The sequence below is a fragment of the Oncorhynchus tshawytscha genome, linkage group LG04, assembly GCF_018296145.1.
Source record: "Oncorhynchus tshawytscha isolate Ot180627B linkage group LG04, Otsh_v2.0, whole genome shotgun sequence".
NCBI lineage: Eukaryota > Metazoa > Chordata > Actinopteri > Salmoniformes > Salmonidae > Oncorhynchus > Oncorhynchus tshawytscha.
Window position 1 is genome coordinate 37,294,302 of NC_056432.1, and position 60,948 is coordinate 37,355,249.

General features: G+C 43.5%; 2 protein-coding genes and 1 non-coding gene across 5 annotated transcripts; all 3 read right to left on the bottom strand.

Moving 5' to 3' along the window:
* Window positions 1-23,966: 23,966 nt before the first annotated feature.
* LOC112248660 (calcium-activated potassium channel subunit alpha-1) lies at window positions 23,967-41,575 on the bottom strand. Of its 2 annotated transcripts, none has more exons than XM_042320704.1 (27): window positions 41,501-41,575; window positions 40,503-40,598; window positions 40,352-40,413; window positions 40,143-40,233; window positions 39,924-40,035; window positions 38,447-38,525; window positions 37,904-37,979; window positions 37,274-37,444; window positions 36,688-36,779; window positions 36,327-36,437; window positions 36,113-36,218; window positions 35,534-35,616; window positions 35,299-35,368; window positions 35,055-35,210; window positions 34,680-34,789; window positions 34,431-34,499; window positions 32,279-32,365; window positions 32,078-32,163; window positions 31,571-31,637; window positions 30,741-30,876; window positions 29,372-29,596; window positions 28,665-28,935; window positions 27,679-27,777; window positions 27,262-27,392; window positions 26,565-26,759; window positions 24,834-24,937; window positions 23,967-24,764 (listed from the first exon to the last, which is right to left on the bottom strand). In XM_042320704.1, the coding sequence occupies exons 1-27, from the start codon at window positions 41,558-41,560 to the stop codon at window positions 24,635-24,637; spliced, it is 3,075 nt and encodes a 1,024-aa protein (XP_042176638.1). In that variant the 5' UTR covers window positions 41,561-41,575; the 3' UTR covers window positions 23,967-24,634. The 2 variants fall into 2 exon arrangements, with proteins under 2 accessions (XP_042176638.1, XP_024273642.2); XM_024417874.2 differs by lacking the exon at window positions 41,501-41,575 and adding an exon at window positions 40,755-41,063.
* Window positions 41,576-42,437: 862 nt separating this feature from the next.
* Window positions 42,438-60,274, bottom strand: LOC112248661 (nucleolysin TIA-1-like). Of its 2 annotated transcripts, none has more exons than XM_024417875.2 (12): window positions 59,859-60,262; window positions 58,361-58,457; window positions 53,349-53,447; window positions 52,373-52,427; window positions 52,033-52,120; window positions 51,775-51,850; window positions 50,475-50,583; window positions 50,152-50,247; window positions 49,978-50,062; window positions 48,186-48,327; window positions 47,947-48,098; window positions 42,438-43,756 (listed from the first exon to the last, which is right to left on the bottom strand). In XM_024417875.2, exons 1-12 carry the CDS (start codon window positions 59,894-59,896, stop codon window positions 43,618-43,620), a joined length of 1,176 nt encoding a protein of 391 aa, XP_024273643.1. In that variant the 5' UTR covers window positions 59,897-60,262; the 3' UTR covers window positions 42,438-43,617. The 2 variants fall into 2 exon arrangements, with proteins under 2 accessions (XP_024273643.1, XP_024273645.1); XM_024417877.2 differs by lacking the exon at window positions 42,438-43,756 and adding an exon at window positions 44,601-46,428 and having other exon boundaries at window positions 59,859-60,274.
* A 205-nt stretch (window positions 60,275-60,479) lies between these two features.
* trnag-ccc lies at window positions 60,480-60,550 on the bottom strand. Its single transcript has one exon. It is a non-coding gene; the product is annotated as a tRNA-Gly (tRNA).
* Between the last annotated feature and the right edge of the window lie 398 nt (window positions 60,551-60,948).

A 60,948-nucleotide genomic window follows, 5' to 3' on the forward strand; every position in this document is an offset into this window, starting at 1 on the left:
CTTTAGACTAGATGTAATATATATTCTGGAATATTGTCAGGCATTACATGCATTTGAGCAAAGATGAATGTGCATGCATTTTAAAGGCATCATATACATTTAGCAAAGATGCAAATGCATCTACATATATTTGAAATACATTTTACTTGACATTAAATATATTGAAATTAGTTTTCTTTCCGTATGGTTGGTAAGGTAATTGGGTAACGTTTTACTTGACACCCAGTTTCATAACACGTTATGACACAGTCATAACTATCATAATATGACATTGAGGTCTGCCATGAGAGATGACTGTATAGTTCCCTTAAGATAAAGCACCTTTAGGAAATCCGTTTTCTCTGTGAGAGCTTCCCATGTCTGGAATACACTGCCATCAGACACACATAACTGCACCACACGTCACACTTTCATAAAATGCTTGAAGACATGGCTAAAGGTCAATCAGATTTGTGACCATGGTCCCTAGCTGTGTGTTGCCGCTTTCCATGTTATCTGTTGTCTGTAGCTTGTGAGGTGTGGAAACACTTTGTTGCTTTTATGAATTTTGTCTTGCTGCTTTTTGTTCTATGTTGCTATGCCTGTATGCTACGTCTTGCTTGTCCTATGTTGCTCTGTCTGTATGCTACGTCTTGCTTGTCCTATGTTGCTATTGTCTATATTATAATTTTTTAATAACCTGCCCAGGGACTGCGGTTGAAAATTAGCCGGCTGGCTAAAACCAGCACTTTTACTGAAATGTTGATTCATGTGCAGTGTCCATGTAAAAATCAAATCAACTCAACTCAACATAACAGCTGACATAACGTGTCATAACCTGTCATAATATCGTCATAACACTGTCACAGCCCATATATTTACACCTGTTGTGACATATATTGCTTTAATTTATGGCAGGTTATGACACCTACATAGGAGTGTTAAAAATCACATGTATTATTTTTTCCCTGCCAAGAAGTTTCCTTCGTTTTAAAGTTTGTTTCTTGAGTCCCTTGTTGTTGTTGTAAGTCAGTCTTTTACAGTCGTGTTTTTTTCCATCATATTTTAAATAACTTGCAGAAAACACACTTTCTGAAACTGTCAAGAAGCATTATGACCATCATAATCATATAAACCTGAAAAGCCAATCACGTACATGCCCTTATGTCAGTCATCAGTCAAAAAGAGGGTGTCTGGTCCTGCTCCTAAAATCTGCTCCCACATTCATCCCAGTTATCAGCTACAGAGCATTGGGGTAGGTGCATGTCTGACATCAATTTGTGCATAATTACAATGATAATTTAATATAGTCAATTTAAAAAAAAATGTACATAACATAAACATACTATGACAAGTAGTCTATGGTGTAATGGAATGTTTGGCCTTGTGTGGTAGGTTTTGTGGGTTTTGACACTCTTGTGTAGGTGTCATAACCAGCCATAAGATAACTACCATGGTAGCTTTTGTGGGTTTTCAAACTCTTACTGTATGTAGGTATCATAACCAGCCATAAATTATGTCACAACAGGTTTAAATATGTGTCATGACAGTGTTATGACCATATTATGACAGGTTTTGAAAAGTTGTGTCAGCTGTTATGACATGGTTATGACTCTGTCATAAGTGTTGACACTGGGTGTCAAGTAAAGTGTTACCCGGAATTACAAGGCACAAGGCAATGCTTCTTAAACTTACAGAATGTAAATAATTTCTCCAAAACTAAATATGTGTTGATATTAGTTGGCAGGGGTCTTCACCATTATTGGTCAGAAATGCAAACTGCTGAGGGCCTAAAAGGGTGACCGTTTTTATTTTTTTGTTGCACTGAAACATGCAAAAAAATCCCTGCTAGGGGGAAATGCAGGTTAACTAATTAAACAACAAAGAATATGATCTATATGATCAGTCTGTGTGTGTAAAATAAAAAAGTGGTTCATGTGAACCTAACTCACAGCTAAACACGTAAAGAAAGCAATCCAATGTTATTTGTTGCCTAGACTTGACTGCAAATGACACTCAATTCTTGAAAGAAAACAATACACTAATATTGCAGTTAGCCATGACAGCCTTTATAATAGAACGCTTGTGACCACACACACATCTACATATTGGCTGAGGTTAGCCATGACAGCCTTTATAATAGAACGCTTGTGACCACACACATCTACATATTGGCTGAGGTTAGCCATGACAGCCTTTATAATAGAACGCTTGTGACCACACACATCTACATATTGGCTGAGGTTAGCCATGACAGCCTTTATAATAGAACGCTTGTGACCCACACACATCTACATATTGGCTGAGGTTAGCCATGACAGCCTTTATAATAGAACGCTTGTGACCACACACATCTACATATTGGCTGAGGTTAGCCATGACAGCCTTTATAATAGAACGCTTGTGACCACACACATCTACATATTGGCTGAGGTTAGCCATGACAGCCTTTATAATAGAACGCTTGTGACCACACACACATCTACATATTGGCTGAGGTTAGCCATGACAGCCTTTATAATAGAACGCTTGTGACCACACACTCTACATATTGGCTGAGGTTAGCCATGACAGCCTTTATAATAGAACGCTTGTGACCACACACACATCTACATATTGGCTGAGGTTAGCCATGACAGCCTTTATAATAGAACGCTTGTGACCACACACATCTACATATTGGCTGAGGTTAGCCATGACAGCCTTTATAATAGAACCTTGTGACCACACACATCTACATATTGGCTGAGGTTAGCCATGACAGCCTTTATAATAGAACGCTTGTGACCACACACACATCTACATATTGGCTGAGGTTAGCCATGACAGCCTTTATAATAGAACGCTTGTGACCACACACATCTACATATTGGCTGAGGTTAGCCATGACAGCCTTTATAATAGAACGCTTGTGACCACACACATCTACATATTGGCTGAGGTTAGCCATGACAGCCTTTATAATAGAACGCTTGTGACCACACACATCTACATATTGGCTGAGGTTAGCCATGACAGCCTTTATAATAGAACGCTTGTGACCACACACATCTACATATTGGCTGAGGTTAGCCATGACAGCCTTTATAATAGAACGCTTGTGACCACACACATCTACATATTGGCTGAGGTTAGCCATGACAGCCTTTATAATAGAACGCTTGTGACCACACACATCTACATATTGGCTGAGGTTAGCCATGACAGCCTTTATAATAGAACGCTTGTGACCACACACATCTACATATTGGCTGAGGTTAGCCATGACAGCCAGACCACACACACATCTACATATTGGCTATAGCCATTTCAGCCTTTATAATAGAACGCTTGTGACCACACACATCTACATATTGGCTGAGGTTAGCCATGACAGCCTTTATAATAGAACGCTTGTGACCACACACATCTACATATTGGCTGAGGTTAGCCATGACAGCCTTTATAATAGAACGCTTGTGACCACACACATCTACATATTGGCTGAGGTTAGCCATGACAGCCTTTATAATAGAACGCTTGTGACCACACACACATCTACATATTGGCTGAGGTTAGCCATGACAGCCTTTATAATAGAACGCTTGTGACCACACACACATCTACATATTGGCTGAGGTTAGCCATGACAGCCTTTATAATAGAACGCTTGTGACCACACACATCTACATATTGGCTGAGGTTAGCCATGACAGCCTTTATAATAGAACGCTTGTGACCACACACATCTACATATTGGCTGAGGTTAGCCATGACAGCCTTTATAATAGAACGCTTGTGACCACACACATCTACATATTGGCTGAGGTTAGCCATGACAGCCTTTATAATAGAACGCTTGTGACCACACACATCTACATATTGGCTGAGGTTAGCCATGACAGCCTTTATAATAGAACGCTTGTGACCACACACATCTACATATTGCACTTGGGAAAACAACATCTTAAAGTAGAAATGAATGAAACAAACAGGCATTCTATTTTTGCTCTATTATAGTGGCCACTATAGTAGACATCGATCAAGCGCACAAGGCTACATGTGTGCAAAATATATTTCACTGAGTAAAATATTAAATAAATCGCCCCTCACTCACACACGCTAGTGTTACTGTCAAGTTCAACACAACAAAAGTAATAATGTGCAGCTACACTGCACAGTATTACATTGTACACTTTCTGCCTGTGGACATCTCTTCTACAATGTGCCAGCAAAGCATGACACCCTTTGTTGGCATAATTGATCTCTTTCAGGCACCTCAAACTTTGCAAATGCCAGTTGTTTTTCAGTTACAGCTCATGAAGTACCTTCATCACCTTCTCATCCTGCCTCAGAGGTCAGGCCTCTTCATTATCCTTCAAGGGACACACTGTTGTAACTGGCAAACTGCCTTTCCACTCTCTACTGTCCAGCGCAATGAGCTGATGCTGTAACTAGCAAATTGGTTGTCTCTTCTCTCTTCAGTCGCATGCTGCATTCTGTTGTTATGTGAACGATTGGCTGAGCCTTGGGTACAGCCAGTATTGCTCCAAACGCATATCTCTAGTTTGCTTACAGCCAGTAGTGCATCCGTGTATTGGTGTATTTCCAATAACTTAAGACTTTTTGATTTAACCTTTATTTAACTAGGCAAGTCAGTTAAGAACAAATTCTTATTTACAATGATGGCCTAGGAACAGTGGGTTAACTGCCTTGTTCAGGGGCAGAACCACAGATTTTCACCTAGTCAGCTCGGGGATCCGATCTAGCAACCTTACTGGCCCAACGCTCTAACCACTAGGCTACCTGCCGCACCTTGCACAACATCTAAGACCTCTTTTCCATCTGACCAGAAATCAAAGCCTTGCATATTGAACGTTTTTCAGGATTGAAAATAATAGAAAATGTTTATATGGCTTCATTTCTCAGAAGAATTTACTCTTAGCTTTCATTTGACACCCAATTTGACATGCTCCTATGAACTTCACGTTGGTGCTCGTGGGTCATTTTACATGGAAATACCCTATATCATCCCCATCTATTTTCCTTCCTCCAAATGAAATGTCTCTCTCTCTCCATCTCTCCACTCCACCTTTATTCTCTGTCTCTTTCTCCAGTTTTTCTCTCTCTTTCTCCCCTGCTCGCCTCCCTGCCGGAGCTTTTGTTTTTTAACAGATTAATTATTGACTTAAACAGGGCCAATTAATCAGCAAGTAATGGGGCTGCTGGGAGGCCCGAGAGAGAGACCATGCATCAGAGGTAGAGAGGAGCACTGTTAACCCGCACACACAGCCCTCCTCAATCACTCCCACATTAACACCACAGAGAGAGGGAGGGCAGGGAGGGAGAGAGCGAGGGAGGGAGGGATGGTGAGGAGAGTAAAAGTAGGGTGAAAAGAGAAAGTGAGGGGTAGGGGACATAAAAAAATAGAGAGAGGGATGGAGTCTGGTAAAAGTTGGAAGCTCAGTTGGTAGAGCATGGCACTTGTAAGCATGGCACTTGTAAGCATGGCACAAGCATGACTAAATTGCTTTAATGGCGCCGGAGAGGATGGCAGACATTTCACAGTCTCCTGATCAATTGTGCTATTTTGTGTGTTATTTTTTTGCACTGATCCTAACTTTTTATTTATTTATTTTTTTACATAATGTTTCGGCCATTGTTTCATATGACCGAAAAGAGCTTCTGGACATCAAAAAATGTATTACTAACCTCGATTTGGATGAGGAGTTCCAATTTCCAAAAAAGAATCGGAGGCGAGGGACATACTGCTCATCCCAGACCAGGCCAAAATCCCTGTCACTCGGAGGAGCCGGCGCTATAGGGATATCTAACGAGAATGCAACAGCGAGTGGATAAGTTGCCATTACCCTCTGTTCTATTGGTGAACGTGCAATCACTGGACGAGCTCAGATCAAGACTATCCTATCAACGTGATCTGAAGAACTCTAATATCCTATGTTTCACAGAGTTGTGGCTGAACAAGAACATGGAAAATATAAACCTAGTTGGTTTTTCTATACATAGGCAGGATAGAACAGCTACGTCCGATAAGCAGAGGGGGGTAAATCTAGCTGTTTTTTCTATACATCGGCAGGACAGGACAGCTCTGTCCGATAAGCAGAGGGGAGGGGGGTGTGTCTCTTTGACAACAACCGTTGGTGCGCAATCTCTAACGTTAACCCTCTACAGTCTAAGCCCTGTCTAAGACCATTTAAGCTGCACTATACCCATGGACACCCCTTCACATTATTGAATTCGGCTATTTCAGCCACACCCGTTGCTGACTCCCATTGCTGACAATAACATTGAGCATACAGCCATGCAATCTCCATAGACAAACACTGGCTGTAGAATGCCCTTACTGAAGAGCTCAGTATGGCACTGCCATAGGATGCCACCTTTCCAACAAGCCAGTCCGTCTAATTCTGCCCTGCTAGAGCTGCCCCAGTCAACTGTAAGTGCTGTTATTGTGAAATGGACAAATCTAGGAGACACAACGGCTCAGCCAGGAAGTGGTAGGCCACACAAGCTCACAGAACGGGACAGCCGAGTGCTGAAGCACGTAGTGCGTAAAAATCGTCTGTCCTCAGTTGCAAAACTCATTACCGAGTTGCAATCTACCTCTGGAAGCAACGTCACCACAAGAACTGTTCATCAGGAGCTTCATGAAATGGGTTTCTATGGCCGAGCAGCCGAACACAAGCCTAAGATCACCATGCACAATGCCAAGTGTCGGCTGGAGTGGTGTAAAGCTCACCGCCATTGGACTCTGGAGCAGTGGAAATGCATTTTCTGTGGGGTGGAACGGGGAGGGGTTGTAACTTCCCTCTAGGAAGGTGCCTGGGAGCCTCCCCATTCCACAACGGCCATGGTCACATCTATCCGTAGATTTCCTGACCGATCTTCCGCCGTCTCAGGGGAACACCCCGGTTCTAGTGATTGTGGATCGGTTCTCTAAGTCCTGCCGTCTCCTCCCATTGCCCGGTATCCCTACAGCCCTACAGACTGCGGAGGCATTATTCACCCATGTCACCCATGTCACCCACTACGGGGTGCCGGAGGACATCGTTTCTGATCGTGGCCCCCAATTCACGTCCCGGGTATGGAGGGCCTTCATGGAACGTTTGGGGTTCTTTGTCAGCCTGACCTCCGGTTATCACCCCGAGAGTAATGGGCAGGTGGAGAGAGTGAACCAACAAGCGAGTGGATGGCAGAAGAGGAGTGCTGACCGCCACCGCAGTGAGGCCCCCGTGTTTGTTCCGGGGGACAGGGTCTGGCTCTCGACCCGAAAACTACCCCTCCGCTTGCCCTGCCGGAAGCTGGGTCCGCAGTGTGTAGGGCCCTTTAAAGTCCTGAGGAGAATAAACGAGGTGTGTTATCGATTACAACTCCCTTCCTATTATCGTATTAACCCCTCGTTTCATGTGTCTCTACTCAGGCCGGTGGTAGCTGGTCCCCTGCAGGACAGTGAGGTACCGGAGGTCCCTCCCCGCCTCTGGACATCGAGGGGTCCCCGGCGTATACGATACGGGCCATTCTGGACTCAAGACGCCGGGTGAGGGGCCTGCAGTACCTCATGGACTGGGAGGGGTACGGTCCGGAGGAGAGGTGCTGGGTACCGGTGGGGGACATCTTGGATCCATCCATGTTGAGGGATTTCCATCGCCTATTTCCGGATAGCCCTGCACCTCGTCCTCCGGGGCGACCTCGAGGCCGGTGTTGGTGCGCTGCGGGAGCCGCGCATCAGGGGGGGGGGTACTGTCACGAGTCCGACCGAGGGTGGCTTCCCTTCCCGGTCGGGTGGAGCTCGGCGGTCGTCGTCACCGGCCTATTAGCTGCCACTGATTGTCTTTCCTCCCCCTCCTTGTATGTTTATTGGTAGCACCTGTTTGTGAATGATTAGTTGGGCTTTATTAGACAGCCGGCCCGACTGTTTGTTGTGCGGGATTAATTATTGTGACCTTCGGTTCTGTATGTAGAGGAACGTGTTTGGTTCCTGGTCGTGTATTTCAGTTGTACATTTTTCGTCCCACGTGTTTGGGGCCGTTATTATTGTGAGAACCCTGTGGTGCGTTTGTGCATTAAAGAGCACAGCATTGCACTCTCTGTCTCCTGCGTCTGACTCCACACCCACGACACCCGGAGCGTTACAGCTGGTATTTACTTAATAAATAGCTACAAATATTAAAATATATTGGGAAAAACTTTGAAAAGTTTCAACGGTTTTAAAGGTATTGAAAAACCATCCTGTGGCTATTTCCAAATACCCTGGTATACGGTATACCGCCAAATTCTAATTCAATCTCTCCATATCCCAGTCTATTGTCTCCACTTGCTTAAGATGTCCACCATTGTTCCTGTATCAAAGAAAGCAAAGGTAACTGAACTAAATGACTATTGCCATGTAGCACTCACTTCTGTCATCATAAAGTGGTTAGAGAGGCTAGTTAAGGATCGTATCACCTACAATCACCCACTACAATTTGCATACCGCCCAAACAGATCCACGGATGATGCAATCGCCATTGCACTGCACACTGCCCTATCCCATCTGGACAAGAGGAATAACTATGTAAGAATGTTGTTCATCGACTACAGCTCAGCCTTCAACACCAAAGTGTCCTCCAAGCTCATCAGTAAGCTCAGGGCCATGGGTTTGAACCCCGCCTGTGAAACTAGGTCTTGGACTTTCTGAAGAGCCGACCTCAGGTGGCAAAGGTAGGCAGCAACACCTCGCCATGCTGATCCTCAACACAGGGGCCCCACAAGGGTCTGTGCTCAGCCCCCTCCTGTACTCCCTGTTCACCCATGTCTGCGTGGCCAAACACGTTTCCAACTCAATCATCAAGTTAGCTGACAACACAACCGTGGTAGGCCTGATTACCAACAGCAATGAGACATTCTACTGGGAGGATGTGAGAGCCCTGGCAATGTGGTGCCAGTAAAATAACCTCTCCCTCAAAGTCAACAAAACGAAGGAACTAATCGTGGACTTCAGAAGACAGCAGAGACAGCACGACATAGACTGGGCTGCAGTGGAGAGGGTGAAAAGCTATACGTTTCTCGACATGCACATCAGTGACAACCTAAAATTGTCTATTCAGACAGACAGTGTGGTTCACAGGTGCAACAGCTCCAATCTCAAGAGGCTAAATAAATTCAGCTTGTCCCCTAAGACCCTCACATACTTCTACAGATGCACCATTTTTTTAAAGTATTTATTTATATATTTAACCTTAACTTAACTAGGCAAGTCAGTTAAGAACAAATTCTTATTTACAATGACGGCCTACCGGGGAACAGTGGGTTAACTGCCTTGTTCAGGGGCAGAATGACAGATTTTTTTCCTTGTCAGCTCAGGGATTCTATCCAGAAACCTTCCGGTTACTGGCCCAACGCTCTAACCACTAGGCTACCTGCCGCCCCAAAGTTGAGAGTATTGAGAGCATCCTGTCGGTCTGTATCACCCAAGCCACAACCTGTTCACCCCGCTACCATCTAGAAGCCAGAGACTGTAGAGTTGCATCAAAGCTGGGACCGAGAGACTGAAACACAGCTTCAACCTACAGGCCATCAGACTGTTATCCGTCCAATACCCTGCACTGAAACTTAGTCACTGTTACTAGCCGGCTATCACCCGGTACTCTACCCTGCACCTTAGAGACTGCTGCCCCATGTACAGTACATAGTCATTGAACACTGGTCAGTTTAATAATGCTTCCATACTGTTTTACCCACTTCATATGCATTTGTATTCTAGTCAAGGCTCATCCTATATAACTACTGCTGTACACACCAGTTCTATTCATATACTGTGTGTACACACCATTATATACATACAGTGCATTTCGGAAAATATTCGGACCCTTTGAATCTTCCGCATTTTGTTACGTTATAGCCTTATTCTAAAATGTATTAAATAGTTTTTCCCCCCTAATCAATCTACACACAATACCCTATAATGACAGAGCAAAAACAGTTTTTTAGATTTTTTTTTTGCAAATATATATAACATTTGAAACTGAAATATCTTTGGCATCAACTACAGCCTCAAGTCTTCTTGGGTATGACGCTACAAGCTTGGCACACCTGTATTTGGGGAGTTTCTCCCATTCTTCTCTGCAGATCCTCTCAAGCTCTGTCAGGTTAGCTGGGGAGCGTCGCTGCACAGCTATTTTCAGTTCTCTCCAGAGATGTTTGACCCGGGTTCAAGTCTGGGCTCTGGCTGGGCCACTCCTGCATTCAGAGACTTGTCCTGAAGCCACTCCTGAATTGTCTTGGCTGTTTGCTTAGGGTCGTTGTCCTGTTTGAAGGTGAACCTTCGCCCCAGTCAGAGATACTGAGCGCTCTGGAGCAGGTTTTCACCAAGGATCTCTCTGTACTTTGCTCCGTTCATCTTTCCCTTGATCCTTTTTTAATGTTTTTATTTATTTCAACCAAGTAGGCCAGTTGAGAACAAGTTCTCATTTGCAACTGCGACCTGGCCAAGATAAAGCAAAGCAGTGCGACAAAGACAACAACACAGAGTTACACATGGAGTAAAACAATAAACAAGCCAATAACACAAACAAGTCAATGACACAGTAGAGAAAAGAAAGTCTATATACAGTGTGTGCAAAAGACATGGAGGTAGGCAAAAAATAATTACAATTGTGCAGATTAACACTGGAGTGATAAATGAGCAGATGATGATGTGCAAGTAGAGATACTGGTGTGCAAAAGAGCAGAAAAGTAAATAAAATAAAAACAGTATGGGGATGAGGTAGGTAGATTGGGTGGGCTATTTACAGGTGGACTATGTACAGCTGCAGTGATCGGTCAGCTGCTCAATATAGTTGATGTTTAAAGTTGGTGAGGGAAATAAAAGTCTCCAATTTTTTGCAATTCGTTCCAGTCACTGGCAGCAGAGAACTGGAAGGAAAGGCGGCCAAATGAGGTGTTGGCTTTGGGGATGATCAGTGAGATATACCTGCTGGAACGTGTGTTGTTATCGTGACCAGTGAACTGAGATAAGGCGGAGCTTTACCAAGCATAGACTTATAGATGACCTGGAGCCAGTGGGTCTGCGATGAATATGTAGCGAGGGCCAGCCGACTAGAGCATACAGGTCGCAGTGGTGGGTGGTATAAGGTGATTTGGTAACAAAATGGATGGCACTGTGATAGACTGCATCCAGTTTGCTGAGTGGAAGCTATTTTGTAGATGACATCGCCAAAGTCGAGGATCGGTAGGATAGTCAGTTTTATTAGGGTAAGTTTGGCGGCGTGAGTGAAGTAGGCTTTGTTGTGAAATAGAAAGCAGATTCACAGTAATAGCGACATCATTGAAATATACAGAGAAAAGAGTCGGCCCGAGATTTGAGCCCTGTGGTACCCCCATAGAGACTGCCAGAGGTCCGGACAACAGGCCCCCCGATTTGACACACTGAACTCTGTCTGCAAAGTAGTTGGTGAAACAGGCATGGCAGTCATCAGAAAAACCAAGGCTATTGAGTCTGCCGATAAGAATACGGTGATTGGGCCTCCCGGGTTAAGGGCACTGTACTGCAGCGCCAGCTGTGCCACCAGAGACTCTGGGTTCGTGCCCAGGCTCTGTCGTAACCGGCCGCGACCGGGAGGTCGTGGGGCGACGCACAATTGGCCTAGCGTCAGCCGGGTTAGGGAGGGGTTGGCCGGTAGGGATATCCTTGTCTCATCGCGCACCAGCAACTCCTGTGGCGGGCCGGGCGCAGTGCGCGCTAACCAAGGTTGCCACGTGCACAGTGTTTCCTCCGACACATTTGTGCGGCTGGCTTCCGGGTTGGATGCGCACTGTGTTAAGAAGCAGTGCGGCTTGGTTGGGTTGTGTATCGGAGGACGCGTGACTTTCAACCTTCGTCTCTCCCAAGCCCGTACGGGAGTTGTAGTGATGAGACAAGATAGTAGCTACTAAACAATTGGATAACACGAAATTGGGGAGAAAAAGGGGTAAACATTTTTTAAAAACACAAAAAAAAAAAAGAATACGGTGATTGACAGAGTCGAAAGCCTTGGCCAGGTCGATGAAGACGGCTGCACAGTACTGTCTTTTATCGATGGCGGTTATGATATCGTTTAGTACCTTTAGCGTGGCTGATGTGCACCCGTGACTGGCTCGGAAGCTGGATTGCACAGTGGAGTAGGTATGGTGGGATTCGAAATGGTCAGTGATCTGTTTATTAACTTGGCTTTCGAAGACTTTAGATAGGCAGGGCAGGATGGGGGGGGGTGGGGGCTGTTGGCCGGGTTGGAGTAGCCAGGAGGAAGGCATGGCCAGCCGTTGAGAAATGCTTATTGAAATGTTCGATTACCATGGATTTATCAGTGGTGGACATGTTACCTAGCCTCAGTGCAGTGGGCAGCTGGGAGGAGGTGCTCTTGTTCTCCATGGACTTTAGTGTCCCAAAACATTTTGGAGTTAGAGCTACAGGATGTGAATTTCTGCTTGAAAAAGCTAGCCTTTGCTTTCCTGACTGACTGCATGTATTGGTTCCTGACGTCCCTGAACAGTTGCACAGTTGCCTTTGGTCACCTCCTTGACTAAGGCCCTTCTCTCCCGATTGCTCAGTTTGGCCCGGGCGGCCAGCTCTAGGAAGAGTCTTGGTGGTTCAAAACTTCTTCCATTTAAGAATGATGGAATCCACTGTGTTCTTGGGGATCTTCAATGCTGCAGACATTTTTTGGTACCCTTCCCCAGATCTGTACCTCGACACAATCCTGTCTCTGAGCTCTACTGATTCCTTTGACCTCATGGCTTGTTTTTTTCTTCATTCACTGTCAGCTGTGGGACCTTATATAAACAGGTGTGTGCCTTTCCAAATCATGTCCAATCAATTGAATTTACCACAGATGGACTCCAATCAAGTTGTAGAAACATCTCAAGGATTGTCCAGAGCCTACCCATACCATAACCTCACCGCCATAACCTCACCGCCACCATGGGGCACTTGTTCACAACGTTGACATCAGCAAATCTCTCACTCACTAGATGCCATACACGCTGTCTGCCATCTGCTCGGTACAGTTGAAACCGGAATTAATCCGTGAAGAGCACACTTCTCCAGCATGCAAGAGGCAATCAGAGGTGAGCATTTGCCCACTGAAGTCGGTTATGACGCCGAACTGCAGTCAATTTTAATCAGCTTCTTGATATGCCACACCTGTCAGGTAGGTGGATTATCTTGACAAAGGAGAAATGCTCACTAACAGCGATGTAAACAAATTTGTGCACAACATTTGAAAGAAATAAGCTTTTTGTGCATATGGAACATTTCTGGGATGTTTATATTTTTGTTCAGTACATTTACATTCTGGACTCTTGACATTTCCCGTTCTGATATTTCTTAATCATTTTTTATTTTATTCTGGCGGCATTTGTATGTATTGTTTTGTATTGTTAGATAATACTGCACTGTTGGAAGTAGAAACATAAGCATTTCGCTGCATTTGCGATAACATCTGCAAAATATGTGTACGCAACCAACAACATTTGATTTGATACATAGACCACACATAACACACATACATAGACCACACATAACACACATACATAGACCACACATAACACACATACATAGACCACACATAACACACATACATAGACCACACATAACACACATACATAGACCACACATACATAGACCACACATAACACACATACATAGACCACACATAACACACATACATAGACCACACATACATAGACCACACATAACACACATACATAGACCACACATAACACACATACATAGACCACACATACATAGACCACACATACATAGACCACACATACATAGACCACACATAACACACATACATAGACCACACATACATAGACCACACATAACACACATACATAGACCACACATACATAGACCACACATACATAGACCACACATAACACACATACATAGACCACACATACATAGACCACACATAACACACATACATAGACCACACATACATAACACCATACATAACACACATACATAGACCACACATACATAGACCACACATACATAGACCACACATAACACACATACATAGACCACACATAACACACATACATAGACCACACATACATAGACACACATACATAGACCACACATAAAACACATACATAGACCACACATAACACACATACATAGACCACACATACATAGACCACACATACATAGACCACACATAACACACATACATAGACCACACATAACACACATACATAGACCACACATAACACACATACATAGACCACACATAACACACATACATAGACCACACATAACACACATACATAGACCACACATAACACACATACATAGACCACACATAACACACATACATAGACCACACATAACACACATACATAGACCACACATAACACACATACATAGACCACACATAACACACATACATAGACCACACATAACACACATACATAGACCACACATAACACACATACATAGACCACACATAACACACATACATAGACCACACATAACACACATACATAGACCACCCATAACACACATACATAGACCACACATAACACACATACATAGACCACACATAACACACATACATAGACCACACATAACACACATACATAGACCACACATAACACACATACATAGACCACACATAACACACATACATAGACACACATACATAGACCACACATAACACACATACATAGACCACACATACATAGACCACACATAACACACATACATAGACCACACATAACACACATACATAGACCACACATAACACACATACATAGACCACACATAACACACATACATAGACCACACATAACACACATACATAGACCACACATAACACACATACATAGACCACACATAACACACATACATAGACCACACATAACACACATACATAGACCACACATAACACACATACATAGACCACACATAACACACATACATAGACCACACATAACACACATACATAGACCACACATAACACACATACATAGACCACACATAACACACATACATAGACCACACATAACACACATACATAGACCACACATAACACACATACATAGACCACACATAACACACATACATAGACCACACATAACACACATACATAGACCACACATACATAGACCACACATAACACACATACATAGACCACACATAACACACATACATAGACCACACATAACACACATACATAGACCACACATAACACACATACATAGACCACACATAAAACACATACATAGACCACACATAAAACACATACATAGACCACACATACATAGACCACACATAACACACATACATAGACCACACATAAAACACATACATAGACCACACATAAAACACATACATAGACCACACATAACACACATACATAGACCACACATAACACACATACATAGACCACACATAACACACATACATAGACCACACATAACACACATACATAGACCACACATAACACACATACATAGACCACACATACAGGAAGTTAATTGAAAACTGCCCTTGTTTAATTTTCGGAGAATTTTCCAATTCACTTACTGAATTGATTGAATTGATAACTGAATTTACCGTAACCCTGATCACATAAATCACATAGGGACCACACAAGACCATGTAGACAGGGTGGCTTGTCAGATAACACTGCCAGCCTGTGGCGGAGGGAATATGTGTGTGTGTGGTCTGATCTAATCTGATCTTGTCTGGTGTCCAGTGTAGACAGACAGGGTTCTCTCTCTGTGTGTCTGACTGGGTCCCAGTGTTTCGTGTCTGGGTCAGATGAGATCACACACCCGACTGTGTCAAACACACAAACACAGCATGCCAGGGATCAGGACGACATCACAACAGCACAGATAACAACCTCTCTGAACCCTCCACTCGGACCTACACACCAGTCAACACACAGCCCGGAGCAACACGCCTTACAGCCAGGCCAGCAGCTTTCCCAAACTAAGGGTTGCGCCTGGTTTGGAAATGGGGTTGCGAGAGAAACTCGCTTGGTTTATAGAACCTGGGTTACGTCAGTAACCTTCGGTAGCCGCTAGATGCGGTTGAAATAAACAGAGAGGTTTCTGTATTCTTCCAACAAATGTGGCTCTATCTTTTGAACCGTTCAAGATACAAAATGTTATGACCCCATCACTGACCCCTGAATATTATGACCCCATCTGTTTCCCTCTACAATGTCCACAAGCCTCATTAGAACAGAGTGGACAAGACAAGGCACTAAATCAGACTGGGGGTAGGAAAGAACATTATCAATGATGATGTTCTTTTCTACACAGACGATCATGCAACATTATTGCCTGCTGATCTTCGGAACATCCCAATAGTTTTCTGATGCATTTCAGTCACTTCAAAGCATACTTGAAGTGCTGTCAGACTGATTTGTAATATACTGTCAAATCAAAATTGTATTAGTCACAAGCACTGAAACCATCAGGTGTTGACCTTACAGTGAAATGCTTACTTACGAGCCCCTAACCAACAATGCAGTTTAAAAGAAAAAGAAAAGTATGAATAAGAATAAGAAATAAAAGAAACAAGTATTTAAAGAGCAGCAGTAAAATAACAACAGTAAGACTATATACAGGGAGGTACCGGTACAGAGTCAATGTGCGGGGGCACCGGTTAGTTGAGGTAATTGAGGTAATATGTACATTTAAGTAGAGTTATTAAAGTGACTATGCATTGATGATAACAACAGAGAGTAGCAGCGGTGTAAAACAGGGGGGCAATGCAAATAGTCTGGGTAGCCATTTGATTAGATGTTCAGGAGTCTTATGGCTTGGGGGTAGAAGCTGTTTAGAAGCCTCTTGGACCTAGACTTGGCCACTTGCTGTGCGGTAGCAGGGAGAACAGTCTATGACTTGGGTGGCTGGAGTCTTTGACCATTTTTAGGGCCTTCCTCTGACACCGCCTGGTATAGAGGTCCTGGATGGCAAGAAGCTTTGCCCCAGTAATGTACTGGGCTGTACGCACTACCCTCGGTAGTGCCTTGCGGTCGGAGGCCAAGCAGTTGCCATATAAGGCAGTGATGCAACCAGTATGGAGGATCTCGATGGTGCAGCTGTAGAACCTTTTGAGGATCTGAGGACCCTTGCCAAATATTTTCAGTCTCCTGAGGGGGAATAGTTTTTCTTGTGCCCTCTTCACGACTGTCTTGGTGTGCTTGAACCATGTTAGTTTGTTGGTGATGTGTAGACCAAGGAACTTGAAGCTCTCAACCTGCTACACTACAGCCCTCTCAATGAGATTGGGGGCCTGCTTGTTCCTCTTTTTCCTGTAGTCCACAATCATCTCTTTTGTCTTGATCACATTGAGGGAGTGGTTGTTGTCCTGGCACCACATATCCAGGTCTCTGACCTCCTCCCTGTAGGCTGTCTCGTCGTTGTCGGTGATCAGGCCTACCACTGTTGTGTCATCTGCAAACTTAATGATGGTGTTGGAGTCGTGCCTGGCCGTGCAGTCATGAATGAACAGGGAGTACAGGAGGGGACTGAGCACACACCCCTGAGGGTCCCCTGTGTTGAGGATCAGCGTGGCGGATGTGTTGTTGCCTACCCCCACCACCTGGTGGCGGCCTGTCAGGAAGTCTAGGATCCAGTTGCAGAGGGAGGTGTTTAGTCCCAGGGTCCTTAGCTTAGTGATGAGCTTTGAGGGCACTATGGTGTTGAACGCTGAGCTGTAGTCAATGAATAGCATTCGCACATAGGTGTTCTTTTTGTCCAGGTGGGAAAGGGCAATATGGAGTGCAATAGAGATTGCATCATCTATGGATCTGTTCGTACAGTATGCAAATTGGAGTAGGTTTAGGGTTTCTGGGATAATGGTGTTGATGTGAGCCATGACCAGCCTTTCAAAGCACCTCATGGCTACAGACCTGAGTGCTATGGGTCGGTAGTCATTTAGGCAGGTTACCTTAGTGTTCTTGGGCACAGGGACTATGGTGGTCTGCTTAAATCATGTAGGTATTACATACTTGGACATGGAGAGGTTGAAAATGTCAGTGAAGACACTTGCCAGTTGGTCAGCGCATACTCGCAGTACACGTCTTGGTAATCCGTCTGGCCCTGCGGCCTTGTAAATGTTGACCTGTTTAAAGGTCTTACTCACATCGGCTGCGGAGAGCATGATCACACAGTCTTCCGGAACAGCTGGTGCTCTTATGCGTGTTTCAGTGTTTTTACAGTAGTTTGGCTGGTCTCACTGGGCAGCTCTCGGCTGTGCTTCCCTTTGTGGTCTGTAATGGTTTGCAAGCCCTGCCACATCTGTTGAGCGTCAGAGCCAGTGTAGTACGATTCGATCTTAATCCTGTATTGACGCTTTGCCTGTTTGATGGTTCGTCGGAGGGCATTTCTTATAAGCTTCCGGGTTAGATTCCCGCTCCTTGAAAGAAGCAGCTTTAGCCTTTAGCTCAGTGTGGATGTTGCCTGTAATCCATGCCTTCTGGTTGGGGTATGTAAGTACGGTCACTGTGGGGACGACGTCATCGATGCACTTATTGATGAAGCCAATCATTGATGTGGTGTACTCCTCAATGCCATCGGAGGAATCCCGGAACATATTCCAGTCTGTGCTAGCAAAACAGTACTGTAGCTTAGCATCTGCTTCATCTGACCACTTTTTTATTGATCGAATCACTAGTGCTACTCTGGCCCCTTTTCTCCGCCTTCTCTTCATGCAAATGATGGGGATCTGGGCCTGTTCCCGTGAAAGCAGTACATCATTCACGTCGGGCTCGTCAGACTCGTTAAAAGGAAAAAAAGGATTCTGCCAGTTCGTGGTGATTAATCGCAGATCTGATGTCCAGAAGTTATTTTCAGACATAAGAGATGGTAGCAGCAACATTATGTACAAAATATGTTTTTTTAAAAAGCTACCATCAACACAAAGAAACTAACAAAAAAAACAATTGGATAGGAACACGTAAAACGTTAGCCTTCTTCTCCGGCGCCATTGATTACATCACTTTTTTTGCATGGTGTGGTCGCCCAATTTTTTTATATCAAAATGGGGTCGCGGGTCCAAAAAGTTTGGGAAACCCTGATCTTGGCCTACTTTATTGTCCCACAAAGAGAAATTGGTTTGCGACAGTTTAAAAAAGACATGACAACAGCAAATACATATCAGAGTGAGTATTTAACAGAACTCATAGCCATGAAAGAAAGCTTGAAGCTTAGTATGGCTAAAATCTTAATTTGAGCCGGTTTGCTACAGAAAGAAAATAGTCCTGCAGCAACAGAATATTTGAATTATTATGTAGATTAAAATGAATGGACATTTTTGCAGGGGTTGATAGATTTTTTAATTAGGGCAAATCAAGACTGATTTCAAAGTGCAAATGACAAACTTTTGAAACCTTTTTAAAACTCCTTTTGCAGGAAAATGCTGGGCAACAATAGAGTGATCAAATTAAAATCCTACATCTGTATGCTATTTTTCATGGAAGATAACTTCTAGGGTCAGTTTCCTGGAGCCAGATGAGGCCAGGCTATAGAACTGTCAATGGAGCTCCCCGTTAAGCATGCTTTTTAGTCCAGGAGTATAGGCCTAATCTCAGCCTGACAAACCGGTCCCTAGTGCCTGATTGCATCTTGCATACGGAACACATGGGATTTTGGGTGAATATGTCAATAATGATCACAGTATCTCATGTATTACTGGGGAAGGGTCATACAAGATGCACCACTGCTCCTCATCTCACTTTGACTATGTCAGGCACACATTATAGTCTCATTCTGTGAGATTGACTTATCTGAGCCACGTTGGTAAAGACTTTACAAACACCACCGACATGTGTCAATCACTGGAGCTGGACTATCAGGCAACTGCATGTCAAATAATAATCCTTCCGCCAAGATACCGTCACGCTGGAGTAAAATAGCCACTTAATATGCTGTCCATCAATCTCTATCTCCGTCTATCCTCTTCTCCTCTCATCCTCCTCTCTCCCAGACAGTCCATGACAACTAGCAGATGAAATAGCCTCTGAAAGTTGTTTCTTTTTCCTGCTGATTCAGTCTTAAGGACTGCCACAGAAATACAAATAGGCCTCGCTAGTAGAAGTTCACATCACACACACGTTCTCATCACTCACACTCCTCAAGCACTTCTGTCAGACTCAGCAGTAACTCTGTCTGTACAAGGGACGATCAACGCCTTGATAATCAATCAAAACCCTGAACCACAACCCAGGACAAGGAAGGGCTCTGAAAACTAGAATACTAAACTCTGTGTATTCAACTGCAGCAAAGCAAGCCTGTCGAGCCTCGGCTACAGTTAATATGCAAAACACCTCCTCTCCAAAACCCAGAGATCTTTGTGTCTGGTGGAGTCTGTCTGTAGTGTTTTGTTTTGACCAGGGGCTGGAAACAAGGTTAAACTTGAGAGAGAACTTGACAGACAAAGAGACACAGAGAGAATGAATGACACAGAGCCTTCGTTCATGGAGCTATTGTCCTTGGTGCAGCTCTCGCTCATGTGCCCTTCCCACTCTTCCTCCTGGCCTCTGTGTGTGTGTGTGTGAGAAACAGAGTGAGATGTGTGTGTGGGTGAGCTCTGTGGGTGATACCTTATCTGTCCTCATGCTCAATTATCCACCCGTCCTCTCTTTCTCCCCGTTCTCCCTGTCACCCCCCTCTGTGTTCCCTCTATTCTGAGTTATGACAGGGTTGAACGAATATACAGTAATTCTTCATACATCTTCATTAACAGACACACACACAGTACACTTTCCTTCCCTGTTCCCCTCTCTCTGTGTGTGTGTGTGTGTGTGTGTGTCAGTCAGGGATTGTTAAGTGAGTACAGACGTAGTCTAGATGTGTATATTCATTTCCCCGTCGACAGAATGCTTGACTCAGTGTACTCCTGTCCTGGCTGCCTGGGCCTCATGCCCTCTACGCTGACAGACGTAGGAGGCATATATCCCAAATGGCACCCTATTCCCTAAATAGTGACTCCTTCTGGGTCCTGGTCAATAGTAGTATACTAGATAACGAATAGGGTGCCATTTGTGACACTTCCACAGACCACAGGCAGAGACACGTCTCCTCATCTCTCTATATCTCTCCGTGTCCAGCCAGCCGTCACTCTCTGCCACACACTGTGTGTGTGTGTATGTGTGTAACGTGCCTATGTACACTGTGTGACTGTTTTTTTGTTGTGTCACTCACTGCGGCAGTAGGAAATGGAGCTGAGAGGACTGATCCCGTCCCCTGATAGGGGGCGACTGACAGGACAGGACGAGGGGGGTAGGGGAGGTGATGTGGCGCCCCTGACAGACTGACTGGGCAGGTAGCAACATGTGGGCTTCATTCCCATAATCCACCTGGAGATCTGAGCTCTGACTGCTCCACTTACACACACACACACGCAGACAAAACCAAGGTCTTCACGTCACCGTGTCCAAACACAAAACACACTGAAAACATCCAGGCAGAGAACATCCATATAGAACACCTAGACAACATCCAATAGAACACCTAGACAACATCCAATAGAACACCTAGACAACATCCAATAGAACATTCACTTTAACTAAAGTCTACTAGAGGCTCCAGAGAACAGAGCACATTAATGGAATGCTAACATTAAGTATATTGCCTAGAGAACACAGAATACTCAAGAGCAGCACTTCATAAGCCAGTGTGGTTTTCTGTAAGGCAGAGAGGCCATGTCCTTCCGACTGCTCCAGTAGTGTTATAACTGAAGGTGGAGAGACTGAAGGTGGAAAGAATGTGTGCAGGGGAAAGGAGGGGGGAGGCAGCAGCAGGACGCAAGCTCCTCTCTAGTCCCCCTGACCAACTCCATCCCCCCTCTCACAACTGTGTGTGTGTGGGTAATGTCGAGTGACACGTGTAAGCGGGCGCTGTCAGCCCTGTGTATGTCACCCTGAGTGGCAGTGCTACTGAGGTCCAGCGACAGGCAGGCAGGCACGCACACACACACACACACACACAGAGAGAGACACCATTCTATACTATCGTTTCACTGGGATATACACTCTTAGGAAAAAAAGGTGCTATCCATAACCTTAAAGGGTTCTTCAGCTGTCCCCATAAGAGAACCCTTCAAATAACAATTTTTGGTTCCAGGTAGAACCCTTTTGGGTTCCATGTAGAACAATTTCTACAGAGGGTTCTACTTGGAACCCAAAAGGGTTTTCCTATGGGGAAAGCCAAAGAACCTTTTTGGAATCCTTTTTTCTAAGAGTATCTGCTATACATGACACACACCACCAATACATTCACACCCACGCCACCCTGTTTTTATTTTCAACATACACACACTCCTAGACACACTGCAAATACAAATTAACTCAAAAATGCATAGGCACACTCACAACTGAAAACCCACTGCTCACACAAACTCACTTTCACAGCACTCTCCCGCAGGTACACACTTGCATGCTACATGGACCCGTAACATAGCTGGGACTGTTCTGTTGCTGCATGGACCTTGCTACGTGGAACCGTAACATAGCTGGGACTGTTCTGTTGCTGCATGGACCTTGCTACATGGAACCGTAACATAGCTGGGACTGTTCTGTTGCTGCATGGGACATGTAACATAGCTGGGACTGTTCTGTTGCTGCATGGACCTTGCTGGATGGAACCGTAACATAGCTGGGACTGTTCTGTTGCTGCATGGACCTTGCTACATGTAACATAGCTGGGACTGTTCTGTTGCTGCATGGACCTTGCTACATGGAACCGTAACATAGCTGGGACTGTTCTGTTGCTGCATGGACCTTGCTACATGGAACCGTAACATAGCTGGGACTGTTCTGTTGCTGCATGGACCTTGCTACGTGGAACCGTAACATAGCTGGGACTGTTCTGTTGCTGCATGGACCTTGCTACATGGAACCGTAACATAGCTGGGACTGTTCTGTTGCTGCATGGACCTTGCTACATGGAACCGTAACATAGCTGGGACTGTTCTGTTGCTGCATGGACCTTGCTGGATGGAACCGTAACATAGCTGGGACTGTTCTGTTGCTGCATGGACCTTGCTACATGGAACCATAACATAGCTGGGACTGTTCTGTTGCTGCATGGCTGAGCAGTGTGTGTCAAGTTTTCTCTCTGACGAGTGTGTGTTCTGGGAACAGCATCTGTGTTGTCATCGGCCACTCTCTCACACTCTTTTCTCTTTCCCTTTCATCACTGTCCAGCTCTCTCTCTACATATATATATATATATCTCAGTCTCTCTGTTTCAGCACAGTACAGCCATAAAACTGTCAACAGCTCATCTAGAGCAGAGTGAGGAAAACTCAAGCATGAAGCACTGTCAGAAATATCCCCTTTCTGGCATGGATTTGCACATCTCATTTTTCTGAGTGACAAAGTATATAAACATACTTGGAGGAGCTGGGCCTGGCTTGCCAAGTGATCCTCACTACTCTGGTTTAGTCGGGTGGAGGAGTAGGGATTTGAACATTACTGTTTGATCTACAGGGTCCACAATCTCTTCTGGTGGTGATGAACGATGAGTCAAGTCAGATGGAGGGATTTTCATTTGCAATGCTATACAGTCTATGATAATTTGGGGTTAGCCAGAGGCAGCTTTTGTCCTACATACACGTAAAGTTCTCTGAAGACTGTGTGTGTGTTTTTGCAGACAGACAGACAGGTGTGTGTATGTGTGTGTGTGAGCCCAGACAGGAAGTGGGTCAGCCTGAGCGGAGCGGCAGACGACTGGTGTCCTTCAGCGTCTCCTTTTCTCCTCCTCCTGGGCAGGCAGGCAGGCAGGCAGTGCTGACAGGTGACTGATGGGGTGACACACACCTGTCAGTGCTTAGTCTCCCCGCACTGACAGACACTGACAGGAACGCCACCACCACAAACACACACACTGACTGGGATGCCACAAGACAAACACACACGCAAACTCAGAGACACACACAGCCCTTGAACCAACTCAAGTACAGCACAGTGTGTGTGTAGAAAAACTTGCCGCAGTTCACCGAAGTTTAAATATAGTTCTATTTTTGCATGTTGACTTAAACAAACCATAAACAAACAAACCATTGGGGCGGCAGGTAGCCTAGTGGTTAGAGCGTTGGACTAGAAAGGTTGCAAGATCGAATCCCCGAGCTGACAAGGTAAAAATCTGTTGTTCTGCCCCTGAATAAGGCAGTTAACCCACTGTTCCTAGGCCGTCATTGAAAATAATAATTTGTTCTTAACTGACTTGCCTAGTTAAATAAAATATATATATTTTTTAAATTAAAAATAACGGTATAGGAATAATAAACCATACATGTCAACCTAAAGCTACATTATAAAAACATGTCTCTAACCCTATGCAAACAATAATAGCCAATGTCAAACACTGTCATGTCTCCTACTGTATGGCATTGATATTCATAACCAGTACAGTATAGAAGAAACACTCACAATACAGGTTGTAAATCATCTCTCTCCTAAACTACCACCATTGTGCCCTTGAGCAAGGCACTCCCAGTGTGTCGTGCTTTGCTGTGGTTGGGTACTGTGTCAGCAAAAAGAAGAATTTCCATTCAAAGATGTATAAAGACTTTCTAAAGAGATTTGCGTCAATCAAATTGATAGTGTTCCATTTGGAGTCATTCATCTTGTGGTGTCCAAGCAGAGGGCGGGGGTGTAGGGGAGGTTCATAGGCGGTGACTGATGGTCTTGGCTCTCCTCAGGGTGAGCAGGTGACTCTGGTGGAAGGGTACAGAGCAGAAGACTCTGTCTGAAGGCAACAACGGGAGTTCTGCTGACGGGTTGGTGATTACAAACCTGCAGAGACAGTGGTACAGTAAGTGTGTGCCAACAGCAGAGGGAAGAGCAGCAGCATAGGTAGTGTACCTCTTCATGGAGGGGTTAGGTGGGTCCAGCAGGCGATACAGCCCAAAACACAGGATCTCCAACGAGTCCAGAGCCTGGCAGAACAACTCCTTGAAGTCCTCACACTGCAGAGGATATGGATGATAGGGAATCACTAGGATGTGTGTGTAGGTGGGCCTGCTTCTAGAACTGATGCACTGTGGGTTAGTGTGTGTGTGTCTATATACACTGAGTGTACAAAGCATTAGGAACACCTTCCTAATTTTGAGTTGCCCCCCCCCCCACCTTTCCCTCAGAACAGCTTTAATTCGTCGGGGCATGGACTCTACGAGGTGTCGAAAGCGTTCCACAGGGATACTGGCCCATGTCGACTCCAATGCTTCCCACAATTGTGTCATGTTGGCTGGATGTCCTTTTGGGTGGTGCACCATTCTTGATCCACACTGGAAACGGTTGAGCCGTTTACCTGGTCAATCTATGTCAGAGAAAGAGCAACTCTTCCTAATGTTTTGTACACTCAGTGTAGATATGTGTCCATATAGGTGTATACTGCATGACCAAAAGTATGTGGACCCCTGCTCGTTGAACATCTCATTCCAAAGTCATGGGCATTAATATGGAGTTGGTCCCCCCTTTGCCGCTATAACAGCCTCCACTATTCTGGAAAGGCTTTCCACTAGATTTTGGAACATTGCTGCGGGGGCTTGCTTCCATTCAGCCACAAGAACATTAGTGAGGTCGGGCACTAATGTTGGGCGATTAGGCTTGGCTCACAGTCGGCGTTCCAATTCATCCCAAAGGTGTTCGATGGGGTTGAGGTCAGGGCTCTGTGCAGGCCAGTCAAGTTCTTCCAAACCAATCTCGACAAACCATTTCTGTATGGACCTTGCTTTGTGCACAGGGCTATTGTCATGCTGAAACAGTAAAGGGCCTTCCCTAAACTGTTGCCACAAAGTTGGAAGCACAGATTCATCTAGAATGTCATTGTATGCTGAAGCGTTAAGATTTTCCTTCACTGGAACTAAGGGGCCTCATCACGACTCAGGATAAGACTCAGATGTGGATAGTACAATTCTCAGATTATTTATTATAACAAAGGGGGCCGGCAAAAGGCAGGTCGTTGGCAGGCAGAGGTTTGTAAACCAGGTCAGAGTCAGGCAGGTACAGGATGGCAGGCAGGCGCAGGGTCAGGACAGGCAGAAGGTCAGAACCGGGAAGACTAAAAAACAAAAACTTGAGAACAGGAAAAACAGGAAACACGCTGGTATGACCTGACAAGACAAGACGAACTGCCAACAGACAAACAGAAAATGCAGGTATAAATACACTGGAGACAATGGGGAAGAATTGAGGGTACCTGGTGGGGGGTGGAGACAAGCACAAGACAGATGAAACAGATCAGGGGGTGACAGGCCTAGCCAAACCATGAACTGAAGCAGTCCCGTTCTCGTGTGAGCTTGTCTGACCTACCACTTCGTTCCTGAGCCGTTGTTGCTCCTAAACATTTCCACTTCACAATAACAGTACTTACAGTTGACCACGGCAGGGCACAAATTTAACAGACTGATTGTCTGTTCTTCTGTATGGGCCATTCTACTTACAATGTTTGGCTATGGATATTGCATGGCTGTGTGCTCGATTTTATACACCAGCAATGGGTGCAGTTGAAATCACCAAGTACACTAAATTGAAGTGTCCACATACTTTTGTATACATAGTGTATGTCTGTGTGTGTTAGTAGTAGAAACTCACAGCGAGGCTGCAGAGAGGCTCATCCTGAAGTGCCAGCTGTGCCAGTTTGGAGCGTTGGCGCAGCGCCCACATCTTCACGGACATCTCCCCTCCCCGCAGCTGGTTGTCCTCTGCCAGCTGGGCCTCCAGTAAGGGGGTGTCGCCACCCGTCACCAGCGTACAGATCAGACCAGGCACGTTGGCGTTGAAGTACGTCTACACACCACACAGACAGATCACAAGGTTAGATCAAGTTAGTTATTGGTTCTTTTAGCTAACCCTCAGCTCACAGTGACACTGTGTGTTCTACCCAAGGCCAACAACTAGAAATAGAGTTCCCCCGCCCTGTTAAAATATACAGGCAGTTTTTCAGGTTAGTTGACTGGTTAGCTAGCTATCTTGGGGAGCCTATCAATCGTCCACCATCTTTGGTGCTCCAAATGCATGATCTTATAGCACTGAGAAGAGAAGAATGGATAAAGTAAAACATAAGTGGTATCATGCGTCCCAATGGTAATAATACTTTCAAGCCATGAATTATAGCACTATTGTAAGCAACTAAGTAGTACAACTATTGATGAATTACTATTGCTATGGATTGAATGCTTTCCAAATGACTTTGGCTATGCCTACGGATAGCTGGTCAAAAATAGTGCACTATATAGGAAATAGGGTGCAACTTAGTACTCGGCCGTTGTGTCCTGTTCTGTCTACTCACGGCTGCCATGAGAGAGTCCAGTAGGTCGACAGAGAAGACGGAGCCTACAGAGAAGGCCTGGCTCAGGGTCAGGCTGGAGGAGTCCTCTTGGCTGTCCGCCTCGTTCACAAAGCACACGTTAGAGCTGTTCACTAGGGGGAGAAAGGGACTGGTTAGTAGCCTAATTACAGTACAGTCATTATAGAGGTCAGTGAAAGTTTCTGAATGGTCTAAAAGTTTTCATTTAAACAGGGATCGCTGTGAATAATAATACTGTACTTTTTCAAATTTTTAGAATCAATTGTCCCATTCATCTATAACTACATGGTATTTACTGGTTTTCTCTGACCATGTGACCAGACCAGGAACATCAGGAAAAAAAAATCCTGTCCCTGTTTCGGTGTAGCAAAGCACTAGGGAGTGAAATAGGCACAATACCCAGCTCTACCAGTAGAGGGACAGTGGTGCCGGCGCTGTGAGCAGGGGTGACCTCAGCCTTCTCGGGTATCGTAGGGATGTGGGAAAAGTCTAGTGTGTCTGCACAACACATGTTACAATGGCACACACTGAACACAACAACTACAGAAGTATAAATCAGTGATACACATCTATACCATTTTGACTTTACATTTTGGTCATTTTAGCAGAAGCTCTTATAGTCGGTCAGTGTAATCAACTAAGGCAAAACCTTCAAACGAATGGGATTCCCAAAAGCATTTGCATAACATGATTGGTAAAACAGTGATTATTTTGTCACTAAACACGTGAACATTTCTGGTATTAGTGTGTATTACTAGGACATTATGCACCAATGTCCCCTACAAAACAATAACACACACACACACACACAGTACAGATAAACAGTCATTGATTGGCAGCCCAGGCGGGTCGGTCCAGCCACTGTATGGCTCCAGTGAGACAGCATGCCTTAATTATGGATTAATTGTGTCATTAGCACATTCTGCTGTTGGCGACACATTGAGCCTGTCAAGGTTAATTACTGGAACATGTTTATTTTCTGTCAGCTTCTGTGGCAGGCTGTCGCGTACACACACACACACACACACACACACAACACACAGAAACACTGAGGTTCACACACATACACACATACATACACACACACATTCGCTCACACAATTCCCGGAACATTTCTGCTCAGCCTTCAGGACTTTCCCTCAGCCCCTGTCTGTCTGTCTGTCTGTCTGACCACAATCTGTATGGCGCTCATACCACGGACATGACACACACACTCTTCACAGACAATATAAACACACACACACAATCTCTCCTCTCACACTGAGAGTCCAGGCTTGAGCCAGGCCAACTAATCGAATATTAAAGCAGCCAACAAACATTTAACAGTAATATTCTCCCAGCCCCCTGAACATTCTCCATGAACCTCTCTGGTCCCTCTCACTGACCGTGGCTCGGACCATGGTTATGACCACCAAACCCATGACCAAGCTCCAGCCCCTGTCCGTGGCCGTGACTTTGAGTGTGACTGAGTGTGCAGTGTGGGCCTGGTTCGGGGCTGAAGCGGATGTGGTAGAGGTTGACACAGAAGTGGATGGTCTCCTTATCCTGCATGGAGGGCTCAATGTCGCTGGAGCAGGACAGAGAGCTGAGGACCACCACCATGGCACAGCGCTCCACCCTCAACGCACGCAGGTCTGCCCCACACAGAGGAGAGCCCTGGGGGAGAGAGTGGGGAGGGGGGAGACGGAATGAGAATAGGGATGGGGTGAGGGGACAGGGGGAGTCAGGCAAGGCTAGAGGACTGATACGTTCTATAGTCCCTAGACACCTCTTCTACCTAGTTAGTCTCTTTACTAGGCATTCTAGCGAATAGAGTATCCTGACCAGTGGAGGTTGGTGGGAGAAGCTACAGGAGGACAGGCTCATTGTAATGACTGGAATGGAATCAAGCACATCAAACATATGGACCCCCCGTTCCATTTATTCCATTCCAGACATTGCAATAAGTCTGTCCTCCTATAGCTTGTACCACCAGCCTCCTCTAATCCTCACCTATGCCTGTCGTGTATGTCAGCAAAAAGTCAAGTTTCTGTAGAATAATGGATAGATTTCAGATCTATTATAGAGTATTCCCACATGTCCAGAGACTCACAGGCAGGAAGTAGATGTGGGGGAAGTATTGTATGTTGGGCCACTCCCTGCTGAAGTAGTGTGGGTCTCCCAGGAAGACGACCGTCCTCAGCTCTGGGGCCGTCAGGCTGCTGGCCCTCAACGGCATCATGAAGTCCCCCAGGCCCAGCAGGCTGGAGCCCCTGTCCCCAAAGACACACACCACCACGTGGTCCTGCAGTGCCAGGGTACTGGCACTCTGTCTGGTCTGAGGAGGATACACACAGACACACACAAATGCATGACTGGAGATGTTTATTATGTTATTATTACATGCATGTACTCTAGCTGGCTAGGTACAAGTAAGCTAGTGCCAGTGTGAGACAGTGAGTGTGTTCCTAATAGTGCTGAGAAATTAGTACTTTTTGAGGACGGTTCGGTTTCGGTTCGATTCTTAGAAAATGATCACGGTTTTTGATTTCAGCTTTTTTTTTTAAAGTCATTTTGAAAAATGTACATTCCAAAGCCAAATATAGTGAACATTAAATTGCCAAAACATTGAAAATATTCCATTGTCTCCGTCAGGTCCACATTGGGTAGACATCAACAGAAAAATATTACATTATTTCATTTAAATTACTATTTTATTTGATGACTTTATTATTTTTAAAGTGATCATCTCTGTTCAGTCAGTAGCAGCCATTCAGCCAGCCAGACAACATTATCTCTGTGCACCCCAAACTGTACTGTCTTTAGTCCTCCTATTTAGCTCGTCTAGACTGCCTAAATATGCTGCAGAGCTGTCTGATGAAATCATTTAGCTAGTTCTTCAAAGTAGATAACACACACTTTCAGGAATCAATCAAATCAAATGTATTTATAAAGCCCTTTTTACATCAGCCAATGTCACAAAGTTCTATACAGAAACCCAGCCTAAAACCCCAAACCGCAAGCAATGCAGATGTAGAAGCACTGTTTCTATCCCTCTCTCTCTTCTTGTTGTGTTGTGTACATTCCTCTCTCATGCAGTCTAGGCGGTCTGTGTGTATCTTACCAAACATAGCAAGCGTAAAAGTGTCCCGAGACAGAAATAACAGGCGCAATGGATTATGGTCATTGTAGTTAATTAAGGCATTGCTGCACTGAACTAGGTTGAATATTTGCTTAATGAAAACTACAACTCCCTTCAGCCCAGAGTCGCACATAGTTCTTGACTTGATTTCTCTCGTGAATTATTTGATTTCTCTCTAGAGAAACGACACGTTGGGCTCACACAAAAAAATTAACTAGATGGAATTCAAGTAATTGAACCGACGTCGGTCAATTAGTTGTTTAATAACCGGAATAAAAAATACATGTTAATCGCTCACCATTAGTGCCTAATTGCCTATCTGTCCATGTCCCAGTCTTACCAGTGAGATGTCCTTCAGGGGAACAGGTGGGCACCAGTGGAACAGTCCTGTAGAGTCCAGCCCCACCTCCTGCTGCTCCTCCTGCTGCTGCTGCTCCCACACACACTCCCTCTCTCGAAGAGTCTCTCCCTCTGGGCTACAAGCAGAGGACACACACACAAACACAAGCCTCAGAGAGTGTAGGGAAGGAAGAAAGAGTGGAGGGAGAGAAGACAGGAGAGGCACACAGACTCATGCATGCAGACATATTACATATACACTGTCCAACCACTCTGGATGTCAAGAGCACAAAAGGGAAAATGAAAGGTATTCACTTGGGTAGTGGAATCACAGATAAAAAAGGGTGGTGACGAGACCGGATAGACGGAGAGAGATAAAGAAAGAGAGGGAGACAGGAGTGAGAGGGATGAGGGGGAAGAGAGAGAGGAAAGAGAGACACGGAGATAGAAAGAGAGAGAGAGAGCAGGGAACTACAATTTATTTAATCTGTATTCTGCTCACTAACTTACCTTCTGACCGTGCTCTCTTCTCCCCCCTCTCTCCTCCTCCCTCTCTGTCCTCCCTCTCTGTCCTCTGACAGGATCTCCCAATATTAATGCCCAGAATGGGTTGAGTGAGGCGGCTGGGGAGCCGGCCCATTAATCAGCCTGTCAATCCCAGCCTGCTATTCCACTGTGCTCAGCTGTCCAGGACATAGCCTGCCCGCCCGCCCGCACCGGGCAGCCTCCACTAATGACAGTGCGATATATCATGGTGAGTTTTAAATTAAGTATTTGTCTCAGCATGTTCAAAACAAACATATTCCTGTGTAGAAGGCTGTGATTTCTCACCTGAAGGGCAGAACTCCCAGTGATGGACGTCTGAAGCCTAGACTCATGGCGGAGGTGTTAGATGAGACTGATGGGACACACACACACACACACGCACGCATGCACGCACATGACACACACACACAGATGAGAAACACACGGGTGAGAGACAGTCTTGCGGGTCAGACACACCCATAGGTGACAGACAGTTACATAAGAGACATAGAAGGGTGACAGACAGCCATTCTGAGTCTCTGCTCTGTGTGAAAATGTGTAATGAGGCGAACAGGACAGACAGAGGCGCTTGGTGCTTTCTACTAATATAGGTCCTAAAGAAAAGCCTGATTTTTCAGCCCAGTGGAGAAAAGTGGGATGAGGACTCCCCCTAGTGGAGGAGTTAGAGTGCACCATCTCTGCACCTCTCAACATGCCGCCTCAGTTGCTTTGCTTCTTGTGAAACTGAGGTTAGTACTAAAAAGGTCTGCGAGTGTAAAAAGGCTTGTCTTGGTCATTGCATTTTTGCCATACCATCTTTCTGCTCAGTGCACCTGCAGGGTCTCATCCTGGGCAAATCCTTGATGTCTCTATGACACACAGAGCAGTACATACTCGCCCTGACAAACACACAGGTACGCAAAAATGACTAACATGAATACTCCCACTCCCTACATACAGAAGTATTTGAGTCAAGGCTCTAGTTTATGAACTAATATTAGAGTGGCACAGTACCTTCTGGCATCACTGGCATTGCTGGCTATGAGGAAACCCAGAGTCCACAGCTTTATTTTGATGTGACTGGGAGGATTCACCAACACACTGAGAAACAACAAAACAACTTTAACAGGCAGGAAGCAGCCCATCCACAAAACTACAGTTAATGTGGGGCGGCAGGGTAGCCTAGTGGTTAGCACTAGTAACCGAAAGGTTGCAAGTTCATATCCCCGAGCTGACACGGTACAAGTCTGTCGTTCTGCCCCTGAACAGGCAGTTAACCCACTGTTCCTAGGCCGTCATTGAAAATAAGAATATGTTCTTAACTGACTTGCCTAGTTAAATAAAGGTAATAAACTAATAAACAAATGTGTAAAATAATCGAATAGCATTATAAAAATGACTGTCTACTACTGCCGCTGCTACAACAACCACAGATAGAACAATGAAACAAATATGGTAGTGGGAGGAGATGGATTTTAACAGACATTTTGCAAGTTTTCTCATCGATTAAACATTTGATTTCAATACAGTTTTTTTTCTGTTCCCAAAACTAGAATCTGTTTTGAACAGAGTGGACTAAGATTTGTAGACTTTACCCTTTACAAAAGTTTTTTTAAATCGCGTTGTTTAGAAGGACTGCAAAGGAAAATTGAGTTGTTGCACACGCGTAATATGCAGATAATGCTAGAACACGCCAATAGGATCTCTCTAGCTCGTGCTTGGCTCTACCCCCCTCCTTGCATGTTCTGCCCACTATGGCTCATTTGCTCCCATTGGAAACAACTGGCTGTGGTCGATCTTGGTTTAGTTCTAAAAATCTTTGCTACTACTACTACTACTACTACTACTACTACTGCTCCTGCTACTACAGGAAGAGTGGAGATCCTTAATAAATACAAATACTACTACTACTACTACGCCACGACTGCTGCTGCTACTACTACTACAGGAAGAGTGGGGATCCTTAATAAATACTAATACTACTGCTGCTGCTACGACTACTATTACTACTACTGTTACTACTGCTGCTACTACTATTGTTACTACTACTACTACAGGAAGAGTGGGGATCCTTAATAAATACAAATACTACTGCTGCTACTGATACTACTACTACTTATTTTGCTCCTGCTACTACAGGAAGAGTGGGGATCCTTAATAAATACAAATACTACTACTACTACTACTACTACTGTTACTACTGCTGCTACTACTACTACTACAGGAAGAGTGGAGATCCTTAATAAATACAAATACTACTACTACTACTACTACTACTGTTACTACTGCTGCTACTACTACTACTACAGGAAGAGTGGAGATCCTTAATAAATACAAATACTACTGCTGCTACTACTACTGTTACTACTGCTGCTACTACTACTACTACTACTACTACTACTACTACTACTACTACTACTACTACTACTACTACTACTACTACTACTGGAAGAGTGGAGATCCTTAATAAATACAAATAGTACTGCTGCTACTACTACTGTTACTACTGCTGCTACTACTACTACTACTACTACTATTACAGGAAGAGTGGAGATCCGTAAAAAATACAAATACTACTGCTACAGGAAGAGTGGGGATCCTTAATTAATACAAATACTACTGCTGCTACTGAAACTACTACTACTTCTACTGCTCCTGCTACTTCAGGAAGAGTGGGGATCCTTAATAATTACACATACTACTACTACTACTATGCTACGACTGCTGCTGCTGCTACTACTACTACTACTACTACTACTACTACTACTACTACTACTACTACAGGAAGAGTGGGGATCCTTAATAAATACAAATACTACTGCTGCTGCTACGACTACTACTACTACTACTACAGGAAGAGTAGAGATCCTTAATAAATACAAATACTACTGCTGCTTATACTACTGTTACTACTCCTGCTACTACTACTACTACTACTACTACTACTACAGGAAGAGTGGAGATCCTTAATAATTAAGGATTCCCACTTTTCCTGTAGTAGTAGCAGTAGTATTTGTATTATACTACTACTACTACTACTACTACTACTACTACTATTACAGGAAGAGTGGAGATCCTTAATAAATACAAATACTACTGCTACTACTACAGGAAGAGTGGGGATCCTTAATTAATACAAATACTACTACTGCTACTAGTTACTTACTTGAAATCTTGGTCTCCGCTCTGATACTCAATCCCAATCAACAGCAACCTCAGCTTCAGGAAACATAGCCTGACACACAGACAGGCACACAAGCAGACAGGCAGGCACACAGGCAGACAGGCAGGCAGACATGCACACAGGCAGACAGGCAGGCAGACATGCACACAGGCAGTCAGACAGAGAGAGATCATGTTTGTTTGTAGTAATAGAACACTGATATGTCTCTCTGTAGCAGACTGACAAACTGACTTGCTGGCCTGAGCGAAGGACATCCCTATGAAGGAGGGGGACAGGTGCTCTGTGTAGATCTCATTGTAGAGGCCCTCTCTGTACAGGTTCTGCCAGGTGTCTCCGTCCTGCTGTGAAACAAAATGGCAACAGAGATTCAGTAGCAACAGAGATACCTGATAAAAAAGTACAGCACTGTGATGGAGTCTAGTATAACATTAAAGCTCCTGACTTTGGACCACATACTGTACCCCCTGGCGACAGGGGTTGGAGCCATGTCTCTCGGGTAAGCCTGACTGTGCCCCCATCTCCCTCTCTGCTCTCCCACCCTGCTTTCAAAAATACATTCAAATACTTAGTAAGGGATCAGAATAGTGCACTTTATTGTTGACATACCTCGATCTCACTCTGCATGGTGAACAGGTTGGTCAACAGCGTGGAGAGGCCAGGCACCAGGCAGCTCTGAGACATGAAACCCAGTTTGAGCTCTGCCAGGCAGATCACTGCATCACCTCGACTCCAGTCCCAGTTAGGCACGTTCTGCAGGAACGCCTTGGGAGCACACACACACACATCATCTAGCAACAGTAGCCATACTTGTTTGTAAGATGTATATAGGCATCGGGGACAGGCAGCCTACCTTACTGTTGTGCTTCAACATCTGAACTATAATCCTGGTGTTGGGACAATACTGTTTGATGGAGATCACCCTGACAGAGGACAAACACACTCTTAAAACATGTTGCTTTACCTTATTATTTATCTTTAGCTGTGTGTCAGAAAGGATAACAAGGTAGAGAGCAGGTGAACGTGTGTGTGCGCGCGCTCGCGTGTGCCTGTCTAGCTATGTGTGCATGCACCTGAGCCCTCCCTACCTCATGAGATTGGCAGCGTCCTCCTTATGCTGGTCTGAGGTGAACCTGTCACAGATGATCAGGCAAGCTCCTGCTTTATGCATCTACACACAGAGGATAGCATCAAGCCAGTGTTACCATGTACCACAGTCACTAAACCATCATTACTCTGCATCCCTGTGTCCCTCCTGTACCCTTCCCAGTGTACGTGTCTCCCTCTCTGTGTTGGCGGCCTAGTTGTACGTGGTAAGCAGAGGCTAGCCAGTAACTTCTAGCCACTGTGGTGATGTGTTACCTTCTGGAGATCTAAGAGCCGACAGTAGCTCCAGGAGGAACAAGCTAGCTTCTTGCTCTAGATTCCACAACTGCGTACAGTTGGCTCGGAGTACAAATGCTAATGTTAGCATCCGACTGCTAGATGGTAGTATGTTCAGTAGCACGCTCAGTCAAGTCAAAAAATGATTACAAAACCATTGTGTGGTGTCCCCACAATTGGTGTGTGTTATAATATTTGTGTGCAGGCTAACTTGTATCAAAACAGTTGTGTCAAATGTGTTGTATGTCCGTTATCCAAACTGAGTGTGTACTTGGCTCCAGTACCTTAACTCTCTCCATGTCTCTCCTCTGCATCACTGAGCCCTGGTAGAAGGTGACCTTCAGGAACCACCTCAGGAAGAAAGCCTCCAGCTCCTGGTTAGGACGGAAGCTGGCAAAGGCAGAGATAGCAGTGTCTGAAACGGGACCCTAATCCCTATGTAGTGCACAACATTTGACGAGGGCCCAGGTTGGGCTCAAAGGTAACGCTGTGACTCACTTTCCCAGGAAGAGCACCTTGACGTCGACCTCTCCCCTGTCCTCGTGTAGAAAATCTTTCATGAAGGCAGAGGCGCTGCTCAGAGTGATGTGACCACACACCACCACATGGCTAGCGCGCACGCACGCACGCACACACACACACACGGAGGAACATTAACATGGATGGGTGGAGATAGAATGTTATACTCTTTCTCTCGTTCTAAGAAGCATTATATCAGATATACTGAGGATTTAGTCGTTTTTGTTTAGGTCCAGTGTATATTATCATGTTGTGTGACATAAGAATGTACCTTGTAGCTGCTACTACACCAACTGTTTTATTTTGGTCATCTCCGATAAACTGTAGTAAGATGACTCACGTCTTGCCTGAGACACCCGTGAAGCTTCCATCAAACCTCTTCCTGTTGATGATGATCTGAACCACCTCTGGGACAAAGTTGGCAAACAGACCCTGAGAGAGAAAGAGAGAGACATGATGTGTCTCTAAATCACATCCACAATGGACCACTGACAGTGACTGCATCCCAAATGGCACCATATTCCCTATGAAGTGCACTACTTTTGACCAGAACCCTATGGGCCCTGTTCAAAACTAGTGCACTATATAAGGCAGGGATGGGCAACTTTGAAAGAAATCTGTTGTTTGCGGGTCTGCATACCCACATCCATACCGATATGCAGTCAGAGCCAGTCCTAGCCTTTTGGGTGCCCTAAGCAAAATCCCAAAAATGTTAGCTGACATGGGCTAATTTGTTTATTTTTGGAAATGTATCCACAGGCCTACAAAATGGGGGGCCACGGGCTGCATCCCTGATATAGGGGGGATTGGGAGCCATTCGGGAAGCAGACAGTAGCTTTCATGGATTGGATTTCCATAGCACTTTCCTATGCTGAAAGACTCTTTACATTGTATGGGGGGAGTCAATACTGTCTTATGAGATGTACCAGTCCAATAAAGATGAAGATGATGACGAAGAGGCGTCCCAGGGTCGTCCTCAACTCCACGTCACCATAGCCCACCGTTGACATGGTAACAACCAGGAAGTAAACACACTCAAAGTAGTGGAGAGGTTGGGGGTTGGAGAAGTCCAGCCAGGGGTCACCTGAGTTCTCCAGCTGCAGCAAGACCAGGTCTCATGAGAGAGAGTGGTTAAAGTTGAGATCTGCATAAGGTGAAACAGTGCCACTGGTCGCCCCAGGCCTTTTGTTATTGTTTTGTTTATGAAACAGAGGAGATGAGCATCCAGCATTGTGGTAAAAAAAAAAAATCATCTGAGTACACACTCTACTATTCTATCGCTTGTTCAATGATGTCCAACATCATTTTTGTTGTTGAAGTATTGTCTTTGTTGTTATAATATCGCAAACAGACATTGCAGTTTCACCGGTACCGATTCCAGCTTTAACGTTAGCAGAATTACTCATTTCAGTATTAGTTGAATTACTCATAAACACACATTTACAACATTAGTGCAATAGTGCCTCAACTGTCTATCAAAATGGTTTGCTTATTTCTCTATGAATGTAAAGAGTGTGGAGCGAACCAAGACATGAATGGAAATGACACAAACACACCAGGTGGATGAAACCAGCTGAGGTCAGCAGTGTGCCTGTTAGGATGGCAACCAGGCGGGAGAGTTTCAGAGTGGTGCTGGGAATACAGAGTGACAGAAAATGTGAGTGGGACTGAGAGAATGTGAGTGAGAGAATGTGTGAGAGAGTGAGAAAGTTAAATTGTATTAACAGGCAGACATGCATTTAAAACAAGTCACATTGCTTGTATCTCATACATGCTGAACATGTGAAAGTCAATGGAATCCTCATCCTACTTTTCATCCCTGTTCCGGCCTCTATTTGATGCACATTTGATGGAAATTGCACATTGTAAATATGGTACTGGAACGGACCCTGTATATAGTATTCTTACTTACTTTATCATTTTCTTCTTATTTATAGATTGTGTGTGTTTTTGTTATATCTTATTTTTAGTATTACATCGTTATTGATTACTGCATTGTTGGGGTTAGAGCTTGCAAGAAAGACATTTCACTGTACTTGTGCATGTGACATTTAAACTTGAAACTTGATGTAGATGTACCGTATGTGTTGCTGTGTTACCTGTTGCTGTTGAAGACGTTGAGAATCTGCAGAACGACTGGTAACTCCAGTATGTGCAGAGCTCTGATGAACCTCAGACCTGGGCCAGATATACAAAATAAGGCATTAGCTTATAGGGTTGCAAAATTCCAGTAAATTACTGTAAATCTTCCAATTGGTGTTTCTTGAAAACCTGGGAATTGTAGGAAAGTTACCAAAATCTTGCAACACTCAGTTTGAAGAAGAAAAAATACAATAATAATAATAATAATAATAATAATGAAAAACTTATATTGGTTATTAAAACCAATATTGGGAGAGATTTTGAACATCCCATTCCATGTTGCTTTAAATTACCCATAACTTTGATGGCGTATAAGTGTGTAGGCCAACTGTATGTGGGTCGTTCCACCAATTCGGTGCCTTTAGAGAAGTGTAACTTGGTTTGATTTCACCTAATTTTAACATTTTGTCATAATGCCTATATTCAACAAGTTTTCCCATCGCAAGAGGTTAAATTTAAATAGTATAGTAAGTGCCAAATAAAGTTACAGGGTTGACTGTAACCGGTTGACGATGTCATCTTTAATCAGCCATAAATCCCATTGTGATAGGGCGAATGGAAGGTTGTTGTGTGCAACAGGGAGTGGAAATTGAATGCAAGCTTCACAACAACAACAAAAAAAAATTTAAAAAAAATTAAAATAAATCTAGCCTATGGGTAACTGGATTGACATGTTATGCTCAACCAACTCATTATTTTACCACAAAATGGCCAAAAAGAGTAGAACAAGCTCACCTGCTTTTACACAATGTTTTGACTATTATATGTTCAATGTTTCTTTTGATAAAAATATTGTAAAAGGAATTATTTCACCAAATTAAAATGAGAGTTCAGTTCACGTAACAGGGTTGACCTTAAAATGAGGGGCCAACGTAAATTAATCACTAATGACATTAAATAAATAATAATCTTCAGAAATGACTTTGTCAAGGCAAACAAAATAACTAGGGCTTTACGGCGGTGAAACTTGGGAGAAATGTTGGGGTTAAGTGGGTTAGAATCTTCCTAGAAGTGACAGAGGGCGCACAGCGGGAATGGTCAAAATCATGAATTTTGGCACTTTAGCAAGTATGTCAGAGGAGGCTGGTGGGAGGAGCTATAGGAGGAAAAGCTAATGGTGATGGCTGGAATGGAATAATGGAAATGTATCAAACATAGAGAAACAATATGTTTGATTCTATTCCATTATTCCTTTCCAGCCATTACAATGAGCCTGTCCTCATATAGCTCATCCCACCAGCCTCCTCTGGTCTTTATTCATATAAAACAATCGGATTAATTGAATTCTCCATGTGGTCTATTTTAAAGGGCACTTCATTTAATGTACAGTAACAGGCTTTCAAAATGCAATATTGGTTAAATACAATTTATAGTTAAAATATCAGAGGCGCAAAAGGCACTCTTTGTGGAATGACCCATGTATGAGTGTCTTACCCAGCCAGGCTCGACGGGAAAACAGGGTAACAAAGGAAGGAGCAATGGTGAAAAAATCCACCAGGGATCTCAAGTCAACCCAAACCATCAGCTTATCCTGGGCCGCCAAAAACTGGTGAACAATGACACACAGGAAAGACAGAGTAATGCACAGTGCTTTGTCTAAACCCAAAATGTGTGACATTATTTTGTATGTGTCCTATTAGCTAACTGCCTCACCCTGAGCCCAAAATACAGAAGGTGGCAGATGTTGAAGCCCAAATCAATGAGGAAAGCTATGCTGTATTCTTTCATGCAGGACTCTACTGGGCTGAGAGGAGCGGGAGAAGACATTTTAGTTTCCCTCTGGCTCTTTGTCTTGGACCTTTCTTGTGAACAAACAAAACCTTGTTTTGATCCCATCACCATGGTATCATGATGCAACTCACTCAGTAGAGAGGGTGATATAGGTCACGATGGAGCCGATGTTGAAACAGAATATCAGCACCATCTGTTGAGGAAGGAAAGTGTGAGAAATACAATAGCGGGACTGAAGAAGAAAAACATAAGAGTACTCTTCCTGCATGTCTTGTGACTTACTAGGACTTTGCCAGGCAGATGTTGAGCCGATATCACAGAGAACGCCCATTCCTTCAAGGCATTCCTCAGATTGAAATCTGTCTGCACACTAATGCTCTGCAACATCACAATAACAAGACTCTACCTGTTCATAGGCCGGCACAGTACACACAAGATTGACATGTGGTCACACTGTAGGTGTAGGCTTACATAACTCTCCCTTTGTCACCCCCTACTCTCTCTCCATCTTATCTTTCTACCTTCTCCCCTCACCTGTCTGTGTGCCCAGCGCTGTCGTCGGGGTCTGAAAATCCCAATACTATTGAACCCTCTGTGAGCAACCTTCCAGAGCAGCAGGGCCAGCAGCCCCGCCAGGAAGACAGAGAGGGAGGAGAGGAGGAAGGCCCACCACAGCCTGTGCCCCCGGTAGAGGCAGTGGGTGTGGGAAATGGGAGGGTAAGTGTGGGGGATCTTCATGGCCATGGGGATGTGCCAATAAATGTGTGGAGCAAAGGTGGGCGGGGTGGTGTAGGTGTAAATGAAGGCAGTCACCATCAGTTTTACATTTCCTTTTGAGGCCAAGAAAAATGTGTTAGTCTAACTTGGCCTGTGTTTTAGTGGATTGAATGGTTGTTCCATCTACTAGCTAGCTGTCAGTTACATTGTGGTATCCCTATGATGGCATATCATTGGTAAAGAAAATAAACCATTACATTACATACAAGTGTCAGTAAACTCCCTAATCAGCAGATGCCAATTTGTATGTTTTTGTGAACGACATAATGGCTAACTAACGTTACTGTAGGTTAAAAACGTTAGCTAGTTAGCTAACGATAGTTAGCTGGCTATTATACAGAAATAGCTAATTTAGCTAGCTCGAATAAGATTATGTGGCTAAAAGACTCATTTTAAGGTCCCACATCACTACAAGATATGAAGTATTTAGCTACAAACTCTGATAACCCTACATTGACAAGAAATGTAATTCCATTTGTGATCATCATCAGATAGCTAGCTACCTGAAAGGCAAGGCTCGTCTTCATCAAATCAGCGCGCGAGGATCGGTGGGCGTGGTTCATAAAACAAGGGTTCCGGATGATGATTGGTGGACAGTACAACCAAAAATAAATCATAGCAGGCAGAACAAGCAACGTGGTGGGCAGAGCCAAACCGGAGCTAGTGAGATCCTATTGGCGTGTTCTGGCATGTACTTGCACACGCTTACATTGTGAAGTGCGTGTGTGAAATAACTCGTTCTTGCGCTCCAAAACTTTGACAGGGTAAAGTCTACAAAACGTAGTCCACTCTGCCAAAGTTTAGGAGAGCAAGAACGACGAGTTATTTCACATAACATATTTTAGTTTTGGGTAAGTGAAAACTGTATTGAGATAAGAGAACATTAGCACAATGTCGCCCAAAATCTCTCGCGCGCCATCTTGGTTTCACTACTTACCATGGCCACAAAGGGTGTGTTCGTAAATTCACTCTGGATTGCGCTCTGGGCGTTCGTAAATTCAGAATTTGTCAGATTGTCCGTTCGTACATTCAGGGCGTTTCTGGACGCACACTGGACGCTCTGGCCAAGAAGTATGGTTGATGCGATGAGAGAACTCACTATTTTGCTCGCCATAGCAGAGCTGGTTAGGCTATTACCATGTAACTTTGCTGTTGGCAACAATTTAATAACATTTTATTTGCCGACGTTTACTGACACTGGTTATATTCGATAGGTGTCGCGTGTGTCGGTGTTTGTATATTCATCAGTAATTTACAAAGCCATTTATAAAGTCTGTCGCTATATCCTAAAAACGTATTTAAACAAAAATGAGCCGTTTTGTCTTCATTAGGCTTCGGTTAGTCATAAGGTTAGCAGTGTGGCTAAGGTTCGGTTTAAAATCACATTTTATGAAGATAAAGTGTAGAAATATTTTCCAATCGTCAATGAATCACAATGGACACAGAAAATTGTTTATTATGCACATCAGCATTTTAATTGGACAAAGCAAGAACAAATATAGTAGCAGAAACATTACCAAACCCCCAGAGGAGAACACTTTTCAAAACTAAAAAGGTCAGAAATTGCCTGTAGACACTGCCTAATCTGAATGATATTGTGTCCGTTCAATTCTAAGGCAACACAATGGGTCTGGTATTAAAACAGGTCTAAATTCACATTTCTGATTAGCATTTCTGGTTCCGGTTTTTCCATACAAAATACTGATCTTACTTCATAGAAAATGGCAGAAAACTCCATTTATGTACAGAATTAGTATTTAAAGTCAAAATTGAGTGAATTTATGCACTGCATAACAATGCCCTTTTCCCTTCCCAGAAGTCCATGCATCACTGTGCCAGTTACCATGGGTATGCACTTGATAGTGTTGCTACTAACAATGTTGAATTTCTTCAGTTATCAAAACAAAAAGCACCAAACTCCCATTGTGAACATTTGCATTTTCCTTTATACAGTTTGACATATATGTATGGTTATTTACACATGAAGCAAGTTGAGGCCTCCCAAACGAAATACAGGGGAAAAATGTAATGCAAAAAGAAATCCTCTTGGAATAATAAAAAATAGAATACTGTGCAATGTGTCTGCCCTTACAGAAAAAAAAGCAGTGGCATCTATCCCTGCAATTGGTTTAATTGAAATCAAAATGAGAAGAAAAAAAACATCAATTTTGATTACTTCCATTACTTTTTACATGATTCATTGCATCAAACTCAAAATGGATTATTCATCTTAAAAAATAAAAATCACAACCACATTATGTTGACTGTTCAAGAGTCCTTATGAAAATGGTAGCAGTTCGAGACACTAAACAAATAAACAAATGCACAAATCCAAGTGTCTCCTTAACAATTATATTACATTTACAGTTCACTTAAAATGGTACCATCCTGCCCATGTAGTCTGTCTAACACAAGGGTAGCATAATACCTGTGTAGTTTATTCCAGTTCTCCATGGCTCCCCTTAACCTCCCATGAAATCAGTTTCATTGGCTTTAGTAGAGGTCAACTTCCACTTCAAATTCCATGTACCAACAAGTCTTAGTCTGCCTCAAGTGGATGGGATATAACACAGATCCCGGTGATGCTCCAGTAGCCAGTAAAGATTTGACTATCCCCCTATCAGTGTGTGGGGTATCCAGTGGCTCCCATACCGGCCTGGTTTGCTAACATACTCCCATTCAATCCCTGTGTAGCTTCCATAACCCCACCGTTACTGAGGGCACTCACACCTGTCCACCCAGCACTGGCCGGTAAGTGACTGCAAAACGGGAAAGAGAGAAAATGCCAGCAGGTTAGAAAAGAGGCGGCGACAGGGGCAAGACAGAGGCTTCGTCTCAAATGGTACCCTATTCCCTTTATAGTGCATAACTTTTGTCCAGGGACCAGGTAAAATGTAGTGGACTTATATAGGGGATATGGTGCCATTTGGGACACAACCAGAGAACACACCAAACTGAGCAAGAGCCAGCTGAGGAGAGGATGAGAGAACAAAGGTCAGGGTGTGTCAGAGGATAAACCAGAATCTAAGACAGCAGAGAATATGGTAGGAATTGAAAATGGTAACAGGGCAAAGATATGGTACTTGTGGGAGTGGGTTTGCGGACAGAGCACAGGCTCAGTGTATAAAATTAGTCACAATCCACTGCGGTGGAGATTTACTTAAAATAAATACATCTTTTGACTCCTCGCATCAAACAAAGCTGCTGAAATTGGTCAATGTTGCAGAGTGCGGCTGAAGCAGGACCAGCTGCATTTAAATTTGGCCGTGGAGTTGAATTTCACACTTTTTCCCTGAATCCTGTACCACTACAAAGGGAAACATGTTTATAATTTCATGCCTAAACCCCATTCATGACTTTTGTTATTCCTAGTCAAATCTTTAGCAACAAATACCTGAATGGAAAAGTTAACATTTGGTCAGTCAGCACATTGTGTATTGAAAACAGTCACAGATAAGCTCAATATAGTAACAAGTAGGAGAACATGTAGCTCAGGCTGAGATTTATTTTAGGATTAAACTTCAACTATTGTTCTAGGTAGTCTACTATATCATCAATATTTTCATGGGCTCTCAAACAACTCACATTTACATACAAATAAAATGTAAGTACAGTGCCTTTGTAAAATATTCACATCCCTTGATTTATTTCATTGTTACAACCCAAATTAAAAATGGCTTGAATTGATTACTTTTTTACCCATCTACACACAATAATGACAAGTTGAAAACATGTTTTTAGAATTTTTTGCAAATGTATAGAAAATATTGCATTTACATAAGTATTCACACCCCTTTGCTATGGCACTCCAAATAGATAGAATTGTGATGAGGCATATATCTGGGGAAGGGTATAAAGCAATGTCTACAGTGTTGAAAGTTTCCAAGAGCACAGTGGTCTCCATTATTGGGAAATGGAAAAAAACTGACTCTGGCTAGAGTTGGCCGTCCGACCAAACGATCAAGAAGGACCTTAGTCCGGGGGGGTAACCAAGAACACAATGACGACTGACAGAACTACAGAGCTCCTTGGCTGAGATGGAAGAACCTGCCACGACAATGGTCTCTACAGCACTTCCCCAATCTGGGCTTTATGGGAGTAACCCGACAGAAGCCAGTCCTGAGAAAAAGGCACGACTGAAGTTTGCAAAAAGGCATGTGAAGAGAGATCATAAACACAAAAGACTGTGGTCTGAAGAGACAAGAATTAGCCTGAATGCAAAGCGCCATGTCTGGAGAAAACCAGGCAGAGCTCATTACCCGTCTCGCACCATCAATACCGTGAAGGATGGTGGTGGCAGCATCATGCAATGGGGGACACTTTTCAGCGGCAGGGTCTGGGAGCAATGTTCCCTCAAAGATTTCAGCACTGAGCAAATTTCAGGTCTGTTGTGAAAATTCTGGCGCACGTTTAATGTGAACAGGCTGTATATAACCTCTAAGTTAAAACTATGTGGTCAAGTAGGCTGCCGTGGCTATTTGATTATAATGTAAGCCTACCATAAACAATGGAAAATGCATCCCATAACATTTTAACATGGAAATAGCTGTTCTATTGTTCAGCCTAAAGTAGCAGCCAATGTAGACCTACATACCATAACTTTGGAAAAAAAAAATATGCACGGCTAGACATTAAACCTGTTCATCCACTATTCCTTCAGACAAGGTGACTGAAAATATGTTTGATGCAAGAAACCTCTTTACAAAATAAAACACATCATTATTTCCATACCATTATTACAGAGAATCAGACAAATTATAACATCCTCTGCCTATTGGCAACTTAGCTTATTCAAGCCGGTCTCAAAATACAACACTGCACCTTTAAGACAAAAGAAAAGCCCTTTACCTGACTCATTTTTCAAAGATGACTAGAAACGCACACGTTGTGTGCTCTCGTAGGAAGCAATCACTCTCCCATCGCTGACTACATATTATCTAGAACTTGGCTAATAACTCACTAACTAGCAAAGGATATGAACAAATGTGCATGTCGCTACATGTAGCTCTCGCTTTGATCTCAAAAAAGGGCATTTAATCACGACCGCTCATTCTGTTAACAGTCCAGTTCCAATAGAAAGGCACAGATCCATATATGGCAATGATCTATTTTCATATAGCCCTACTGCAGCTGATTGGTTATGGCGCAGCGGTCTGTGTAGATTACAGGCCTGAGTTGTGCCTGTCAATGCAATAGAATCCTACTCCAATGCGTTCGGCAAACAACAAAATAGCTTGAATAGTTTGTTTTGTTTCAGGATGTTGCATTGAAAGTGGCTAATAGCGTTGATTCGATCACAATTCCCACAGTAAAGGGAAATGTTGAGTGTTAACAGGGAAAACTCCATAAAGTTGAGTGAAGTTTAATCTAGTGCTTTTTTGCGCAGGCAGATGTTTTTTCTGTGCATCAGTCCTGGGGGAGGGAACATCAACTGGAAAGGATAGAGGGAACAATTAATGGAGCCAAATACAGAAAAATCGTCAATGAGAACCTGCTTCAGAGTGCAAACAACTTTTAACTGTGGCGAAAATGTATGTTCCAACAGGACAATGACCCTAAGCATATAGCCAAAGCAACTCTGGAATGGCTTCAGAACAAGAATGTTATTGAGTTGCCCAGCAAAAGCTCAGACTTGAATCCCATTGAAAATCTGTTGAATGACTTGAAGATTGCTGTTCACTGAAGCTCCCCATCTAACTTAAGCGCTTGAGAAAATCTGCAAGGAATGGGGAAAAAAAATTCCCAAATCCAGATGGGTATGTTTTTCACCTTTGCACAAGACAACTCAGCTGTAATTGATGGCAAAGATGTTTCTACAAAGTATAGACTCAGGGGTGTGAACACTTATGTAAATTAGATTTCTGTATTTCAATGAATTAGCTTAATTTTTTAAATGAGCACAAACATTATGGTGTATTGTGTGTAGATGGTTGAGAGAAAAAGCGTATTCCATATTGAATTCAGGCTGTAACACAACGTGGAATAAGTCAAGGGATATGAATACTTCATGAAGGCAATATATAATTGCAATTTCTATACAAGGACATCTATTTCCAAAACTAAAACTTTCAACAAATGATTCCAAGTTACTGCATTCTTTGGTTCATTAGATTAGATTTTGTGAACAAAACAATCATATTACATAACTGCTGTGATATACCCTGTTTCTGTTGCTATACAAGCAGTTAAAACAGGATTTATTGTCTTATGCAGCACTCAAACCTCATCAATTTGAGACAAGAAAATGACTCGTGATATTTCAAATGTAGCTATAATCTAAACAAATTCATACAACACCCCATTTCAAGTAGCAATGTACTTAAACTCTTCAGGAGAAAAAAATATATTCAAATTTGGATGGCAAATGAAAGTTCATACAGCAACAAAACAAAAAATATGCATGAAGTAACAAAAGATGACATGGCACAACAACAAAAAATGAATAAAGTGGATGTAACACGTGCACAATAAAATTATGTATCCCTCTGCACTGGGAGAAGCTTCAGAGGGCAGGAGGTCCCATTTGTGTTTCAACAATCCCACTTTACTCACTGTCTGGGACTATTTAGTTCATTGAGTAGACACTCATATCAGGGACTAGTCCAATTCGACCCAGAACTGGGGCCAATTTGAAAGGCCAAAAAGGGCATTCATTAGTGCTCATTTTATTTAAAAAATAATAATAATTAAAAATGGATGAAAATGATGTTATCTTGACCAATAAATCAAATCTATATATTTTTTATGTGTTTTGTCATTGTCCTTGTAAGCTGGATACGGTGGAGAGGGGAGGTTGAAGGACATTATGGCTCCTTCTCCTGGCCAAAGCTGCAGGCAACTGAGCTAGAGCCTAGCTGCCCTTGGGAAGCCCAAGGAAACTCAAAACACTCAGCTGCAGCCCTGGTTGCTGGAAGAGAAGGGAGCCCTGCTGATGTCCTTATGTACTTACTTAAAACCCTGCTGGTTCCAGGCCTGGGCCTGGCCGTAAACCCCATAGGTGGGTACCTGCCACCCGTTGGGGACGTACTGGCCAATCTGCTGGGCATTGCCATACCACTGGGCATACTGGCCGTAAGGCTGGGCCGCAAAGCCCACTTTGTTCTGTCGTAGGGGAGAGATGACAACAGTGTAAGAGTGTGTGTTTAAGTGGTGTCGATGAGGGGGAAGCCTCCGGCTGTGGTTTCATACCTGGGGAACTTGTTGCACCTGCTGCATAGGACTCATCATGTCTGTGGTCTCTTTACCCCAATAACACTTCACCATATGGCCCTCTATCGAAGTCCCATTCACAGACACAATGGCATGGGCTGCTCCCTCATGAGAGGTAAACCTGCACAAAGGAGAGGCGTAAAAAAATACTGATTGCAAGGTACTGAGAAACATATGCGGAAATTATACACTGCTCAAAAAAATAAAGGGAACACTTAAACAACAATGTAACTCCAAGTCAATCACACTTCTGTGAAATCAAACTGTCCACTTAGGAAGCAACACTGATTGACAATACATTTCACATGCTGTTGTGCAAATGGAATAGACAACAGGTGGAAATTATAGGCAATTAGCAAGACACCCCGAATAAAGGAGTGGTTCTGCAGGTGGTGACCACAGACCACTTCTCAGTTCCTATGCTTCCTGGCTGATGTTTCGGTCACTTTTGAATGCTGGCGGTGCTTTCACTCTAGTGGTAGCATGAGACAACCCACACAAGTGGCTCAGGTAGTGCAGCTCATCCAGGATGAAACATCAATGCGAGCTGTGGCAAGAAGGTTTGCTGTGTCTGTCAGCGTAGTGTCCAGAGAATGGAGGCGCTACCAGGAGACAGGCCAGTACATCAGGAGATGTGGAGGAGGCCGTAGGAGGGCAACAACCCAGCAGCAGGACCGCTACCTCCACCTTTGTGCAAGGAGGAGCAGGAGGAGCACTGCCAGAGCCCTGCAAAATGAACTCCAGCAGGCCACAAATGTGCATGTGTCTGCTCAAACGGTCAGAAACAGACTCCATGAGGGCTCGACGTCCACAGGTGGGGGTTTAGCTTACAGCCCAACACCGTGCAGGACGTTTGGCATTTGCCAGAGAACACCAAGATTGTCAAATTCGCCACTGGCGCCCTGTGCTCTTCACAGATGAAAGCAGGTTCACACTGAGCACATGTGACAGATGTTACCTGCAACGTCCTCCAGCATGACCGGTTTGGCGGTGGGTCAGTCATGGTGTGGGGTGGCATTTCTTTGGGGGGCCGCACAGCCCTCCATGTGCTCGCCAGAGGTAGCCTGACTACCATTAGGTACTGAGATGAGATCCTCAGACCCCTTGTGAGACCATATGCTGGTGCGGTTGGCCCTGGGTTCCTCCTAATGCAAGACAATGCTAGATCTCATGTGGCTGGAGTGTGTCAGCAGTTCCTGCAAGAGGAAGGCATTGATGCTATGGACTGGCCCGCCGGTTCCCCAGACCTGAATCCAATTGAGCACATCTGGGACATCATGTCTCACTCCATCCACCAACGCCACGTTGCACCACAGACTGTCCAGGAGTTGGCGGATGCTTTAGTCCAGGTCTGGGAGGAGATCCCTCAGGAGACCATCCGCCACCTCATCAGGAGCATGCCCAGGCGTTGTAGGGGGGTCATACAGGCACGTGGAGGCCACACACACCACTGAGCCTCATTTTGACTTGTTTTAAGGACATTACATCAAAGTTGGATCAGCCTGTAGTGTGGTTTTCCACTTTAATTTTGAGTGTGACTCCAAATCCAGACCTCCATGGGTTGATAAATTTGATTTCCATTGATCATTTTTGTGTGATTTTGTTGTCAGCACATTCAACTATGTAAAGAAAAAAGTATTTAATAAGAATATTTCATTCATTCAGATCTAGGATGTGTTATTTTAGTGTTCCCTTTATTTTTTTGAGCAGTGTATTTCAAGGATACTAAATGTTTGTCAGAGGTCTGTTTAGTGATTTGATCATGACATACCGCACAAAAGAGTATCCTTTGTCTGGGAACACACGGATTTCCATGATTTGTCCAAAGGGGGAAAAGGTCTGTCTCATCAATTGTTCTAGAAAACAGGAGGGAGACATGTCAAAGACTTGTGTTTGTTTCTCTCACACACACTGGAAGTGACCACTTCAATAACAGACTACTGACCTGTTAGACCGGTGCCGACTCCTCCACAGTACACAGTGCAGTTACTGGGGCTGGACTGGTTCACAACCTCATCAAAGGACAGGTGCTTCGTGTTTGCTTTTGGAAACAGGGTAGTGTGTAGGCATTTAGAGTGAATAAATGCATTGCCATTCAACAGAAGAGGATCCGAGGGACATAAAATATAATAAAATGTATACAATTTTTATCTGCACTTAACCAGTTTTCGATGACAAAACAGATGTAAAAAAAATTGTGGTAAGATAAAAACAACCATTTCTGCTCAATGGCAAATTGGCTGGAAAGCCTATCTTGTCTGGACTCACTTTCATAGGTGGTTTTAGGAGCTGGGGGCTTTCTAGTGGCCCAGTTGGTCCTGATCTGTCTGCCGCCTAGCCATTGACCACCCATCTGCTGAATGGCGTTCTCTGCATCCTGTTGGTAGCAACATATATTACCATAATTTCCGGACTATAAGCCGCTACTTTATTCCCACGCAGTTTGTGTGCAGTTTATTCAATGACGCGGATAATTTATGGATTTTTCCCGCTTTCACAAGATTCATGCCGCCAAAAAACTGAGCACCGTCACAATGTGACGTAAATCGAGCGCGCTCAAACTTCCCATCATTCTGATTACGGTAGTCATTTTGTCACCGTCATCATGGCAAAGACACAGAGAAATGCATATGATGCATCTTTCAAGTTGAAGGCGATCGATCTGGCTGTTGGAAAAGGAAATAGAGCTGCTGCACGGGAGCTTGGCCTTAATGAGTCGATGATAAAACGTTGGAAACAGCAGCGTGAGGAACTGACTCAGTGCAAAAAGACAACAAAAGCTTTCAGAGGGAAGAAAAGCAGATGGCCCAAAGTATTTGCAGCCACTCGACATCAGTGTAAATCGTGCATTTAAGGTGGCGCTCCGTGTTCAGTGGGAGGCTTGGATGACAAGTGGGGAGAAATCCTTCACTAAAACGGGCCACATGCGAAGAGCAACTTATGGTCAAGTCTGCCAGTGGGTCCTGACAGCGTGGAGCATTGTCAAAAAATCCACTATCATCAACGGGTTTCGAAAGGCTGGACTGCTGCGTGTTGAAGAGGGCAGCATGAGCTCAGCGGGGAATTTGCCTCCGGATGAAAGTGACGAGAGCGACAATGAAAACGATCCAACATCGGATGAAGCAATTCAACTCCGACACCGAACGAGATGACTTCAGTGGTTTCAGTGCACAGGAGGAGGAAGATAGTGACCAATGACTTTCTTGGTAGGCTGCTATGTTTAATTTTTTTTGTTACAAGCCGTGTTTTGTTAAAGCCTATTTATTTTTTGTTACAAGCCGTGTTTCGTTTAAAGGCTGTGTAAAGTTCATTTGTTTCAATGTACCGGTAGGCACCTGCGGCTTATAGACATGTGCGGCTTATTCATGTACAAAATACTTATTTTTTAATAATTCAGTGGGTGCGGCTTATATTTAGGTGCGCTTAATAGTCCAGAAATTATGGTAAATCACATGACCCATCGACACACCCAATACCAAAGGATAATGTTATGACTACATATACAGGAACCCCTTCAGTTATGGCTAAATCCTCTATGTAAGTGATTTCAACCAGCTATAACGCTTACCCACTTGTTGAAGAAAGAGACAAAGCCATAGCCTTTAGACTTTCCCGTTGCCACATCTTTGACCACACGAGCATCCCTGAGGAGAAACACACTTTACTCAATACGAAGGAGTAAGGTGATCATACAAACAAACTACTGTCTGATATGTCCTAAAGAGTCATGTGTGATATCAAGCCATCCAATGTATTATTATTATTAACTCATGAGTGACTTACTAATCTTGTGAGATCGACAGAGCACAAACATTGAGGTACTTACGATATCCTCCCAAATGGACCAAAGGCCACTTTTACATCATCTGTGGTGATTTCTGGGCTGAGGTCTCCAACAAAGACATGGAAATGATCTGTTGAAGGACAGGAGACTACTGTGACTCCTTGCTGAATACAGCACTTTCTGAAGAAATCAAGAATTGGCTTGTTTTTATTTCGGGGGCGGCTACCACAGCTCTATGGTCTTCCACACCATAGATATGGAAGTCTCCGGATAACAGCATCTGCTAATTGACTAAAATGTCAATTTAAAATTACCACATTCTCAGAGGAACCCTCACTAAGGTTTTCTATGGAACTGACTGAAAAGGTAGCTAGGCACTTACTGCTTGTGTCTTTTTTCTGACTGCTTGGTGTTGTGGCCCAGTTGACTTTAACCTCCTAAAGAGAGAAGGGAAGAGAGAAAACAAGCCAGGTAGGGTACATTTATGTCATTTAGATACAGTATTACTACCTCAGTGTGGTGCTTTGTGTGTGAAAGAAATGAGCCAGCCATGACCAAACACAGTGTGAATCTCTGAGTGCAGTGATGAGCAGAGAACAGAACACAGAACACCTGAGCACTCAAACTGGAACATAAACAACGGAATAAAAGGTCCAAGTAACAAAGGACTTACAAACCAGTGACATTATCAACTTGTATTACTCTTCAAATGGTCCTTCATTACCTGTTGAGGATAACATAATTTGCACTGAATATATTTCTGCTGAGGTTAGGACCGATATTTGTTGTGAAGCTGTGGGTCTAGAAAAGGTACAGAAATTGTTTTAGTTGGCTATTGCCAAGGACAATGTAATACACAGTTACTGTGGATTCCTTTGGATAAGGAAAGGGCCCATTTCCCTTGAAAAGATAGTGGTTTCCAAAATAAAACTGATCGGTCAAGAACATATTTTAAATCTCTAAGCTATAGTCAAATCAACCACTAAGAGAGAATGTACTTGATGTCCATATAACAGACCTAGCGCACTCCATATCTGAAGAAACGGAATCAGACATTATACATGGACATGTCAGGTAATCAGCATTGGAACCAACTATGCAGGTTAAGTCATTATTTTAAATCAGATCACACATCTATTAGTCTAATTTATTCTGGGGATGTACTTACTGCTGGACGGGAAATCGAAATAAGCCATCGTCACTTTACAAAGCAATTCAGAAAATGTTCATTTCAACTTCGGTGAGATAGTCGCTGCCCGACTCAGACAATGCTCTCATAATTTAGGCCTACTCGTTGGTCAAACTTCTGCGACAACAACCCACCCATCCCAACTCACCCTTTAGATACGATAGCTTACCTTACCCATAATTTTACGTCCATTCATGGCAGCCAGTGATGCGGCAGCATGCCTGTGCTCATAGAACTCCACAAAACAGTATGGGTCATTGCCTGCAGTCTGTAAGAGGACAACAAGAGTTAGGCTACAAAGAGTCCAAAGCATTGTCTGTCAACCACATGTACTTATCAGACAGTTACCATCACCAAACATCTTCCGATTAAGAGTGAACATTTTAACTAAATTGGGATAGTTAACAAAAAATCCCGAAACAAAAACAAATGCTGTAATGTTAGATATACATCTTTCAAATTATTTCTCACAAATATAAAGCACTCTGCACGTCCGATGTTAAGTTGGAAAAATGTCCTGTACGGCAATACATTTAGGTGGTGAAATGTAAACTTTGACGTGGAACAGAGGCACAGTAATGCTAGTACAGATGCAATATTTAACCATCTGAAAAGGGTGGAAGCCAAACCGTTGCTGGCAGCAACACAGGCCCCCAACAGACAAGACAGCTTCGCACAAAATAAGTGCGATAAGGGATGGCGTGAGAATACCACAGCTCTGACTACATAAATGATTGCAGTTCAAATGCAGCCATTGTCAATGGTTGAGGGTGTTGGCTTCAATACCCGATGGCATATCTAGAACAAGACTACAACATGGAATGTGGAAAAACCATGATGGCCTGGGTAAAGAAATCATATCACGATTGCTCTGCAAGAACAAAGCGTGAGCTCTTAAACCCCATAGGTGACGTTAAGAAGAGATTGTTGGACATCTGAACATGCTGTCATACATCATTGCAATGAGTCATTATTACATTGATGAGAAGTGGGACATGAAGTCTCTTGTACTGACCACTGAGAACATTGAGAAACACACAACCATAGAGATTAAGGACTCATCTGTGCCATTATAGCATTTGTAAAACCATGGGCAGTGCCATTGAGGCTATAGCCCATAGGAAACCCCACCCAGTTGACTACTTTGCAGGGGTTGGAACCGAAATGATCATCATTACATTGTTATGCAACGGGACAGTTAACCTCCGCTTCACATAGAAGTAGCCCACTTCACTGTGGTGGACAATTTAAGTTTGGCTCAAGTAATGTCTCAGACAAACTTCTCTCTTCGATGAGAGCCCAATCACTTCCCCAGTGTTTCCCCAGGTCAAGTATCCAGATATTTGCACACCTCCAGTCAGAACTAGCACAAAACTTTTTCCCCCTGGCGCATTCTCCAATTAGTGCCTGCATCGCTTTCATTGTTGTTTTCCTTACTAATAACTTGATATGATTGCGTTCCTAGCTAAGTGCCTAATTATGCTATCATAAATGTATGTATATTGTGTTGTTTCTTCTGTAGCACACTATGTATGGAGCATAATGTATTCTGTATGCATTTCTTTATAACCACGTACACATAAGGTACTAATTTCATAACCTATATGGTGTTATTCTTAATTGAGCTCATGTAGCTAGCATCATTCTATAAACTCTGTAAAACAATGCTAATGGCATCAGAGAAGTATGAAGTTTGTGTTGTATCATTTGAAGCTGCCCTGGCCTTATGACCATGGCATGGATTTTCTGCCCTGCCCCCTTGTGGAGCTCTTCGGTTAGTTTCTTACGGTTATATTATTCATAATTGTGATTGTCAATGCAACTCATTTTTTTAATAGCAGTTAGACTACTTAAAATGGTTTTGTTATATCCTGATATTGTATCCTAATAATTCCTCTTTATTCTGTAGTTTCAGAAGCCACACACAGTATTGAACATAATTTGCCAACATCATAACTGGACATCAGTCTTGCCTGAAGAATGAGGACATATTTTGTATTCTAGCAACATATTGTTTGGAGAGGGAGTAGAGGATGAGGAGTGGAGAGGTAGGTGAGATATTGTAAATATAATTGCAGAACAGCATTTGATTAATTTGTGAACTGCATGTCCCCCGTGTTACCTGGCCGTGCTGTTGCTCCAGTTTCAACTGTTCTGCCTGCGGCTATGAAATCCTGTTCACCGGACGTTCTACCTGTCCCAGACCTGCTGTTTTCAACTCTATAGAGACAGCAGGAGCGGTAGAGATACTCTTAATGATCCACTATGAAAAGCCAAGTAATATTTACTCCTGTTGCACCCTCGACAACTACTATGATAATTATTATTTGACCATGCTGGTCATTTATGAACATCTTGGCCATGTTCTGTTATAATCTCCACCCGGCACAGCCAGAAGAAGACTGGCCGCCCCTCAGCCTGGTTCCTCTCTAGGTTTCATCCTAGGCATTGGCCTTTCTAGGGAGTTTTTCCTAGCCACCGTGCTTCTACACCTGCATTGCTTGCTGTTTGGGGTTTTTGGCTGGGTTTCTGTACAGCATTTTGAGATATCAGCTGATGTAAGAAGGGCTATATAAATACATTTGATTTGAACAAAACATGTTCAATAATTTTCTCACTTGTTAGCTGGTGGTCAACTGTGGCCATTGAAGATAGCAGTGTCGATCAGATGGAAATTATCTCATACCAATTGGTGGTTTTTAAGAGTGCATGCCACAAAGCTGTTTATCGTATCCACCTTTATGCAGTGCCCCCATTTTGCAATTATAGTCAAGCACATTGTCTGGTTTGATCTTTCGCTCTCCCATCAGGTGGTCCACCTTCCCTGTGGCTCCCTCTTCCCCTGTAGCGCCAAGGCCTAGCGATTGGTGTCCTCCACTATGTCCCTGTCAGAAACAGCTTGAAGCACTCTGCCTCAGAGGGAGATGGCAAGGGGCTTTTCACTCCAGCCTGGGACTCAACGCCAACAGCAGGGCCAGGAGGGGTGAAATGGCTTCACTACCAGCATCTACCAGACCTGGGACTTTGTCGGTGGTCTGGGTTCTCAGTGGCCACAAGGTTGGGGGCAGCTCCTCACTGTCAGGATCTGATACCTCAGAATAACTGTCAGAATTGACAAAAATCTCCTGAGTTGTCTCCATTTGAAAGGCATTGCTAATGCTACAGCTTAGCCCACTAGGTACATACATAACACTGAATGGTGCCACGTTGAGTGTCGGGGGTGATGTGATTGGTTGCCAGTGTGGTGAAACTGATTACTTATTTCCACAGATTGATTGTTTACATTATATGGTTAGAATTATTAATATGGCAAGGTAGGACTAACGCAGCAGGTTAAGAGAATTAATGTAGGAAGTTAACTCTTTCCTTAAGAGAACAAGGTTAGTTGTTGATGACTGTAACTAAGCCTGTTGCCCCCGACGCGACCACAAGACGCGACCACTAGTAGTTAGGGGGACAAACTTCTATCTAGCCACAGAGGTAGAAACGTAAACAAACCATCTGTGGCAACAAGTCACCACTCTCATAATACAGGCACAGACCATTTGAATCAATAAATCACTATCAGAAAATGGTTTGTGTGGTAATATTTTAATTATTTACTGTTTTATTCACATTTTGAAGTACTGGTGACAAATCATAGACTATGCAAGAATTGGAATGCAATGACACATACTCACTGGTCAGTTTATTAGGTACACCCATTAGTAAGGGGTCAGACCCCCATTTGGTAGTCTGCTGCAATAGCCTATCAGTGACAAGGATTGACGATTTGTACGTTCCGAGATGCTTTTTCTGCACCGTTCCTTGTCTGTTCGTGGCCCACCTGTTAGCTCGTACGATTCTTGCCATTCTCCTGCGACCGATCATCAACGAGTTGTTTTCACCCACAGGACCCACATGTTTTGTTCGTCACACCATTCTCAGTAAACTATCGACACTGTCGTTCGTGAAAAGCCCAGTAGAGGGCATACATTTCTGAGATACTGAATCCAGCGCGTCTGGTACAGACGATCAAACCATGCTTAGGGCACTTGTTTTTCCCCCATTCTAACATTCAATTGAACAGTAACTGAATGCCTCTCTGCCTGCTTTAAGCAAGCCATGGCCATGTGACTGTCTGCAGGAGCGATCCGTTTTCGTGAACGGGGTGGTGTACCTAATAAACGGTCCAGTGAGTGTATGAAGTCAGCAAAATATTTCTGGGAAGGTTGAGCTGATTATGATGAGCTAATGCTAAACTATTTGCTGGCTATGTGTGGAACAATGTTTGTTTACATCATTCAATCCATTCGGGGTGTCACAAACATCTGTCAGACCATAGATGCTACGGTAACGGAAGTAACTGATGGTAGCCACTTCCATATGCATACTGAAAACAGACCCAACTCGATCACCTCAAATTTGGTTGACGCAGAAAAAACAAACACTGTGGCACACACAAACTACCCGCCGTCAGATTACTTTCGACGTTTAGAAAGTGTTTTACTCAATTATTTCAATCACTGGTGAGCTCACCCGTGATATGATGAATTGTAAATAGTAACTGGTTTCTATCAGCCGAAAGCTGCTAAATATGACCACTTTTGTTAGCTCACTACTCAGAGGGCTACATTTCCAGATTTGGATGAGAATTTTGTTATGCGGCTTCTACTTCTGTGAATGTCTGAACATTGCACCCAAAAATAATCTGCTCACATTGAGGACAATGTTGTAAAGACTGTTTGTGCTAAATATTTGTGAGAAAAACATTATGGCCCGCTCGAACACTAACTGCTGAGTGAATCGTAACTAACTATCTAATGAAGTGTTCTAATTACACTGGTTTGAGTATATGCTGCAGGGACTACTGTAGAATGATCACACCTGTGTGTTCATACACATCAAAGGGGTAACTACGATCGTTACTGAGTGGGTGGGGGACAGCAGTAAGGGGAGCGCCATTGTCAAGTAGATATAACTTCATTGCCTCCATAGAGGTCATATGGAATGGTACGGATTCTGACCATATCTTGCATTGTTAATTCACATGTAATTTAATAAATTTCTCATATCATTTTAAATGGAGAAAAAAAATGGCAGTTTAAACATTAAGCAAACATTTACATGTGTCACATCCCTAATATCAAAATCATACAAATCGCAATATCTCACTTGGGTCCAGGACCCAGGGATACTCACATCAACAATCATTTTACAGCTCTTGCAGGGGCCGATCTGTGTGAAAACCTGTAGGATGAGGGGCTCAGTGACATCCCTGGACAAGTTCCCTACATACCTGGAGTAGAAGGGAAAAGACAAGCACTTGTGACCAGAAAGTTACAACTTCCAGGAAGTTTACTTTGTCCAGGGAAGCAAAAGTTTAGGGTGATATGCAGTGGTGTACAGTACTTAAGTCAAAATACTTTAAAAAGTACTACTTAAGTAGCTTTAGGAATCTGCACTTTACCATTTTTGACAACTTTTACTCCATAACATTCCTAAAGAAAAATAATGTACTTTTTACTCCTTACATTCTTTCTGACACCCAAAAGTACTTGTTACATTTTGCATGCTTAGCAGGATAGGAAAATTGTCTAATTCACTCACTTAACAAGACAACATCCCTGGTTATCCCTACTGCCTCTGATCTGGCAGAGTCACTAAACACAAATCCTTAATTTCTAAATTATGTCTGACTTGTTGGCTATCCGTAAAAAAAATAAAAAAAATAAAAATTGTGCCATCTGGGTTGCTTAATATAAGGAACTTGAAATGATTAACACTTAAGTGTATTTAGAACCAAATACTTTGAATTTTACTGAAGTACTATTTTACTGTGTGACTTTTACTTGAGTAAAAGTATAAATACCTTAATAGAAAGTTACTCAAGTATGACAATTGGGTACTTTGTCTGGTGGTATGGCTGCACTCAGCTACACTACTAGCTAGACAGTTACACTGAGTTATATAAGTTAACATTCTCTAACACTTGGGTTTGAAGCATGGTTTTTCCAAGTTCTGGCCTTCCCACTAAACTGAAAGCAACTTCGTTGTCGTTGACGTGGCCATCTTCCTCCCCAGAGACTGGTAGAAAGGCATGCATTTTTATTGATTTTTTAATAACAGTGGCGGCCACGATTTAGCAACGGCAGTACACCACTGCTAAATGCATATAGGGGAAACACTTCGCTAGTTAGGCCACCTAGCTAGCCATCATATTAAACTAATAATCAGGTCCATAACATACGGTAAATGCTTGCTTATCTGCCAAACCGGTACATGTAACTAGTAACACAGTACAGTTAGTAGCTAGCTAGAATTTCTGGAATTGACAAGTGAACCATGGCTACACTTAACTCACTACCACATTATTTTTATGATCAAGTAATGGACTAACTAGTTAAAACGATATCTAGCTAACCAATGTATTTGGTGAGACAACGTAACCTTAGCTAGCGAGCTAGTAGCTAACGTTACCTAGCTATGTGTTCTGAGAAGGCTCGAGCCACGGACTGACATGATTTATTTGCACCATCAACTTTCTTTTCGTTAATGGTCACACCGTGACAGTCGACAAGACATGAGTACATGGACGTTTTTAAATGCTGGAGTATACTTTCTTTGTAGCCCCATTTGAAGTAGCTAGCTAATGTTACTGCATTGATATATGGCTAACTAGCCCGTGTTAGCTACTTACAGGGTTTTGGGCTGTTCGTCGTCCATCATCATCATCATGTTTTTGTAGGTCGTGCCCTGAGTGAGTAATCCGTGTACCTATGGTATTTTGAGTAATGCACACACACTTTCTAAATATGTGACCTTTTGGATAATGCTCATGTAGACTTAAAGAAGTTGTTATAAAAAGGCGCACAAATCAACCCAGTCGCTGACCGCAAACCAACAATTAGCTTGTGTGAACAATGGTTGAACAACCGAAGAGGAAGATGGCGGAAAATCAGGGGATGTCCACCACGGTCGCATGCGCAATGAATGGACCATACTTAAATAATTTGTTTCGCATTTCAGCAGCAGCAGGCGTCAGTAAACCACGAATACTAATCATATTTCAAAACAATCTCTGCGATTAATCTTTAGTTTTAGAATAATGACGAACTTTTAATGAACAAAAAGAACACACGTCTGGGAAACCCACATGACTGATCACAATTTGGCAACGTTTAGCTCGGACCTTTGGAAATGTTTGCTTTGCTTTCGTGCGGAATAAAAACAAACACATTGGTAACGGTGAACAAATTACTCAATCCACACCTTTTTCAAAATTATTTTGATAAGGAGTTTGGCGAGAGAAAAAAAAATGTGCGCCGCCCGGGAATCGAACCCGGGTCGAAAGAATGGGAATCTTCCATGATACCATTACACCAGCGGCGCATATGATTTAAGTTGGAAATCGAAGGATGATAGTGATCATACATGATTTCATAATTCAATGTAAATCATGTAAAAATGTACAGAATGGTTACCTGGAGGGTCATGCTATTTCAATTTCAGTCAATCTAGTCCGGGGGGGTCATGTAATTTATTATTGATGCCATTTCAATATTTCTCAGTGTTAGAATGAGTTGCTTATTAGCAGTGGTGGAAAAAAGTACCCAATTGTCATACTTGAGTAAAATTAAAGATATCTTAATAGAAAATGACTCAAGTAAAAGTGAAAGTCACCCAGTAAAATACTACTTGGGTTAAAGTCTAAAGGTATTTGGTTTTAAATATACTTAAGTATCTCAGGTAAATGTAATGGCTAAAATATACTTAAGTATGAAAAAAGT

Bases quoted from the DNA above. Each gene is read 5' to 3' on its own strand.
- LOC112248660 (XM_024417874.2), bottom strand. From the start codon at position 41,036: ATGGTGACTGCCTTCATTTACACCTACACCACCCCGCCCACCTTTGCT. The intron at 36,438-36,687 runs GTGAGTCATCTT...CGTGCGCGCTAG, and splicing joins ACGGGTGTCTCAGGCAAGAC to CCATGTGGTGGTGTGTGGTC. The intron at 35,369-35,533 runs GTAGGGAGGGCT...GTCCTCTGTCAG, and splicing joins GACGCTGCCAATCTCATGAG to GGTGATCTCCATCAAACAGT.
- LOC112248661 (XM_024417875.2), bottom strand. From the start codon at position 59,896: ATGATGATGATGATGGACGACGAACAGCCCAAAACCCT. The intron at 53,448-58,360 runs GTGAGTATCCCT...GTCCTCTTACAG, and splicing joins GCTGTAAAATGATTGTTGAT to ACTGCAGGCAATGACCCATA. The intron at 52,121-52,372 runs GTAAGTGCCTAG...GTCCTTCAACAG, and splicing joins TCAGAAAAAAGACACAAGCA to ATCATTTCCATGTCTTTGTT.